Source organism: Cryptomeria japonica, chromosome 6 (genome assembly GCF_030272615.1).
Source record: "Cryptomeria japonica chromosome 6, Sugi_1.0, whole genome shotgun sequence".
Taxonomy (NCBI): Eukaryota; Viridiplantae; Streptophyta; class Pinopsida; order Cupressales; family Cupressaceae; genus Cryptomeria; species Cryptomeria japonica.
Genome location: NC_081410.1, coordinates 246,979,695 through 247,051,783, shown reverse-complemented (window position 1 = coordinate 247,051,783; position 72,089 = coordinate 246,979,695).

The window sequence follows — 72,089 nt, the reverse complement described above, 5'->3', positions numbered from 1 at the left end:
CATCAGATCTCTTATTTTTATTTTTCTTGTTTTTGCAACTAAGATACTTGATATCCACTTCAGTCATGTTTTCACTCTGTTCACTGGTGGAAGAGTCCATAGGTTCAACTGCATTGAGATAATAGGCTAACGTATAGTCATTGGCAAAAGTAGGTATATTCATGGGCTGGTTTTGTAAAGTATAGTCAATTAGTTCTGGATGTAGTAAGGATAAATGTTGGACAGGTTTGAGAGCATTCACGATATTGTCATCACAACCATAGATTGAAAAGTCGAGTTCTAGAAGGATACCTTGCATAAGTGTGTCAAGACTAGGAAGAATCAAATTAGGATTATTAAATTTCACATTAATATTTAGTTGACTTACTCCAATAGACATACTTGTAGCGGTGTTCCCCACGCTAGGCTGGACATCATATCATGGTTCAACAGCAATAAGATCAGTAGATAGATTTTCATCATTTACATCAAATGATCCAGAATTTGATGCTAAGTAGATATTGTCCTGAATAGGACTGTTGTCAGAGTCATCAGAGTCATCAGATGAAGTTTCTGATTCTTCTTCAAGTGATTTAGTGAGTATATGTATGGTATCAACACCAACATCTTTAATGCTGCAATTTCCTTCAAGATTTGTCTCATTTATCATTTGTATTTGACATACCTGTTGACATGATCTTACTATCTCTGTGATTTGTTGTCGTCTAATCCATTTAGCTTCTTCTGGACTGATAACTTATTCTTGTTTCGTAGCTTCCAACTCTTCTTGTGTAGTGCTATACCTGATTTGTTCTGTCTTAGTATAGGTGTACATAGATGAAAATCTTTCTGGTATTCTTCCTTCTTCCAATCCTTGTTCATAGTCTGCCTGTCTCTTTTGTCTAATTTTCTGTATTTCCTTCTCTAGTTTTATGTGCATCAGTTATTGAGTATCATTTGTGGTACTAGTAGACTCTTCTGGAGTTTTTGTACTGGATGTATTTGAGAGGTGGTCAGGACCCCATTCATACTTGTTTGAGTTAGTCTTTGAATCATCTACTTGTTGCCTACCAGTGTATGTGACTGGAACTTTCAGTGGTGCAAACAATTCTCTGATTCTTACTACTTCATCTCTTATATCCTCTAGGACCTCAACTCCTTGTATTATTGTAGCTGACACCATCAAAGCTTGAGTGCTGACTATTTCTTCTTTCTTGACTATTGATTCCTCTTTCTCTTTTACACACTCTACTTGAGTTTGTTGAGTGTTTACTTCTTGTAATGTTAAAGGCAATGTAATTTTCTTCCACTTAGATTTAGAAGCATGTTTTTGGTCTGATGTTTTTTTCAGATTGCACCCCAGTCCATCCTTATCATTTGTTGATTTTGTTTGTAGCTGAATCAGTTCAATAATACCCTCTTGATCTTTACCCAGGGGACCAATACCTGAATATCCCATGCATTGAATCATCTTGTAGCCAAGACCATATTGGGTTGAGGAAATCTCATAGTGGCATACTTCCTCATTTTGACTATTTTCCTTAAAGAGCCAGTTAAGAACAACATCCTCTTCTATTTCATTTGCCAAGGAAGTAGAAGATTGTACAAAAAGACCATCATATATGATATTCGAAGTTGAAGTTTGTGTTCTCATAGCCTCTGATGGTTTTTCGAACTATTTTGGTGATGGAGGGAGAGAGACTAACGAAAGTACCGGTTCTATCTTGTAGCCATCCATGCCGGTATTTGTAATCTTCAATTTCTTTTCCAAGTCTTTCATCAGAGCTTCTGGATTTTCACTCCTAGAGGCTTCCCTATTATGAGGCACAAAACTATCAGCACCTTTTATTAATGCATTATAGGTGACATTTGTATCAGTAGGAATACTGACTTATGATCCATTATAAGGAAATTTTAAGCATTGATGGTATGTTGATGGAACTGCCTTCATCTCATGAATCCATGGCCTACCTAGTAAGATATTTTATGAGAAAGGAACATCAAGTACCTAAAAAAGGACATCTCTTTCTACAAGTCCCACCCTGATTGGTAATGATACCAAACCTTTAGAGGTCCTTTCTTCTTCATCATAGGCGTTAATTGTTATTTTCTTGGTGGGATCAATGACATTTTCAAAGAATCCTAGTTGTGCAAGCAGACTATAAGTACAGATATTCAACCTCATGCCTCCATCTATCAAAACAGGTTTGACTCTATGTTTATGGATCATGGCTTCAATATGCACTGGCTTATTATGTGGATGATTTAGTGAGTTGTCATCTTCTTCAGAGAAGGTCAGATAGTGAGGTGAAGTTAGATGACCCACCATAGACTGAAACCAATCAATATCTAAATCTTTGGGAACATTAGTGGTGAGCAATGCTTTGTCTAGGATCTCTTTGTGAGTGGACAAGAGTTTTAGCAATTCAAAGATTGAGATTTGAGCATTTGTCCTTTTCAACTATTCAACAATGCTATATCTAGAGGATGATGTTGAAGTTAGCCTTTTAAATTTATCCAAGGTCGATTCTTTTTGTTTGTTTGACGAGGCTGGTGGGTTCTATGTTGCTTGAGCTGGGTTGGAAGAACTAGCTCCTTGGAGAGTGACTTTCTTTTGAGAACGGGTCAGAGCTCTTGCATACTGTGATTCATTTGGTTTGTCTTGGACTATAATCACATTGCAATATTCTGATTGGGAAGGTTCAATCATGTTGATGACGTTGTCATTGCTGGTATAAGTATAATTTACTTTGGCACCTCCTTTGATCTTTGATAAATCACCTTGTTCGTAAACAGGTAAAGGGTCTTTAAATGCTTTGTGATTAGCATTGGTCAGGTGATTCCCAACAACAATTTTACTAGCATCTATGAGATCTTGAATCTCATGTTTGAGCTTCATGCAATTGTTTGTGTTATGACCTTTATTCCGATGGAAGTCACAGTATTCATTTTCTCTCCACCATTTTGGTTTGATTTTTGGATCATATGGTCTAGAGTTATCTGGTAGCATTATCAGGTTGTTTGCCAACAGAGTTTTGAAAGCAAATTCATATGATTCTTCGAGAGGAGTGAAATCACACTTAGGTTTGGAAAGCCAAGGCTTCTCTTTGAACCATTCTTTTATTTTCTTTGGAGGATTTTCTGTTGTAGCTTCAGCGGCTTTAAGTGCTTGTGTGCCACTAGCCAAGTTGAATATCATGGGCTTTGAGTTGGTTTTACAGTGCCTACTACTCCGTCATTAACAACATTCTTATTGTTGTCTTTGCCAAATTTCCAATACTTGTTCTTCTCTTTAGAGCTAGATCCTGGTTGCGTTTCTTTCCAAGGTGAGATATCCCCCTTCTTTATCAGCACATCTTCCATTAGAATGGCATTATCTACCATTTTGTTAAATTATGGGTGTACTTGTACTTGCATTTGGATGCTATATTTCAATTTTGGGACCAAGTTATTGACAAATATGTCCATTTTCTCATAATCTGGGATAGGTCTTGAATACCTAGAGAACATCTTTCTCCAATGTTGGAGAAAAGTAAGAAGAGGCTCCCCTGTTTTCTATTTAGTATTGCAAAGCTTGATCATAGTCATAGGATGTCGAATGTTGTATGAGTATTGTTGTAAGAATAGTTGGATTAGTTCTTCAAACATTTTTATTCCTTTAGGTAGACTTGAGAACCATTCCATGGCTTGTCCTCCCAAACTCCTCGGGAAAAGGCGCATGAGATACGTTTGATCATGCATGAACTCCAGACAAGCAGCACAAAACTCTCTGACATGATCTTGAGGATTTGAGGTACCATCATATTTGGCAAATTTTGGGATCTCAACTCATGAAGGGAATGGAGGCAAATATAGATTCTTGTCAAATGGAAAAGGGCATATTGTCTCCAGAGAATATTGTTTTGGGGACTTATCCTTGTTCTTCAATTCTATGATTTCAGTCCATAAGGCTAGTAATTGTTTGTGTATCATGAGTATAGGCGATTCTTCCTTTTTAGTAATGAGTGTCTGAACATCATATCCAATAGGGAGTTTGACACCTTGTTTTGCTAATTCTAAGAAATAGTCTTCCTTTTCTCGAGCCAGGATAGCTTTCATCATTTTTCAGAAGTCTTTATCCTTTTGATAGTCACAAATTTCTTTTTCTGGAGGTTTACTATCTTCTTTAGTTTCATTTGATGAGGAATCATTATCGGTTTCGTGAATATTAAGGTTGTCTTTGTCTTTGTCATTGTCATTGTATTTTGTCTCATGTATAGTGGGAGATTCAGGTTCATCAAAAATTGGTACCCCTGATGATGAAGATTTATCAGTGAGCGGGTCCTTCACGTAGTATGGGTTATCTTGATATGTGAAGGGTTGTCCTTTTCCTTTGGCTTCTTTCTTACAAGAACTCCTGGTTTGAATAGGCACTTTTATGGATTAGTGTGGCCTAAAGTTGTTTGTGATGCAGAGGTCAAGATCAATTTCAGTGCTAGTTATTCGGTTAATGTATTGTTTGAGAGAAGCAACTAAGATTTAGTCAGGTTTCAGGAAAGGCCTATCCTATATAAGACATTTATCTAATTTGATTCAAGAGTAGTGACTAAGATTCAGTCTAGTTTCAAGAACGATCTATCCTGTATAAGATGTTATCTAAGTGACTTAGGTTTGATAGGTAGTTGATTGAACTAGCTGAGAGATGATCAACCAAATCGTGCAATACAAATGGTAGAGGTACACTGTCTTGATCTGTTTATGCTTAGGATGATGATAACTAGTATTATGTTCACTATATACTGTTTGAGGCAAGTTTGACTGCTCTGTACTGACAAAACCAAAGATTCGTACGACAAGATTTACTGAGCCAGATGACAATTTAATAGTTCCAAGATGACAACAATTCTGTTTCATACGAGTTGCTGCCTAGTATCGTATGACAAATGGGTATGTCCAAAACAACAAAAGATTTAGTGCAATTATGTTTCATACGACACAGGATTTAGCTTCAGACGACAGACTTTTAGGTTTCGTATGACAGAGGATTGAGCTCAGACAACAAATTTTCAGGCTCGTACGACATAGGATATGGTGCAGGACGATAAATGATCAGATTTGTACGACTGTTCACAGGGCAGAGACTAAAATTCTGAGTTTTTCAATAGCTGAGTATGACAACTAAGTATGACCAATTCTAAGATGGACTAATTTTTGACCAGGATAGACAAGTTTTGGATAGAATTTTGACTTAGGATGGACTAGTTCTAACACGGACAAAGTTTTTGATCACTGAGTTGTTTCTTGTTTTCTCTAGTTTTTGGTATTTCAGTTTTTGCTTCAGGGATGAAAACACAGAAAACACGTAGTATAAATAGTAACTCCAATTACAACATGCAAGCCCTACGGAATTTGGTGACAAAAGAAAACCTTTGCATGTAGACTCAGGTACACACCCAATAGCTAATCAGAATACAACTGCTAAGTCTCACACAATGGATTCTCAACATCATATTATTCGACTCCTAATGCTAATGGGGGCATGAAATGACAAGTATCTTGGGAGAGTTACTATCTCTCTTGCACAAAGATTATCCCCCTTTTGGAGGTGAACCAGGTAGCTTCTAAATTTAATTGGATCTAGTAAGGAGTTTGTTCGATGTGTCGAGGTATAAACTCAATTAAGAGGTCTTCCAACCTTGAAAACCAAGGTTTAATATACCCGAAGGTACGGAGGAGAGCTATTCCTGAGTACTTTCGTTGACTTGATTTTCATAAAATCACGTTTATTTTATAGTGGGTTGGAGTACTTGGCGTTTAGCCATTCCCACTTAGGTCATCCCCTCACACCGGCCATAAAGGCTTTAAGATTTTTTAAGCTCCTCGGGAGGGCAAGCCTGCTAAAGATGTACAAATCTCAAACAAAGAAAAAGCCTCAAGGGTCTGGATTTCTGATTGTCTAGAAAAAGACAAGAGCATACTCTCCTACCTCTCAAAATTTACTCAAAACACGAAAGATAGATTTGTTCATTAACTAGATAGCAAGTTAGGTGCCTAAAAAATGAATTGAAAGAATACACGATGTTTGGTCGATTCTCCTTAGGCAACCTGCAAAGACAACGAATCAGTAGTCATATTGTCTTTATGCGACAAGCATATTCTTCTACAAGGGTTTTGCAAAAACTGATTAGGCTGTGAAAAATTCTAAGATAGACAGATAAACAACTAGGGTTAGTCATCAAAATAATCAATTTGAACAAAAAACCAAAATCATGAAATTTTCTTTTTTTGCCTTTTTAACCAGAAAAATACAGAGTCGTACGACAAAGTTTCCCAGATCTTATGATACAATATTCCTTCTCGTACGATATAGAATTCCATTTCATACGATACCTGTAGTTTGTCATTTCAGCCTATGGGAAATGTCGTACGAGATGACGCAGAGACTGTACGGACGAAAATCCGAAAAGTCAAAAATCTGAAAAATAACAAAAATAAAAAAGTCAGTCTTGGAGGCCGAAAAATGTAGTCTTCTGCCCCATGGTGGGCACCAGAGATGTGTGTGTGAAAAAGGGCCTATCTCTACAAGCACAACACTTCAATTAAGTCATTACATGTATGGTTAAATAGATATAAGCATGAATAATAAATCCATAATAAATCGACTAATTGCCTTCTAAAAGATGCGAGTATAAGATTGCTCTCAGATTTTTATAAGCAATACCACTGAATAGACTACACCAAGACAAAAGATTTAATCTATATGAGAATGATATTAAGCTAAATGGATGCAAGATGGATGAAAGATTCAAGCAATAACGAATTCAAGCAAAATGAGTAAACTAAATATGGATGCAAATAATCTAAAAAAGCACAATATATTCAATGACTCCAGAGCAAAAATCAGTGTAATAATAATTTCCAAGTGTGTTCTCAAAAAATCTCTGGGGTCAATTGGATGAGAGCTAAAGGCTGAATTTATAGAGAATTACAACTGAGGTGATGAAAAAGCTCAATTAAGGATTAATTGAAATAATTGAGAAATCAAGTTCAGTTAACCTTGACATAGATTCCAATTATAGTTTAATTGAAATGCATTTAAATAAGAAGTTCAAGTTGCATTAGAAAATAATATTTAATTAATTCCATGCATTTGTGATAAAAATAGATAATTCTTTTATTAAAAGAGTCTTTTCAATGCAACTGACTTCTTTTTCTGAAAAGCTTTGAGTTCCAATTTTAGAGAATAATTCAATAATTCAATAATTCAATTAATTGCTTTTCTAATTTCAAGTTCTAAATTTAGAAAAAGAAATAATATCTCAAGTTTGATTTCTCTCTCAATTCAATTCTTTTATTTTATTTTCAATTCAACTCTTGCTTTGTAATTAATTCTTCTTTTATAATAAATTAATTCCTTTTTTGCATGATTAAATGGCAAATTTATTAATTAATTAAATATGCTAGGATATTTAATAAATTAAAATAGGATAATTGATTAAAATGATATTCTTGGAATGATTCAATTAATTAAATAAATATTTAATTAATATTGAGTAATTGACTTGCCATGTGATATTTGATGATTAAAGAATTAATAATGTGCTTAAGATTGATTTAATTGCCTTTGGTTAGGACCTTGGTGGTGTTGTCAAGATTAGGGGCCCATGGTTTAGATGACCATTTTTAGGGTATTACACTAAGTAGTTTAACCAAGTTATCTTTTTGTTGGTAGTACTAGGTCATCCAATCCAAGTCAATCACCTATCTCCTATCCACTACAGAGTTTTATCACCGAGTAAACAAGAAAAACAAGACTACTGTGAACAATCATTAAATTGTTTGAGATATGATTGAAATTTTCTTTGTATGTTGTCATTTATATTGGTTTTCAATTATTATTCCCTTTGAGTAACTCGAGGAAGTCTATCTTGACTAAGAGGAGCAAGGATTGGGGGCATAATACTTTTCTTTGTTTTCTTCTTGTAGGAATGATTTTGATGATCTGGAAACATCTAATCAGCTGGGTGTCTATGATAAATGCCTTCACATTAAGGTGAAATCACCACACATACCTCGACCCCGCTTATTTGTATGCTATAGGGAGGTTGGAGTCATTTCTTTGTCTGTTTTGAGGGAATTTCTTTAATGTGCAATCCGGATGCATGCGTAATCTATCCAAGGATATGAATGATAAAAGGGTCATTGCAAACAAGATAATTAATATTACATATGAAATGGAAGGAACTCTATTTTTCCTGTTGTGTTTGTAAAATTCTCAGTGATATAAATTAAGCATACCAAATCCAGTGACTAAGTTTAAGTTGCATTCATTCTAAAATTTTATGCATTTCAGGTGATTTCGCCATGATAACAATGATCTCTTTATCTTTTGAATGAGAGTCTGAAGCAATCATCATTTCTTAGCTAAGTGGTATGCTTTTTCATCATTGTTTTCCCGATCGAGTACTTGTGCATTGAGATGGTTAGCTGCATACATGAGCATCTTATATGGATCCACACATTTCATTAAATACTTATTTGCATTCATATTATTGCATGAAAAATAAACATTTGCATTACTAGTTACTCATTTTCATCATTTATTTGCATATGAAAAAAGAAAAAGAAAAAAAAAGAAAAAACCCATCCATATTCATCTCCATTACATACATCCATACTGAAAAGATATGCATACATATAGAATAAAGCATGTAAAAAGACATCTCATAATCAATCAACACAAGTACAATGAAATAAAATTTAGAGCTCGTATATCTCATCATAATCTCAATGTCAAGTAGTACAAATGATATCAACTGTCATACACAATGTCTCATCGGAGCAAGAATCATATAAGCTACAAAAATGGGGTATATAAAAAAATCTAGGAGGTATATAAATCTAGCTCTTTGCCTCTCCCTCATTGTCGGGTGGAGGAGGTGGTGCCTGCTGACCGACATCCTATCTAGGTGCCCTAGCTCCCTCAGATCAAGCCATATACTGATAATACAACATAACCTGATGTGCTACTAGGACCGCTATGCTATAAGTTGCAACATAATAAGTTATATGGCTCATCTGATGCAAAACCTCTCGCTGAATGGCATCTTTCTCTACTTTGATCTCAACAAGCTGTCGATCTCACTCTACTAGCTACATCTACGCCACTGTCAAGTGTGACTACAAACGTGTCACCCTAGCCCTCAAATACCGAACTACGTTTGGCACTGCCTGCTCTCTCCCCATCTCCCCCTCTCCACCTGCCTGCTCATCCCTTCGTTGCCTAACTTGACTAGGATCCGCTCTCTCCTCCTCACCTCCAACCTCTACTACCCTAGTCCCACCAGCCTCACTCCCAATAGCTCCTAAGGATCCACCCTCCCCTCTCTGTCGATGTCGACCTCCCACTAGTGCCCTACTGGTACTAGCACTAGGATCACCTCCTATCTATCTAGTTACATCCGCTCTCTATCCCTTTACATGTACTTGTCCCAGACCCTGACCTGGTACCTGTGTCTATGTTGGTGCATGTTAGGATTCCCAAAGATATTGAGAGGGGGGGGGTGAATCAGTATCCTGTCGGTAAATGAATTTTCTTAACTTATTATATGAAAAGCATTCAAAAATTGTGTACCAGTAAACAATAATTAATGCAGTAAATAAGAACAATAAACACAACATAAAAGGCACACCATAACACAATATTTTTAATGAGGAAACCCGGTGTGGGAAAAACCTCGGTGGTATTTGTGACCCACAATATTCGCTTATTGGACAATAAGAGAATATTACTATTACAATAGGGGCTTGTGCATGCAGGAAGGCCAACTGCCTAAAGCTCACTGCTTAAATACAAAAAGAGAAGTCTCACTGACTTACAAAATTGGATTATAAAAATCCAAAGTCATGTACTACTACAAAAGGGCATCTGTTATGCTAGATCCAGTACCAGTTTAAGCTCTGCAACTTCCAAAACCTTATTCCAAACTCTGCCTTAGTATTTGCACATAATATCCATCATATATCCTATATACAAATGTTCTCTAAGATCTCATACTTATATATGAGCCTTATTACAATATTCCTTGTCGGCTTTCAAAAAGATATTAAAATTAATTACATTTTGCAATAAGTAAAATCTTGTCGGCCAGGATGCCGGTAATCAATCTTTGTCGTTGCCGCTGCCAGTGTCTGTGCCTATGTCAGTGTTTGCCAGTGCCATAGGATTGTAAGGTTGCCATCAATGACAATGCCTTCAATCACCTACAATTTCTCATTGGAGTGTGCATTTTCCAACAATCTCCCCCTTTGGAATTGATGGCAACACTCATGAGAAAAATCCAAAAAGTATTGTCCAAAAAAATGTCTTACCAAAACTGTCAAAACTGTGTGCTCTGTGTGCTCCCCCTAAGCAGGTGATCTCTTCTGTCATATTCTTTTTCTCATCTACTGCTACTCCCCCTTTGGCATCAATGACAAAGGTTTTCATTCAATGTCAATTGAGTGTAGTTCCTATCTAGTTCCTTGTAACCTGTTGATTACAATCTGATAAATTTATGCTAAGGCAATATTTAGATTGTTGTCGAACCTCTCACTGTCCTTTATTGCTACTTCTATTCTCTGAATTGTACTAGTGAGAAAGTGCATTTTCTCTTCTAGTGTCTTAAGTCCTGGAACAAGAACCTCATAAATCTCTTTTCTCAAAGAGATGAGGATATCCAGTTTAGGACTTAGTCTGCACTTAAGTTCTTCTGCCTTAATCTTTATCCTTTCCTTGTCTTTCTCAAGTTTTTCTATTTTCTCTTCAAATCCTGCAATTTCCTGTTCAATTACTGATATTGATTCTGATGAACCTATCAATTTGTCAGCAATATCATTTATATCCTTCTAGGATATGTCGATCTCTTTATCTATGTCTTTTGTCAAAATGTTTGTTTTACATGTGTCTCTATACAATTTCTTGAAGTCCAAGATTGCTTTGCCTAATATTGGTAATAAGGTTTCTATATGTTCCTTATTATTCTTTATTGTCTCCTCAAAGAATTTTTCTTTCTCTTCATTCATTTTCTCTCTAAAGGTGTCTTCATTTATCTGATCCAGTGTTATTAGGTTGTCAGTTATATACTTAGACAATGTGTCTAATTGGCTCAAAGAATCTTTATTTTCTATATTACATTTTGGAGCTATCATCTTTAAAATTGGTAAAGTGTCATCTATAGCCTTATAAGCTTGTGCATTGCACTCTGTTATTTTATTTATTGAATCTAATAGTACCTCTGTTACATTTGTAGGCCTAAATTCAGTCATGGATGTTCTGGATGACTGTCCAACTATTTTTTACAATCTGTAAACCACCAATGCTTGTGATAGCTTTTCTTTCCTCATTCTCTGGAGCATCAGTTTGAGTTTCCATTTCTACTACCAAAGGCTTGGGCTTGTCAGATGTGGTCGGTGGCACTGTCAATGAAGGAGCATGTTGCTCTGCCTATTTCTCAGTGTCCTCTCCTGATGGTGTCTTTGTTTGTGCCTCTGAAGATTTTACTGTGGTGTCCACTACCAGTTTTTCTTTGTTTACCTTTGTACTATCTACTACCGGTGACTCAGTAGGTTTTCCAGTTTCAGTAGATGCTTCAGTATGCACACCTATGGTCTCTGCCTTTCTTGTGTCTAGGGGTTCATTTGAATTTTCAGTTTGTTGTTCTGCCCCAATTCCAATGTTTTCAACTGCAATATTTCCTGCTGGTGGCTCAGTTGCCACATCTCTTTTGTCAGTTGTTTCCTTATCCACCACAATATTGACTTCCTGTGTGTCAATTTTCATTGTGTATAGCACCTTAGAATCAGGATTTGTATCCTCATGTGGTGTTTCCATACTCTCTATTGTCGGTTGTGTGTCAACAGTTTGTACCAGTGGAGTATTAGAAGGAGGTGGGGGTAAGTTATCTATCACCTTTATGCTTGGAGGTCCACCTACCTTACCTTTCCCCTTATCCTTATCCTTGTCCTTTTCCTTTTGATAGACGTTAAAAGTCTTTGGTCTCTTAAGCTCTTCTTGTTTTTCTTTTTCAACAAATATTATATCCCACTGATCTACAGTCTCTTATGTAATTTCATTTACTCTGCCTGCCATTAGTTCTACATGTCGGTGACCGGTTGAGAATACTGTCCGGTTAGCCTCACTGATTAGCTCATCAATCTCTTGTGTGGATTTCGCTGGGTGAACTGCAAGTAACTTTTCTATTTTTATGTTTTTATCCAATTCCACAATAGCTACCCTTCTAGCTTCTAATCTTCTGTACAAGTCATTTGGTATGTCATCTACAATCTCCATCAAAAATTTCTTATCAATGTCTAAGTGTAAGATTACACAATTTTCTATGCTCTCATTTTCATCATTTGAAAGTGTATTGTACAGCTTCAATTTCCCATCCTCAGTTATTTCACTCAGAAGTTTTTCCAAAGGTGGAATAACCTATTTTTCTTTCCTTTTCTTTGGTGTCAACTTCCTTGCCGGAGCCCTAACTGCTTGTTGTTTTTGTCTTGTTCTTTTTGGTGTAGGAGCAGGTGTCAGTGAAGGTTATCTTTTCCTGACTACCCTTTTAAATTCTATTGGTATTTCATTGTCAAAAGAGGTAGCAATCGATGAAAGATGTGCTTCCGGTTGTAGTCCTTCCAATTCACTCTCCTTGATACCAGTCTTGTTTAATACATCTTCTTTTATTGCTTTTGCCTATCTTGTTCTCTTCCTCACTATCTGTTCAGTTTTCTTGATTCTTTTCTCAGATTGGATTTTGCTTTCTATGGTCTCTGCATTGCCAAAAACTTTCTCAATTCGTTCCTTAGGTGCTTCTAAGAGGGCTTTAGCATAGGTTTCAACTATGTTGTCATTTTCCTTATATCCCATCTCTATAACCCAAACAGTCCTAGGGATAATTGCCTCCATCCAAATTTCATCTTTCTTGATCATAAAGCATATCTCTTTTTGATACTTATCAACAATTGCTTGAGATAGCCTTATTCTTGTCATCTTTTTTTCTTTCAAAGTTTGAAAATGTTCATTTATGTTTTTCTCCCTATCATCTCTCATGTTGTTCAGTATGTCTAGTAATTGTTTTCCTACCAATATATCAAAACCAAAGTCTTTCCTACCAATACCGGGAACTTGCTTGGTAATGTACAACATTAAACACACAAGCAGGTTGCCAAATTTGAAAGTTCCTTTCTTATCTCCTTTGATTTTCTTCAAATTGTCTATCAGTTCATCTTTATCCACTCATATACATCAATCATAGCATTGTTATTCACCATGTCATATGCACTTTTAATACATAAGTTGGAAACAGAGTTTAGTCTGTTTGCATGTGTAGCCTTATAACCAAGAATCATACTGACAAATCTAACATTGATGTCCTTCACATCATTGACTCTTAGGGATCTTTTATCAAATGTTGTGCCAGTTAGGGTCATCACAGTGTCATTTGGAACGTTTTTAGTTTGATCAGGCCTGCTACCAGTAGAAGGTAAGCCTGTCACTGCCCTAACTGCTTCTTTGGTAATCTTATGGATGGAATCCAACCAAAAGAATTCTCCATGTACTCTGCTCAAAACTACCCTTATCACATCCTTAGGAAAATTAGGGATACTAAGAATGTCCACAAAGCCTAGGGTTTCCACTATCTTGTGTTTTGGTTTAACATTTCCATGTTCATCACAAATTACAATTCTATACATGTTCATTATTTCTTCAGCTCCTAGTTCCTCAATACGATAATGTATATAGATTTTAGGATCCTTAGCATAAACTACTCCCTTAGGTATTTTTGAAAATGCTCCTAGGGTATCATCTTTCTTCACAATTTTGGGAATAAGTTTGAACACGGGTCTAGGGCGCTTAATAACTTCAATCACAGTAGGTTTTGCAATGAATTCAGGTGCAGAGGAAGAAGCCATAGTTATAAATACCTTAATCTTCTTTTAGGATGATATGCTTGGATTATTTGCTTCACTTTACACTGCGGATGCCTTCGCTCGGGATTTTCGCGCTCTCTGGAGATTTGAATGCTCAGTGAATGAAAAAGAGCCAAAACAGTTACTTTATAATGTTATTTCCTTCTACTACAACATTTAATGCCTGCCGGTTAAGTCAAAACTTAACTCATCTGCCGGTAAAGAAGTAATCCAACTTCTCACCATCAACCAAGGGTAAACTAGCATGTTTTTCAATTGGTTGCTATACCCCCAAAGGATTATTTCTCAGTTAGATGAAGAATCTCCTACCGCTAGAGTGATACTTTGTTCTACCAGTGAAGGAATAGCTTCACTAACATTCATGTCAGACTTTCTAATCCATTGTTTTGAAAATTCTTGCTTTACCTCTTCAACCTTTTCTTTACCTTTCAAACTGGGTCCTTTGTTATTTGCCAGTGATGTCTTACTTCTACAAAATTTTGCAATATGTCCAATCTTGTTACAAGCATAACAAGTCACATTGTTTTTATGAATAGCTTTTCCATATCCTATGCTAGTATGTGCTCTGCATTGATTAGATAAGTGTCCAAATCTTCCACAAATATAACATCTTACATTCATTATGCAATTTTCTAAATTATCTCAAACTTTATTGCATTTAGAATATTGACTAGTGGGTGAATTGGTGTTCTGATAGTTTCTAGATCTATACTAATTTTCTCTATGACCATACTTGTTACAGTTAAAGCATTTTCCATTGAATTTGTAAGCATTAGGTTGTCTTATTGGTTTATTATGATCATGTTTGTTTGCAGTGCCGGAGCTTTCACCAACTTCAAAGCCAAGGCCATTAGTGTCACCATTAGGTTTCTGATTTTTCAGCATGTCATCAAATTCTTCTAAACTTTTCTTGAATTTCTCCTTGTGTTGATTTGTAGTAGCCAACTCATTTTCCAAAAAATCTTTTTGTCTCATGAGTTCAGTTTTATCATGTTCCAAGTGTATCATATCTATTTTTAACATATCATTCTCATGACTGAGTCTTAGATTTTCATTTGCAGCATCATTGATTCTTCTAGCCAAATCATCTTCATTCTTCTTTATATCTTCAATGTCTTTACAAAATCTCATGGTCATATCTTGCATCTCATTCTTCATTGTATTGTTTTCTTGTCTCAGTTTGTTCACAAGGTCATTAAGAGTTTCTTTCTCATCATCATCACTCTGCATCTTCTCAGAAAGTTCTCTTCTTTTGTTCCTAGCAATAGTGAGATTTTTTTGAAGTCCTTGAATGATTTCCTATGCAGCCTTCAGATCATCTTCAAGTTTTATATTCTTCAACTTTTCTACATCATAGTCTGCAAGAGATGTTTCTAGTTGCTTCCTCAAGTTTTCCATCTCTACTGGTGTCAGAATCTTCCTCAAGTTGTTAGGCTTTTGAAAATAGAGGACTAGTCTCTAATACCAATTGTTAGGATTTCCAAAGATACTGAGAGGGGGGGTGAATCAATATCTTGTCGGTAAATGAATTTTCTTAACTTATTAAAATGAAAATCATTCTAAAACTATGTACTGGTAAACAAGAATTAATGCAGTAAATAAGAACAATAAACACAACATAAAAGGCACACCATAACACAATATTTTTAACGAGGAAACCTAGTGTGGGAAAAACCTCGATGGGATTTGTGACCCACAATATTCGCTTACTGGCCAATAAGAGAATATTACTGTTACAATAGGGGCCTGCATATGCAGGAAGGCCAACTGCCTAAAGCTCACTTCTTAAATACAAAAAGAGAAGTCTCAGTGACTTACAAAAGTGGATTATAAAAATCCAATGTCATGTACTGCTACAAAAGGGCATCTACTATACCAGACCCAGTACCGGTTTAAGCTCTGCAACTTCCAAAACCTTATTCCAAAATCTGCCTTAGTATTCGCACATAATGTCCATCATATATCCTATATACAAATGTTCTCTAAGATCTCATACTTATATATGAGCCTTATTACAATATGCCTTGTCGGCTTTTAAAAAGATATTACAATTAATTACATTTTTCAATAAGTAAAATCCTGTCGGCTAGGATGCCGGTAATCAATCTTTGTCGCTACCACTGCCGATGTCTGTGCCTATTTTGGTGTCTGTCGGTGCCATAGGATTGTAAGGTTTCCATCAATGACAATACCTTTAATCACCTACAATTTCTCATTGGAGTGTGCATTTGCCAACAGTGCATCCTCCTCAACCTCATCTATAAGAAGTGCATACTCTCTAGGATCTGTAAACTGAGGAAAAGATTGTCTCTGAAACTAATCTCTATACTAAAGCAATATCCCCACGTTTTCCACATCCTCCAGGTACTCCCATCTCTGTGGCTGTAAACCCGATAAATCCTACATTCTCAACGCATATGATAGTCTTAGTGCCCATCCTCGTCTCTCCTCCTCCTTGTATCTAGCATACGTTGTGAACTCCTAGGATATACTCTGTGGTCTCCCATACTGTCTAAAAACCCTAGATACTACAAATCGCTCAATTATAGGAGTCAATATGCTGATGAGAGGTCTAGTCATAAACATATCTCTCCGTTGTACCCTCCAATCATCCCACAGCTCTAGACCCCTATATGGTCTCCATACTATAGCTATCAAGTCATCCAACTGCCTCCTCCAAAAATCAGTCTTGCCTAGGTGGGGCTGTGTAACATAACCTGAATATCAACATACAATAAGTTATTATGCCTCTCTCAAACCATCTACAATAGTTTTTCACACCAAGATATGCTCCCATGCCCATATCTGCAAAACTAGGACACCTACTACCATGCTCTTCCCCTCGTGATAGACAATCTCATGCATCTCATGGTATATATGAGCAAGTAAGAATGAACCCCACCCTAATCTCACTGGATGAGTCAGCAATCTCTCTAGCATTCTACCCCATCCACATAAAAATCCCTGTTGTCCTCTGTCAGGCATCACGAAACAACCAATCATGCCAACCAAAATGCACACAAGAGGGTACTCTGCACCATACCTACTCATCAAATCATCCCTAGTGATAGCACGATCAAGGATAGTCTCATCATTGAATATACATCTAAGAGCCTCAATACTTGGTCATGGAGTAGAATCATAATCTATCTTATCTCCAATAAAATGGAATCCTCAATATCCTATAAATATTCTCTAGAATGATCGTCATCTCTCCAACGAATGCTCAACCAATGTGGTCAACAAACTGTGATTCACACGGATATCTGACACCTACAACAAGTATCTGAATCCACACAACCCTATGTGACCTATCTGTGCATTTGATAAATCACGCACTAATCTCATAGTCGATGAATATGTACACTGAAACTGAATATCAGGCAACTGAATCTGCAAAATCGAACACACAAATAGTCAGTATGTGATCAACTTTGTGCTAAGAATGTGTTAAACATGCTAAAGAATCCAAATTTACAAAATTGAAAAATCAAAATTTGTTGTTTAGACCTTCGAAAATACTTGTTGTTTTCCATACGAGTTACCACAGACAAGCAGCAACTCGTACGAGCAAACACAATGATCCGCATGAGTAAATAGACCCAAATGACAAATTAATACTTGTTGAATGATTAAATGGTCTCTCAAGAACATACTCGTACAAAATAAGGGTGAACACCATACGAGAAACCCTACTTGACCATACAATAAAACAAAAACTGCCAGATACTCATATGAGAAATAGTATAATGACGAACAATAAAATGATACACCACAACTTCAAACAAAATTACAAATTACAAATTCAAAAAAATTTCAAAAAATTATAAATTTAGAAGGCTTAAGATCGATCACTTACTGGTGGGGCATAGTTCTGAGGTCGATTATGTTCTCTTTGGCGCTCGAATCAATGCTCTTGAATAGGAATTGCCATTTTTCTTCGCAGGAGGTTTTTCAAATTTTTAACTTTGAGAGATAAAAATAAATTGACAATGACACATTGAACCCCTTATATAGCCCAAACCCTAATTTTCAAACTTGCTCTGATGGACATAAAATTTGAACCCTTGCCTAAATCGCCTGTCCTAAGTCCATTTCCGGGATCGAAATCAAAATCTGACGTCAATTTTCTAGTCAAAATTTCACAATGTTGACCACTTAGCACTTTTATCCTCAACTCAATTTTGGAACCATTTTGTGCTCAAATCATCTATGGTCTAAAGTTAATTCTTACATCACTCTTCATGCTCAAAATTATCATCACTAAATCTTTTTATCTTTTCAAAATTGCCTAAAATGGTTGTACCCTCGCTATCTTTCGATTTCGCTCTCGAGGGGGCATACTCATTACATATTTTCAGTGATTATTATTATTTCAAAGTTGACAAATTTTTCAAATCTTCATCTAAAGTCGAGCAAAAAAAATTTTTTTCAAAGAAAATCAAATAAACCTTGTTACTAGGGGAATCTTAACCAAATCACGTCATATTAAGTTGAGATTCTTCGATGTAAAATAAAGCAATCTCTAGGAGCATAACAATTTTTGTCCTTATTTGAATCAATCTCCAAATTGGTGTTCAGTTTCATCACATCAAATCAAGATGGACATTATCTCTCGCTCAATCAATTCTTGTTCAATCAAGTTCAGAATCAGTTTTATCACTTTTCTTAGTCGATTCTTGTTCAATCAAGTTTCGAATCAATTTTATCTCTCGCTCAATCGGTTCTTGTTCAATCAAGTTTGGAATCGGTTTTGTTTCTTTGCTCAATCTAGTTCAATCAAGTTCTAGATCGATGCTCGTTTCTTGATCAATCAAGTTCAAGAACGGTATCTCACTCTTTGTTGATTCTTGTTCAATCAAGTTCAGGATCGGTATCGTTTTAATCAAATTTGTTTAGTTTCATCACTTCAAATCAAGTTGAACATCTCACTCTTCATCGGTTTGTGATCCATCAAGTTCAGAACTGATTTCTATTTGATATCAATTATTCTTTGAACCAACGCGCTACTCCCACATAAATTCAAAGAGGGGAAAATGTAATACCCTAAAAATGGTCACCTAAACCATGGGCCCCTAATCTCAACAACATCACCAAGGTCCTAACCAAAGGCAGTTAAATCATCCTTGAGTGCCTAATTAATTAATTCTTCGATCATTAAATGTTACATGGCAAATTAATCACTCTATATTAATTAAATATTTATTTATTTAATTAATCATTCCAAATAAATCATTTTGATCAAATGTCCTATTTATTTAATTAAATATCCTAGCATATTTAATTTATTAAATAAATTTGTCATTTAAATTAAAAAAAAGGAATTAATTTAAAGAAAAAGAGATTAATCAAAAAAATAGGATTTAATCTGCAAAAGAAAGAGTTAAATTGAAAACAAAAGAAAAGAATTGAATCAATAGAAGAAATCAAACTTAAGATATTTCTGTTTCTAAAATTGAGATAACTTGAGAAATTTCATAAAAGCAATTAAATTGAATTAATCATTTTCTCTAAAATTAAAACTCAAAAGCTTTTCTTGAGGAAAGAGGTTCAGTTGCATTGAAAACGCCTTTTTTAAATAAAAATCTTGAGAAAATTAAAGAAATGTGCATGGCATCAACTAAATTTATCTCCAATGTAAACTCGGACTTATAATCTGAATGCATTCAATCAAGCTATAGTTGGAATCTATCTCAAGATTAACTTAATTTGATCTCTCAATTATTTCAATTATCTTGGTTTGTGTTTTTTCTCGAGGAATCTCAACCACTCATTGTTAATCAATCTTGACCGTTGGTCTCTCTTTTGAGTCTCTATAAATTTAGCCTTCATCTCTTATTCAAGACACCTTGGAGATTTATTTTTAAAGTGCAGTTTTTGCTCTGGAGTCATTGAAGATATTGTGCTTTGAGATTATTGCATCTTAGTTTAGATTTTTGCATATTTAGTTTAATCATGATTGTTTGAATTCATTTAGCTTAATATTCATTCATCTAGCCTAATATTGCATCCAATTAGCTTATTCTTGTGCTCATATAGATTAAATCCTTCATCTTGGTGTAGTCTAGTCACTAGTATTGCTTAGACAAATCTGGGAGAAATTCTATACTCGCATCTTTTATCAGGCAATAGGTCAATTTGTTATGGTTTTCATATTCATGATTATATCTATCTAACCATGCATGCAATGACTTAATTGAAGTGTTGTGTCTTACAGCTTGCAGACTTTACCCACTTCTCACACATACAGAGTGTAGAGGGAGAAGAGTTTTCTATAGCAATAAAGGACATACATGAACAAGTAAGAGAAAAACTCAAGAAAAGTGTTGAAAAGTATAAAGAGCATGGAGATTTGAAGAGGAGGAATGTTCAGTTCAAGGTAGGGGATTTGTTGTTTGCCCATTTGAAGAAGGAGAGGTTGCTTAAGGGGAAATATACCAAGCTACAAATGAAGAAGATTAGGTCATGCAAGGTTGTCCATAAACTTGGAGACAATGCATATGAGATAGAACTCCCTCCTCGAGTGGTTATCTCACCCATATTTAATGTTGCTTATCTATACCCATTCAAGGGATTTGTGGATGCAGGTAGAGGTGCTAATGCTGATAAAGATTGGGTGAAAGATATACCCCCCACTGAACCTGAAGAGGGGAAAATGAAGTGGAAGGTCAAATGATAAAAAACATAATGAAATAATAATGAAAACACTAAAACATCAAGAGATCATTTTTACCTTCCTATTTTACCTTCTCCTTCGGATTGAGCTTGATGAAGTGGATGGTGAGGATGCAACCTTGATGCTCCACTTGATGTGTTGCTTGCTTGATTTGGATGTGGAATTCTCTCCAAGTGCTCAACAAGATAGATTGATGGATTGGATTTAGATTGAAAGATTAAGGATGGATGGATTTGATAGAGGATTATGAAGAGAGAGGAGAAAAGAGCAGCACGACAATGCATGAGAGGTGGATGATTTGTGAGGAGAATAGGATCCAATTTTTAGATTGGAGAAGGCCAATGGAGGGCCAAGATTGATTTGATCATGAAGGGTTTAGATTTATTTTAGATAGAAGGCATGGATCAAGGGTGCCTTGGGAAAATAAAGAGGAATATAAAATTCCTTAGGAAAAGGGGGGAGAAATTTGAATTTCAAATATGAGGAATTAAAAATTCCAAAATAAGGATGCATTGAGGGATTCAAAGAAATTTGAATTTCTTTGAGAGACTCAATGTTGATGTGACATGAGTGGGAATTAAAAATTGAGGGATAATGATAAGCATGATTATGAGAGGTTCAAGAAGGATTAATTAGGTTGAGTGGGATTAGGAAAAGTGGTTTGTAGGAATCACCTGACTAGGTTAATTAATTAGAATTAATTAACTGAGTGGGTTTAGAGGAAATAATTATTGGAGGGGACTTTAGAAGAATAGGGGAATAATTAATTTATTTGATAAATTAATTATTAGACAATAGTGATAGAATTAAATAAATTAGATTTAATTGATTATGAGAGGAATGAGGATAACACAATTAAGTCAATTAATTATGTTCATAGGCTTAAATTAATTAAATATTAATTTTAGGTGTCTACAGAACCAATGAAGCTTGAAAGCATATTGGACAAAAGGGAGATCAAAAGAACAAGGCACAAAGTGTATAATGAGTACTTGGTCAAATGGCATAGTTTACCAAATGAGGATGCTACTTGGATGTCTGATAATTATATAAAAAAACATGGAGTTTTTGTTCATGAGCTCATTTCATCAGGAGAATGAAATCTTTTTCACCCCGGTTGTCTGGTGTAGGGCACCCTAGCAATTTTGCTCCAACATTGTCAATAGGTGTTCTAGGTTGATTTTTATCATTTCACAGATGTAATAAGGTCCATTTGGACCATCTTGGTTGTATTTGTGTCATGTAGGGTCCATTTGTTAAGTTTTGTCAATTTTGTCAACATATTGCAAAATTTGCAATGTTGCATTGTGTGCATTTTTTGTTTGTTTGGAAGACCAACGATCAAGAGTTCAAAATTTAGTTATGGACCATTGGTTTCCACTTTTTGTGTTTTTTACACTTATATATTTGCCTCTTAGAAATGAGGCAAATCTTATTGTTGCAAAATTTGATTGAAGAGTAATAAAAACTACTTTGTTTTTTGTGTTTCACTGGTTTTTCCTCAATTGTAGTGTTTGTTCCTTACTAGTAGGGAAGGTTACAGACTTGAGACTAGATGAAATTGAAAGTAGAGTGAATCACCTTTCATTTGGCACTAATTTTGTGAAGTTTCATTGAGTTTTGTGCATTTAATAAGCAAATTTCTAAAAACTGCCTTGAAACCCTTGTTTTCATAGTTTGAAGCGAAGAAAAGTGAATATGTCACCATTCCACCATTGAAATTTTGCAAAAATCAATGTAATTGGTGGTATATGGGTGCTATAGATGGGTTTTGAAGGATTTGTGCAGGAGATGAAATTTGAGGCCTTTTTCAGCAAGCCCTAGCCTAACATCTCCATGTGTTGGGCTTAGAAGTGTAGGTGGAAGCAAGATTTTGTTGGAGAGCAATTGGTGAGTGAAAGTGGAGGCCAAAATCCACTTATTGGGATATATGTGATTTTTTTAAGCCTAAGGAGTAGTGGTTTGAAGTTTGGTAATTGAATTAATGCAACCATAACCGGTAAAACCCTCAAAGTGAATCAACTGGCTTATGCAGCAAGAGTAACACAACAAAAGAAGCAAGAAAACATAACAAGATTGCATAAACAGATCATATTATTGCTTTAGAACTTTCAGAAATCATCCAGCTTGTTAGACACAATGTACCACTAAGACGGGGTGAATCAATGGTTCTCAAACTTTTCCCTTTAATAAACCTATGTGTGTATACTGAATAACTAATTTAACAGAAAACAGACTTACCGATTAGATAGAAGACTATCACAAATGCACTCACACATGAAAGGGACATCGCATAACACCAGCATATATGAGGAAAACCCAAGATGGGAAAAACCTCAGTGAGAAATGTTGTTGGAGTCTACTGCTCCAATCGAGCCTCATAATGAATCTCTTTATTACAATGTTTAGGGCACCAACCCCTGATTTAGAGCACCAAACCCTAATTTACAGCACAAACCCAAGGAGCTACAACCCCTGCACTGAGCTCCAATGTAGTGTTCTTCAATAGACATAATCAATTACAAAAGTAATAACCATGTTACAAATGAACTTTGTAACTCTCCTTCAAATCTCTCTGTCGGATCTTCTACCCAGTCCACTTTCGGTTCTACTCTATGTCGGTTCTGCTCTCTGTCGGTTATGTTCTCTGTCGATTCTCTTTGCAACACTGCTTCTCTCCACTAGTATTATCTTTTTTCTATTCTCTACTTGCCTTCTCGGCAATCTCCTACAACTCTCCTTTATCAATATGGTCACTGTCGGTTCTCTCCTCTGTCAGACTTAATGGCTGACTGTCAATAGCCTCACTGATGTCAGTTGAACAATTAAACCCTATTCTTCCTCACACTCAGTCTCTCCTTATTCTTCTTGATAAGAAATTGACTGATTTCACTTCTTCAGCAGCAATACTCTCTCATCCAGCGGCAACCTTCATCAATTTTGGCTTGCATATTTATAAACCAGTTTTCCTACCAAAAACCAATTCAAACTTTGGGCAGTTAGGTTTTCCTCATTGACCTCGAGGAAAACCAAATCCTATCAGATCTCATCAAAGCTAATCACCTGGATTGATGGACTATGATGCATCAATCAACCTCACCATTGTCATGCCTTCTCGAACACACCTTCTATTTTTAGCGGATTTCTTGGTTGATCACCAAGAATGGTTTTGCGGTTTCCTTCACCTTCCTCAATCTGCTCAACTAGTCTGTGTTGGATCTTTATTGTTCGTTTCACCTCAAGCCACAAACCTCTGCTATGCATCCCATGAATCACACAGACAACATAAATGTTGACATGTCACCATCTACCTCATCGCTTGACACTTCACCGACTCATCATGTCACCCTATGCATGCATGCCACTTCACCTCCACGTGGCCCCTTTTTCGGCATCCACCTTTGTTAGTTCATATGTGTCAGTATGGATGGGATCACTGACCAACTCCATTACCTAGTTCTTCTACCAGCTTCCTAACCCTATTGGTTATACCCTAATCGGTTTGCAATCAACCTTGCACTCTTCTTTTTTTCCAATGGAACACTCAATCAGTCAACACATTTGCTAACCTACCTTATGCACATTCTTATTGGATGGGAGTCTTCTGCATCTGCATTTTGTTAGCATTACCGGTGGACATACTTACCAGTAAACACCTTGATGACACCATGTCATCAACCTTACACTGTTTCCATCAGAGGCATCCGCATGTCGGTTGCACTCTCTATCTACAGTTGCTCATCCTTGCCTTCTTCATCAACATGGACAACATCTCAACAAGTTTTTCAAAGTTACAAACCCATCACACTTTATCTATCCTGATAATTCATCATGCCTTCTTTTTTGATCCAATGCATAACCATGGTTTCATGCTCTTCAGGCATCTTTGTAATTCACCAATAGATCTGGTGTGAGCCTTCAAACACCTTCCTTTAACTCTTCTTCCTTATCTCACAAAACTATGATGCACACTTTGCATAATATGAGATAAGCTCCACTTATCAGTGGTAGTGGATCCTTGTCATCTGCATCCTGCAATGCACTCAACAACTTCCCTGTTTGTGCAGCATATCTCCAAACATGCACATGTGATCTAGTTGGGCATGCTCACTATCAATCATCTCTTCACATGGTGGTTGCATCTTTATTCAGTGGGGGTATTGTTGTTTTGCATCCATACAGCGTACCGATGACATGTAAATCCTTCTCCTCTGATATTGATGTGATTTAGATAAAATTCTTCCTCTTCATCACAAACAACATCCAAGCACCTTGCTCACCCTTCTTGTACACTAGACATAAACTTGTCGGTTTACAACCACTCACTTGGTTGATTTATCTTCTCCATGTCAACACATCACTTACCAGTTGACATACTTTCCTTACCGGTGGTAGACTATATCGGTAACATGTCCATTTCATCCACACAAGTCAAACACTAACTTGTGTACCGGTGACTTCAGTGGTCATTGTACTTAATGATATTCTCTCCCTTAACGGTGACCTGCAAGACTAGTTGACATCAATGACTGCACATTAACTATACTCCTATATTTGTTGTCCTTCTATACCGGTTGATATCAATGACAACACAATGCCAACAATCTCCCCCTTTGGCATTGATGTCAATACATGTAGTATCTAGCATACTACATAGTCTCTCTCCCTCTTTGTGTGATCCAACTCTCCCCTTTTGTATAATCCATGAATTCTCACACATGTAGTATGTGGTATAGTTTAAGATCTTTCTCCCCCTTTTTCACAACAATGGCAAAGGGCACTGTCAAGGTCTCTCACCTTCTTATATTTATCGGGTATTGACAAAAATATTTCTCCCCTTTTTTTCACCGGATGCATCTCCTCCTTTAACCTTCATACTTTGTTACATCTTCTCAAGTCACAACTCTTGAGATGGAGAATTCAACCATCAATTGACATCAATTGAGCATGCAAATTTGATACTAATTGTTCAAGCACTCAATTGCAAAAGGATGTGTCAGTGAATACTACTTACCTGTCAGTCAAACTGCATCTTCCCCTAACTGATCCCAAATTTCTTTACAATCAAGTGTGATTGTACTATGAATACAACCAACCAAATGAAAAGTAGATACCCTTAACCATGAAATTCTCCTAAGTATTCCTATAGCAATTTTCATCATCTACAGTTTAGGCAGTCAGTACACCCACAAATTCAAGCATGTCAGTTTTGCTTCATAAGCACTTGAACTCCCCTTGAGACATACATCACACGTCCACCATGTTGGTCAAGTCCAATACCAGAGCTCCAATACTCACCATATATCGGTTGAGTTGTGCAAGAGTGATCATCCTGATTTATTAGCTCTATTATATCCACAACAACTTATGAAATGATCTTGGATGCACACAATATCATATAATGTCATCATCATGCCATAAATCAAACTGATTATCCCAAAAACATGCATGCTTGCATGATCAACAACCAGGCCAACATATGCCATTCAGGTCTTCATCAACATGACCTAAGACATTAAACTCCTCATTCCATGCTACCAGGGATAATGCAATGATCTCAAACCTCATTGTCTTAAATAACCTGCAAGTACCTATCAGTATTCATACCGATAACATCTTGCACATACTGATTTCCTGTACCGGTCCATCATCACTACTGGAGCACCTTCCTGTAACTCTTAACATTTTGTGTCACTTTGCATCTGATTCCAATTGTTAATCTCCATCTGTTGACACATGCGATAGTGATACAACTTTGATATGTAGGTGTGTAGCCAAGGCCACCACTACACACACTTATCATCTCATTTTCTTGCTTCATACCGATGGCATCTTGTTCTTCCATGTGTCCTCTTCCACTAAGGGGGTGAATGATAAGGTCAGTGTACTACTCCCCCTAAGGTCCTGTATCTCCTTTAATCCTGAGGAGATATCACCTATGCATTGAATGCATAGTGTCGGTCCATGGTAGCATCTTCTTGCTTCTTCCTCCATACCTAGGTGGTCTCAGTCTTCTTCCCATTTCCAGTCTTGGGAGAAGGTCTTACTTTCTTTAGCTGATGGGTCCTTTCATTTCCAAATTTTTCCACATAACCAGAAGTAGTGCTATAGTAGCACACAACATCCATCCCAACCTCATGATTGGGGAACCTTCTAATATACCGGTTAGACCATCTTCTTTTGGTCATGTTACTATAACCTGCTACCAAAACCGATGGACCTCTTGATCCTATAGGGACAGTTCTCCTTTGGTTCCATGGAGGTCTCTGACTTCCATATGCTTAGTATTCATCTCTATGTTGAGCATAGTTGTTGTACTGGCTTCCATATGACTGCAAGTTCTTCTTCCTACATTCAAAACTTCTATGGCCAATTCTATTGCAGTTAAAACAAACATTATTTGCATAACCGGGAGAGGAGTTATGCATGTATCTACTCCTTGATGCATTTTGCTCATATGCATGATAACTATGAGATCCTAGATTGTTCCTTCTAGATCACTTTCTACATTCTTCTTCCCTATGGCTATGACCATTGCATGCAAAGAAGTAACCGAATAAGGAAGGTTTATAACTTACAAAAATTATTCTACCATGCATGGGGAGATCTTACTGATTTAGAATATCCATTTCTTCTTTTTCCGGGATGGATCCTTGATTGTCCATTCTCTACATCTCTTCCATCTGATCTCTACTTTTCCCATATTTGCTTTGTCTTGTGGGCAGTAGCATTTCCTTGTCCTCTACCAGTAGGAGGTCTTCTTTGTTGTCTTCTCATGTTCGTACTTCTGGTGAAGTTGTCTTCTCCCATCTTCCCCTTTCCTTTGGGATTTGTGTTGTTCCTCCTTCTTGCAGCACTAGTCCTCATCCTCTTTTGCAAGTCTTCATCGGTTGTGGTTAGATCAACCTTCTTTCGAGGAGCATATCTAACTATGAAGGTTTGTCCCTTGTTCTCTCCATTTGAGGAGACAAACAAAATGTCATTTCGGGGGACATTCTTGCTGGTGGAGCATTCACCAGCACCACTTCCTAAACCTTCAGTGTCCTTGGCATGCTTTTGCTTTTTCAATATTTTGTCCAAGGCATCATTGCTACCATCAAACTGGATTCTTACCTTGAGCACATCCTAACATTTCTCAAGGTCATTTGGAGAATCTCCATTTCTCCAACTAGCTACTGATATTCTTTATATTTTACCTCTATCACAAATGCTAGATCTTTACACCGACACTCCTTGGTGTCTTCTTTTTGAGTCTTCAACTCTGAGATACATTTCTCATATTCTTCAAGGCATTTGATCAACTAGTTATGCTCCACTATAGCAGAATTCTTGAATAACTTGTATTCGTTTCTCACTCTTCTAAGTTCTTCAAGTGCATTTACAAGTTTTCCTTCAAGATCAACTTCTGCCTCCTCTTCTTCTTCACCTTCACTATCACTGCCAAACACATCTTGTCGGTAGGAGTGATCTACATGATCATTCTCATATGTGAGCCTCTCATCTTCTGATTCTTGAGCCATGAAGAGGTGGGTTCCTTCTTCATCATTGTTGCAGCTACTAGCAGATCTACCTTCATCATCTGCAAATACATGAGATGCTTTTCTCATCCTACCTTCACAAACTGGTTCTGTAGTGGTAGGCTCATTTCCATAGATCTTCTTCAATCTGTCCCATAAGATTTTTGTCGATTTGCATCTGTCCACCTGTGAGGAGATATCATCTGATAACCCACAGAGTATAGCCATCATTGCTACATCATTACACTTGTTTCTTCTTTTTGCATCAGAATCGGTGGGAGGACTGAATTTACTAGGGAAGCCATTTACAATAGACATCCACACATCAAACCCTAGGAAGGACAAGTAGACTTCCATTCTACAACTCCAAATGGAATAGTTTGAACCATCAAATATCAGAGCAGTTATTAACACTAAATAGACCACTGTGTCCTTAAGCTAGAATCTACCCAAGCTAGAGAAATCTTATCAACCAGGAACCTAGGGCTCTGATACCAATTGTTATACATAATGTACCATTGAGAGGGGGGTGAATCAGTGGTTCTCAAACTTTTCCCTTTAACAAACCTATGTGTGTATATCAAAAAATAGACTTACTGGTTAGATAGGAGACTATCACAAATGCACTCACACATGAAAGGGACATCACATAATACCAGCATATACTAGGAAAACCCAATATGGGAAAAACCTTGGTGAGAAATGTTGCTAGATTCTACTGCTCCAATCCAACCTCACAATGAATCTCTTATTACAATGTTTAGGGCACCAACCTAAGGAGCACCAACCCAAGGAGCTACAAGCCCTGCATCGAGCTCCAACTCAGTGGTCTTCAATAGACATAATCAATTACAAAAGTAATAGCCATGTTACAAATGAACTTTGTAACTCTTCCTCAAATCTCTCTATCGGATCTTCTATCCAGTTCACTGTCGGTTCTACTCTATGTCGATTCTACTCTCTGTTGGTTATTTTCTCTATCAATTATCTCTCCAACGTTGCTTCTCTCCACTAGTAATATCTCCTTTTGGTTCTCAACTTGCCTTCTTGGAAATCTCCTGCAACTCTCCTCTGTCGGTATGGTCACTATCAGTTCTCTCCACTATCAGACTCAATGGCTAATTGTCGGTATTCTCACTAATGTCGGTTGAACACTTAAACCCTGTTCTTCCTCACACTCAATCTCTCCTTCTTCTTCCTAATGAGCACTTGACTAATTTCACTTCTTCGGCAGCAATACTCTCTCATCCAATGCCAACCTTCATCAATTCTGGATTGCATATTTATAAACTAGTTTTCCCGCCAAAAACCAATTCAAACTTTGGGCGGTTAGGGTTTCCTCATTGACCTCGAGGCAAACCAAATCCAATCAGATCTCATCAGATCTGATTGCCTAGATTGATGAACTATGATGCATCAATCAACCCCACCATTGTCATGCCTTCTCGAACATGCCTTCTATTTTTAGCATCATGCTCTTAACCTGTCAGTAGATTTCTTGGTTGATCTCCAAGAATGGTTTTGTGGTTTCCTTCACCTTCCTCAGTCTGCTCAACCAATTTGTGTTGGATCTTTGTTGTTCATTTGACCTCAAGCTGCAAACCTCTATTGTGCATCCCATGAATCATGTAGTCGACATAAATGTTGACATGTCACCATCTACCTCACCACTTGACACTTCACCGACTCAACATGCCACCTTGTGCATGCATGCCACTTCACCTCCATGTGGCCCCTTTGTCGGCATCCACCTTTTCTAGGTCATCTATGTTGGTATGGATGGGATCACCGACCAACTCCATTACCGCATTCTTCTACCGACTTCCTAACCCTATCAGTTATACCCTAATTGGTTTGCAATCAACCTTGCACTCTGCTTTTCTTCCTGTGGAACACTCAATCCTACAGCACAGTAGCTAACCTACCTTATGCACATTCTTATCGGATGGGAGTCTTCTGCATCTACACTTTGTTAGCATTATCGGTGGACATACTTACCAGTAAACACCTTGATGACACCATGTCATCAACCTTCAACTGTTTCCATCTGAGGTATCTGCATGCCGGTTGCACTCTATATCTGTAGCTACTCAGCCTTGCCTTCTTCTTCATCAAACTGGACATCATCTCAACCAGTTTGTCAAGCTGAAAAACCCATCACACTTTATCTATCCTGATAATTCATCATGCCTTCTCTGTTGGTCTAGTGGATAACCCTGATTTCATGCTCTTGAGGAATCTTTGTAATTCACCGGTAGATCCGATGTGAGCCTTCAAACACCTACCTTTAACTATTCTTCCTTATGTCATAGAACTATGATGCACACTTTTCATAATAGGAGATAAGCTCCACTTACTGGTGGTAGTGGATCTTTGTCATCTGCATCCTGCAATGCACTCAATGGCTTCCCTGTTTGTGTAGCATATCTTCAAACAGGCACATGTGATCTGATTGGGCACACTCACTATCAGTCATCTCTTCACATGAGGACTGCATCTTTATCCGGTGGGATTCCTGCTATTTTGCATCCACATAGCATATCGGTAACCTATACATCCTTCTCCTCTAGTATTGATGCGATTTAAATAACATTTCACCTCTTCATCACAAAGAACATCCAAGCACCTTGCTCACCCTGCTTGTACACTGGACATAAACTTGTCGGTTTGCAACCGCTCACTTGGTTGATTTATCTTCTCTGTGTCAACACATCACTTACCAATTAACATACTTTCCTTACCAGTGGTAGACTATACCGGTAACCTATCAATTTCATCCACACAAGTCAAACACTAACTTGTGTACTGGTGACTTTAGTGATCATTGTACTGAATGATATTCTCTCCCTTACCGGTGACCTGAAGACTAGTTGACATTAATGACTGCACATCAACTATACTCCTATACTGGTTATCCTTCTATTTTGGTTGACATCAATGACAACACAATGCCTACACCAGCTATCATCATATAATCATCAAAGAACATCTGGTAATTAACTGGTTACATGCAGGCTATTAGCCAGATACAATCTAATCTAGGACTCTAAGAATCAACCGGATCACAAAATGCAAATCTTAGTCCTTATTCTTAATTATACTTCCTCTGCCCTTACAAATGATTACATAATAACATATTTATACCCACTGGAACATATCTGGGTCGGCCTCATAAGATTACATTTACAAATGTAGGAAAATGAAACGTGTAATTAGCTTGGCCCTAAGAATTAAAGGAATCTTTCTAGAAAATAACAACCATGAAGTGCGGTTCAGCAGGAAGGTTGGCCACACAAACATTGGACAAGACCCAAGATAGATCCACATGCCAAGAATCACACCAATAATGAAGGAAAACCAACCGGTAAGCACAAGAACTATCCTAGAACCCAAAAACAGTCAACTGGAAGTGATAACTGATCGGAAAAGAACCCAAATTAACTAGAAATCTAGAATTAAGCACACGAACTAGCCTAGAAGCCAAAAATAAGGTCTACCATGAAAAAAAAGCAACTACCGGTGTCGACCGGTAAGAACACAGAAAATTGCATAAAGAACTAAACAAGAATAAAACTAAAAGGAAAATTTTTTTGGTTGATGCAAGATTGCTCATCAACCAGGGATGCTCCTGCATTAGACAACCCAGGTAGAAAAAGATGTTCCATGAGAGGAAACTCATGAACTTATAAAAGGATTTGGGATAAAGACCCCATGCTCATTTCTGGTCCAAACATCTTCCTCATCTGCTAACCTCTGCTTTAGCTCCTCCGGTGCCTCAACCGGCTTCTCTAACCTCTGACTCTCACTATTTCTCTTCTTTTACTTCAGATCTTCACATTGTCTTTGTTTACTGCCTTCTTTCTTCTGCAACTTTGATTTTCTTCTGCCACAAGACTTCATCCGGTTTGTCACCATAAGCTCTCTGTCATCCAATTCCATCTATCCATCAGTTTCATCTATCAGATCCTTCTGCAAACTCATGTCACCCTCCAATATAACCTCTATAACTGGTTCTATCAAATCTTTCTTCAAGTCACCTTCCGATATAGCCTCTGCAACCAGTTTCTCAAGACTCGGATTCTTCACCTCCTTCTCTTTCTCTTTCAAAGCAATCAATGTGAAATTCTACCCATCCTTCTCAATAGTGACTAGGTTCCTTCTATAGTCATAAATAACTCCTCTATCAAACTGCCAAGGTTTTCCCAACAAGACATGACAAGCACTCATAGATACAACATCACACAAAACTTCATCTCTAAAAGGCCCAATGTTGAAATTCACCAAACACTGCTCCTTTATCTCTATCTTTTGATCATCTTGCAACCAACTCTCCTCATAAGAACAAGGATGCTCAAGCCTCTTCAATCCAAGCTTCACAACCATCTCCTCAGATACTAAATTTTCAGTACTTCCACTATCTACAGTATCCTTGCAACACTTACCACCCGATTTACACACAGTCCAGAAAATACTCTTCCTCTGAGTAGATTCAATATCCTCTCTTCTTAACATAAGGGATTCTCTTTGCTCCGATGCACAATCAGATCTGGTACCTTCACCTTTTGATTCCTCATTTGCCACACATCTTCTTGCCATTCCCTGCTTATATTCATAAAATATATGTCCATTTTCTCCACACTTATAACATTTTCCAAGAAATTCTCTACCAGTACTGCTACTATCTTTCCTCTATATCTTCTGCTTTGGTTCTTTACTCCACTTAGGTTTTGATTCATCTTCCTCAACCAATTTCTTCATACTGTCACCCATCTGTCATTTGAATTTCTCCTTCCCTCTATTTGATTGTCTTCTCCTCATCATCTCCTCAGCCTTCAAAGCATACTGGTAAGCTTCTTCAACTTTGTAAACCCTCAACACACTCATCTCATCTTGAATGTTAAAAGCAAGTCCATTTATATACCTCACCACCTTTTATCCATCCATCTCTCTATGTCCTTATCTAATCACCACCTTGTAGAATTCCCTAGTATATTCCTTCACAGTCATGTTTCTTTGTTTCAAGTTCTACAACTTCTTGAACAACTCCAATTCATAGTCTCCTGGTACGAACTTGGCCTTCAATCTTGCAACCATTTGTCTCCACCAGGTGATCTTCAATTCACCATTCTCTACTACATCTTTCTGCAATTCTTTCCACCATAAGGCAACATGCCCTTTCAACTTGGTCTATGCCAATCAGACTCTCTATGGGTCCTTGACATTGTCAAACTCAAAGTAATCCTCCAACTCCCAGATCCAATCGATTAGATCCTCTGGGTTTAGTGTTCCGAAAAAGTTGGAAACTTAAACTTTATAAACTTTACTTGCTTGTGCCACTACTCTCAATAATCATTCCTTTCTTTCATTTTTCAGTCCTTCGGCTTCCTCAAGCTCTTCACCGGCTTCCTCATATTCATCCTCTAACTTGGGGTTTCTCTGCAAACTAGCCAAATCATTTTGGATTTCATTCCTCACTTCATTCTTGAAGTCTTCCATCATCCACTCTACCCTCTGAGGGTTTGTCCTTATAGGTGGCATCTCCTATTCCACTCTAGTGAACTACCTCAACTCGGCAACCTGACTATCAATTTCAATTGCCTCCCCTCGGAGATCTATTGAACACATGCCCAGCCTGCCTCCAATTGGCAATATGTCTACCCAAAGGAATGCCTCAATGTTTGCAAACAATTATTCCACCATCCAGTCCATAACCAGCTCTGATACCACTTAATGCATCCATAACTAGTAAAACCCTCAACGAGAATCAACCAGATTATGCAGCAAGAGTAACACAACAAAAACAGCAAGAAAACATAACAAGATTGCATAAACAGATCATATTATTTCTTTAGAACTTCCGGCAATTATCCATTTATCATCATATAATCATCAAAGAACATCTGGTAGTTAAACTAGTTACATGCAAGCTATCAGCCAAATACAATCCAATCTAGGACTCTAAGAATCAATTGGATCATAAAATGTGAATATCAATCCTTATTCTTAATTATACTTCCTCTGCCCTTACAAATGATTACATAAAAAACATATTTATACCCACCAAAACATATCTGGGTCGGCCTCATAAGATTACATTTACCAATGCAAGAAAATGAAATGTGTAATTAGGTCATCCCTAAGAATTAAAGGAATCTTTCTGAAAAATAACAACCACAAAGTGCAATTCAGCAGAAAGTTCAACCACACGCCAAAGAACATTGGACAAGACCCAAGATAGATCCACATGCCAAGAATCATGTCGATAATGAAGGAAAACGAATCGGTAAGCACAAGAACTGTCTCCGAACCCAAATATAGTCAACCATAAGTGATAACTGTCTAGAAAAGAACCCAAATGAACTAGAAATTTGGAATTAGGCACATGAACCAGCCTGAAAACCAAAAATAAGATTTGCCATGAAAATAAAGCAACTATTGGTGCCAACTGGTAAGGACACAGAAAATTGCATATAGAACTAAACAAGAACAAAACTAAAAGAAAATATTTTTTGGTTGATGCAAGATTTCTCATCGACCAGGGATGCTCCTGCATCATGAATTCCTAATACTTGCTTTGGAAAAGTGGTCTTATAAGGCCTAAAAGCCACATTACTAGTAAAATATAGAGGTACTTGTTCCAAAAAAACCCCTAGGAAAAATTGGATGTGTTGTAAAACTGCCAAAAGGGTATCCATAAATATTATTCTTTTGTCTTTAAATTGATCATACATAAAGTTATGGTAGAAAAACCCTCTAAGTATGGCTACAAGGAGTCTAGCCTAGTTTTGAAGCAACTCACTTCAAAGAAAGTTATGGGGCCCAAACCAGGGGATGGTGAGTGTTTTTGTGATACCCTTAGTCACTTTAGAGGCCTACCTTTGAAGGATTGAATTAGGTCTATCCTAAAGTTATGTCAAATTTGCCATTGTGTTGTGTCTAATGAATGGATAGGTGAGTCAGGAGAAAGATTCCCATTTTGAATTTTTGTGAGCCCTCCTAGGTAAATAAATTGTGTTGGTTTTTTACTTGATGTCCTTATCTACATCAAAGACACAAATCATTGGGGGAAGAGAGAAGACAAATTTAAAATTCAAATTTGAGGATCAAACAAGAATGAGGAAGCCATGTGTCAATTTTAGATTCATTCTAGGGTTTTTATTAGGGTTTCTTCTTTATCTATTTATTTTCTTTCCTCCTGATTTTAAAGGATTCCAATTTTGATTTTTGCAAGGGCAGACAAAAAGTTTGTAAATTTTTTGAAAAGTGTTCATAGTTTGGGTCAAGTATATGGAAGTTAGTGATTAGCTTGTAATGTTTTGTGTTTTAAAATTTGTTTTGTGGCTTTATTTTATCAGGAAATTGTCTCCAAGATAGAATGTAAACTTCTTTGAATGAAAATAATCAAGTATTATTCACATTCTTCAACCACATTTGTTGCTATGAGTTGCATGTTGTGATTGCTTTCTATTCAGGGGGTAGAGTAAATGCTTTCATGAATGCAATAAGATTTTTTTATGTTTGTAGATGGATTGTTGAGAATGGTTGTGTTATATTGTTTTAGTGATCTTGTTATTACTAGCTAATAACATTTAGAAGATCTTCAGATCATGTTTGAAACATGACAACATAACAGGCTTTCCATATGACTATGTTGCCCTCCCTTTGGTATTGGTAATGTTTTACAAGTTTTATTTCAATTTGGTCCCAAGTATTCTAAATCAAATATCATTTCCTTTCTGTTTGTAGGAGTAGGGTTAGAGTTAGTTCTTGTTCTCAATAACTTTCATGGTAAATGGGTTTATGCATGTAGTTAAGTCAAATATGAAGCACCCATCATTATAAACCTAAGAACCATCTACTTTAAATAGGTTTTTTGTTAAGTTTATCAAGAGTTAATCATCTTCAGATCTACAATAGGATTACCCTCATGACTTTAGTGGAGCTCAAAGTGCAAAAGGCTTGTATAGTCTTGTTTCATTAAGTTTTCTTGTCTTCAATTGGTTGATAGTGTTTTTGATTAAGTAAAAATAGGTTTTAAGGGACCCGAAACCCAATTACATTCAAAAGATATTCAAGAAGGAAACAAAACAAGACAATTGCAAAAGACTAGCAAAAAAACCAGTAGCAGAGAAAAGGACAGCAAGAGGCCAGCAAGAGATTGACCCCAAGCCCAACATTACAAGACAATTAATAATTCTTCATAGTCATTTCTTTCCTATCCAATCTGACTCTCTTTCATTTTCATGTCCTTCTTAGCAATAGTTTTCCTAGTTCTGTGCCTAGGGTTCTGATGGGTAGTGCTGGAAGTTGGAGCATCTTCTATAATTACCAGGTTCTTCTCCTAGTTTTTCTTTTCCAAATGATCTACCAGTGCATTCATATTTTGGGAAGAAACTTTAAGGACCTGGAGGCTATGGTTCATAAGAATTTTCAACGCTTTCTCATTATAGGCAATTCGGGTGTTGACATTGTCCTTGTCCTCCTCCACCTATTCTTTCATAGTTTTAATAACATCCTCCAAATGTTTTAGGTCACCTTTTATCAGATCTTTCTCCAGCCAGTCCTCCATCTCCATTTCCTCCTCCACTTCACTATTTTCCATTTCCTCATTATGTTTCCCAAAGTCAAACATCTTAATCAGCTTATTGATCTTATCTTCTATCTCCCTTTGCTTACCTTGTATACTGGTGATGTTTTCAACCACCCATTTCTTGAAATTGAAGAATTAAAGGGTGCAGTTGTGGGCAGTGTCCAGGATGGTATCCACAGAGTCCTTGCTCTGTTCAGTCTCCTCAGCATTAGGGTTGTCACCCTCCTTAGGATTTAGAGCCTCATTCTTGCTTTTCGAACCCTTAGGGTTAGAGTGAGGGTTCTCAAAAATACCCCCTTCCTCCCCTTCACCATAGTTCTCATCCTTGTTTGGCTCCATTTTAGTATCAGTGTCCTTATCCTTTCCCTCTTCTTCATCATAATGCACCTCCTTTTCTTCGTGCTCTATTTCAACTTTCCTTTTTTATGGGTAGGGGTGTTGGGTTGATCCCCATTCGAATCAGAGTCTTTGCATTTCTCAGATATATGAGCATTGATGATCAAAGGATCATCCTTGGTTGCCCTAGCCTTATCCTTAATATGTTCATATATAAGCAGAATGAGTCCCTGGTGAGCTAAAGGGTAGGAACTAGGCTTTTTAGCATAGTCGGCAAGACTCTCGTTCAGAGAGGATGCTAAATAAAAGGGCAAGGATATTTTAGTCCCATGATAGAAATGGTTCAGGATAGCGAAATGAAAGTTATAATTTTTTATAAATCTGCCATCCACAGTCAAATATTCCTTTAAAGCCCTAAGAAATTTTTGCCAGAAAGGCTTTACCTACTGGGGGGTGTAGTAGGATATGTTGTCCTTCTTCGCAAGGTTGACCTTCTCATCCTCCGTCTTCGGGAAATTTTTGAAAGCCTCAGCTGCATACTTCCGATCCCTATAGAATTTTGTCCCCTCCATCTTGAGTCCTGTGACCTCTGCAATCAAGTTTTCATCGATTTGCCAAATCTCCCCAAACAGGGTGGCTCTGTTGTTACTCCAGCTTTTAGTGAAACCATAAGACAGAGTTTCTGCTTCCATGAAGCTTTTCCATATAATCAGTGAAGCCGTGTCTATGGAGCCTTCTCCAAACCTTTTTTTTACTCTTCCAATTCTCACAACATGGAGGCTCGTTCCTGTTTAGGTTGCCGCCCATTCTGATTTCCAAGTAAAGATACACTCTGCTACAGTTCTCAATCCGTGGATAAAACTTTGAAACCTTGTTATTTCTGGATTCCCCGTGTAATGAATCTTTCGTAGTTTTTAAGTTGCTACTCATGTCCACACAAACCCAACTATTATTACTATAATCTTTTGCACACATATGATCCTGGTTATGATGTCGAGAAACACTCATAATCTGATAGTTAATCCGCCCCCAAAATCTATCCTTGGAACTTGTTCCCCAGAAATAAATCATGAAATTAACTTGATCCATTGATGCGATCAAAGTATAATTGCTCTTTAATCTCCCGTTTTATGTGAGTTTCTCCAATGTATTTGACATCCTTCTCCAAATTGACCCCTTCATTGGCTAGGATATCCACAACCTTATTGCCCTCTCTAAAGGTATGAGTTATACTAATGCTAACATAGTTATTTAGAATATCTTTAGCATTTTTAATTAAATTGGTAATATTCTAGGACACAGAACTAGTACCTTTGAGGGCTTGTATGATGTTTAAAGAGTCCCCTTCTATCCAAATTTTTTTGAATTTGAAATCCTGAGCTAGCTGGAGGCTCTTTAGCATTGCCAAAGCTTCAGCCACATGGTTTTTTTGGGTCCCAAAAGGAGAAGAAAAAGTAGCAATGCAAATTCCTTGAGCATTTCTAATAACTCCTCCTCCACTAGCCTTTCCAGGGTTCCCTTTAGCCACTCCATCAAAATTAACCTTTATCCAGTCATAATCAGGAAACCTCCATACAATGTTATCTCTCTTATTCTTATTTTTTGATCTGTAGACCTTATGCATTAGGTTCCATTCAGTAAGGATGTCTTTTTCCATATCATTCATATCTGTAGTAGACCATTGCTGATTATTCTTGTGAGGAATGTTGATGTTCTCCTTTATAGCCCTACATATTTTTTCAAAGACCACCTGAGTATTACACTTAACTTCCCTGAATATCCTATTATTTTGTTCTTTCCAAATGCCCCAACATATCATGGGGAGGTTCAAAGACCAAAGGTTCTTGATGATTTGGCATTTGGTAGGAAAATTCCATTGCCAGATGATATCCTTGATGCTCTTGTTCATGACCCAGTTAATCTTCCATTTTTCCCACATTTTGCACCAAATATCCCAGGTAAAGGAGCAGTGGAAAAATAGGTGATCAACTGATTCCCCCTCCTTCTGGAAAAGCTCACATCTATTAGGGAATTTGAAACCCCTTCAGATTAAATTGTCAAGAGTAAGGATGCTATTATGAGAAGCAAGCCAAAAGAAAATGTTGACTTTAGGGATCAAAATGTTATTCCAAACTTTACTCCAAATGGGATTGCTGGTTTGAGTGAAGGTGTTTTTATAGGCAGAAGCAACTGTAAATTCACCTTTAGGATCACTTTTCCAGAGGAAAACATTATCATAGCCTTTGTTAGGGGAAAAGGACAACAACTCCTTATGGAGAGAGGAAAATCCAAAATGGAGGTCATCAAGCCTAACCCACCTATCCTCCTTCCAATAGCCACATACCATAATCCCAAACCTCCTTTTACACTCTTCAATAATTTGACTGTTGTTTTGATCATAAAGGGCTTCATTCTTCATCCCGAGGTCTTCCCAAAACCTTATTCTATCAGAATGTTATTCCAAACTTTACTCCAAATGGGATTGCTGGTTTGAGTGAAGGTGTTTTTATAGGCAGAAGCAATTGTAAATTCACCTTTAGGATCACTTTTCCAGAGGAAAATATTATCATAGCCTTTGTTAGGGGAAAAGAACAACAACTCCTTATGGAGAGAGGAAAATCCAGAATGGAGGTCATCAAGCCTAACCCACCTATCCTCCTTCCAATAGTCACATACCATAATCCCAAACCTCCTTTTACACTCTTCAATAATTTGACTATTGTTTTGATCATAAAGGGCTTCATTCTTCATCCCGAGGTCTTCCCAAAACCTTATTCTGTCACCTTTTCCAAGGACCCATCCAGCCCCAGCTTTTGCCACTTTTATGGATTTGGTAATACTATTCCAGATGAAGAATCCAATAGGGATATCTTTAGAGTTAAGGATCCCTTGGATAGTCTGATTCTAAATGTATTTTTCAAACCAAATTTGATTCCAATCTTTCTTAGTGTCATAGGCTCTCCATAACTGTTTAGCAAGAAGAGCTTTGTCAAAGGTTTTTATAGCTTTAATCCCCAGCCCTCCTTTGTTTTTTGGTCTACACACTTTGTCCCAGGCTACCAAAGGTATTCTCTTTTTTTCTTCCACTCCAGACCATAAAAATCTCTTCTGGATTCTTTCCATAGCTTCAGCAAATTTAGTCGGAATACCAAACAAGTTGAGGGCATAAACAGGGAGATTTTGAAGAGTAGCTTGAAGGAGCTACATTTTCCCGACTTGAGATAACATTGAGCCTTTCCATCTAGCAAGTCTTTTATTAATTTTATCAATAAGCATATTCCAGAAGGAATTTGGGGGAGCTAACCCTAAAGGAAGGCCCAGATAGGTGGAAGGGAGTATTTCCACTTTACACCCAATGATGTTAGCAATTTTCTGTTGTCTAGTGACCAGAGTACTAAGGAAGTACATAGCCAATTTGTCCCAATTGACTTGCTGACTAGTAGCCAAAGCATAGGAGTTAAGAGTTATTTTGAAGGCATTAGCCTCCCTGATCGAAGAATATCCCATGAGGATAGTGTCATCAACAAACTATTGATGAGTGCAAAAAACATTAGCAGAGGAAGGTTGAAGACCTTTGATAGTTTTTCTTTTTTTTAACTTATGTATCAATCTGCTCATACTTTCAGCCAATATGGTAAAAAGGATAGGAGATATGGGATCTCCTTGTCTTAGCCCTCTTGAAGTTTTAAAAAAGTTTGTAGGAGATCCATTAATCAGTATAGAAAACATAGGAGTAGTGATCAGTTCTCTGATAATTTTGATAACCTTATCATCAAAACCAAAAGCCCCCATTATTTTAAAGAGAACATCCCACTCAACTATCATAAGCCTTTGCTAGATCCAGCTTTATCAAGAAACCTTCTTTTTTAGCAGCACTAAGGGAATGAATGTTCTCATGAACAAGAATGATTGAGTCCAGAATCTGCCTACCAGGAACAAAACCTTTCTACTCCTCAGATATGATGAAGGGAAGCACCGCCAAAATTCTTGTGGTCAAAAATTTGGATATAATTTTGTAGAAAGAGTTGCATAGGCTAATTGGCCTAAATTTTCCCATAGAGTCCGCCCCAGCAACTTTAGGGATTAAGGCTATAAAAGTGGAATTAAGTTCCTTAAGGATTCTTCTAGATCCAAAAAATTATTTGATCACATTAACCGTGTCTTCCCCCACAATATGCCAGAACTCTTGGAAGAAAAACATAGGGAAGCCGTTAGGGCCCGGAGCTTTATCCCCTTGAAATGAGAAGACAACTTTTTTTATTTCTCCAATAGACGGGATGGCAGTAAGGGCCTTATTCTGAATAGGGTTAATGACCTTTGGAATAATATTAACCAAATTGAGTTGATGGGTCTGATCAATGTCCTTGTTACTAGAAAGAAGTTGCTTGAAGAATCTGATAGCTTCATCCTTGATTTCATCCTTATTAAGCAGAGTGTTGTTTTCAACAGTCAGTCTAGTGATTCTATTTGCAGCCTTATGTTTTAGGGAGGTCATGTGGAAAAATTTAGTGTTTATGTCCCCTGCCTTCAACCATATAGCCCTAGATCTCTACCTCCAATAGATTTCTTCCCTAGAAATAATGTTGTGGATATTGACTAGAACCTCATCCTCCATGGCTTTGGAATACCTTTTGTAACCTTCTTTCTGGATTGAATTTTGTATCTGGTCTAGTTCCTCCTTTAATTTTTTCTTTGATTCAAAGATATCACAAAAGATATTCCTTTCATGTTATTATTGGCATTTTTTAGTTTGTTGGCATTTTGCATATAGATTACATTAATGATATGTTGGCATTTATGTTATTGTTGATATTGTTGTTTTTGATAGTGGCTAGTAACCGGTAGGAAGAGCTTTGTGAAAGATGTTGTAAACTGGTATGTTAAGTTTGTGAGTTGAATCAGTAAACTGGTGTAAAGGGTTAAACCTTTCTATGCAATATAACCGGTAAACCCTACCTGTTGTTTTTGTTAAAACCCTAACTGATCAAGTTTGTTGGTTTAGTATTCGATGAGCGGTAATGAAAGAGACACGTGTGATCATTGTATGAGGATAAGTTTAGATTGTTTTGGTGCATTTTTTTGATGTCTTAGGAAGGAGCAAAGTGGATTGCATCTAATGCATAGCGCATGATGAGTTACAAAGTTTGATGAAGCGGTGATCATGGAGTGGTTGGAATTTTCTTGAAGAATGTGAAGAGATTGTTATGATTTCTAACAGTCAAGATTGTACTGACTTATTTGTAATCTTGATGATGAGAATTAGGTTTTTGTTGTGTTACTGACCTAATTGATTTGTATTTAAGGTCGATGAAGTTGTTTGTAAAAGTTGTTGGCAAGGTTGGCAGAAACTTGTTGAGTGTGTAGTTGCCTAACTGGTGAATGGATCTACGCTTTGAGTAAAGGTGGATTGAAGCATCAAAGGATCTAATCAAGCAAATGTAGTGATATTCAGATAGATCAAGAAAACCTGTTGTTTTCTAACAATTACAATAGAAGTGAAATCCCTTAACCGGGTAAGCGCTAACAAGCTTGGTTACTTATTAAATACTCTTAAAAGGTGGTCGATTAGCTTGGATTCTTAAATACTCCAGCAAGATTACTCCTAACAAGGTATTGTGCTTTTCATCAAGGCATATTTGTAAATCCCTTAACCAGGTGATTCCTAACTAGTATTAGTTCTTAACAAGACTTATTGTAAAGCTTTAACAAGCTTAGCTCCTAACAAGGCAAAGTTCAAGTTCAGATAGCTATCCTTGTGAGTCTCATCTCACCGTGGTTTTTACCTATTTGGGTTTTCCATGTTTAAACATTTGTGTCAAGTGGTGAATGTTTTTGTGATTATGATCTTATTTATTGATTTGATTAACTTCTGATAAGGCATGTGTGTGTGTGAAAAAGGGTATGTAGCTGGAAGCACAACACTTCAATTAAGTCATTACATGTATGGTTAGTAAATAATAATCAATCAATAATAAACCATAGCAAAGCGACTAATTGCCTTCTAAAAGATGCGAGTATAAGATTGCTCTCAGATTTTTATAAGCAATACTAGTGACTAGACTACACCAAGATGAAGGATTTAATATATATGATATTAATTATATGGATGCAAAATGGATGAATAATTCAAGCAATAATGAATTCAAGCAATATGGATGCAAGCAATGATGGATGCAAATAATCTAAAAAGCACAATGATCTTCAATGACTCCAGAGCGAAATTAGTGTGATAATAATCTCCAAGTGTGTTCTCAAAAATCTCTCGGGTGAATTGGAATGAGAGATGAAGACTGAATTTATAGAGAATCCTCAAGAGAAAAGCTAAAAAAAAGCTCAATTTAGGATTAATTGCAAATAATTGAGAAATCAGGTTTAGTTAACCTTGAGATAGATTACAATTATAGTTTACTTAAAATGCATTCAAATTAGAAGTACAAGTTGCATTGGAAATAATAATAAATTAATTCCATGCATTTGTGATAAAAATAGATAATTCTTTTATTAAAAGAGTCTTTTCAATGCAACTGAACTTCTTTTTCTGAAAAGCTTTGAGTTCCAATTTTAGAGAATAATTCAATAATTCAATTATTTGCTTTTTTTATTTCAAGTTCTAAATTTAGAAAAAGAAATAATATCTCAAGTTTGATTTCTCTCTCAATTCAATTCTTTTATTTTAATTTTAATTCAACTCTTGTTTTGTAATTTATTCCTCTTTTGTAATAAATTAATACCTTTTGCATGATTAAATGGCAATTTTATTAATTAATTAAATATCCAAGGTTATTTAATAAATTAAATAAGATAATTGATCAAAATGATATTCTTGGAAATGATTCAATTAATTAAATAGATATTTAATTAATATTGAGTAATGGATTTGCCATGTGATTTCTGATGATTAAAGAATTAATAATGTGCTCAAGATTGATTTAATTGCCTTTGGTTAGAACCTTGGTGATGTTGTCAAGATTAGGGGCCCATGGTTTAGATGACCATTTTTAGGGTATTAGATTTGCCCCTCTTTGAATTAATGTGCGAGTAGCGCGTTGGTTCAAAGAATAGTTGATGTGTAGGAGATGCCAGTTTTGAACTTGATTGATCACGAACTAGATGAAGAGCAAGGTGTTTAGCTTGATTCGAAGCAACAAAGTTGAATGAAGTCTGATTAAAGTGATACCAATCCCAAACTTGATTGAACTTAGGAACGATAGAAACAAAAGATACTGAACTCGAACTTGATTGATCAAGAAGCGGATCTTACTGATCTAGAACTTGATTGAACTTAGATGTAGTGAGTGATGATAAAAATTGATCTTGAACTTGATTGATCAATATACAATGAGTGAAGATAAATTGTTCAGTTTGATCAAGAAATGAATACTGAACACCTGCTTAGATTTAGTGTAATCAAAGATACTCTTTAAACTTTTGATTGAATTTAAATGAATAATCAGCTTGATTCGAAGTGATGAAATTGATTATCATTAAGAGACTAATTTAGATGAAAGACAAATATCAGCTTGATTTGAAGCGATGAAGTTGAGATGCCCCTAGCGATTGATTCAATTCAGATGATCGAGAGATCTCAACTTGATGTGAAGCAATGAAGCTGAGATGCCCCTTAGAAAATAAGAATTGATTGATTTTCTTTAGAACATTTTGCTTGACTTTTGATGAAGATTTGGAAAAAATATTTCTCGACTTGTGAAGATGTGAATTCATAAGGTCATGAGTATGCCCCCTCAGGAGCGAAATCGAAAAATAGCAAAGGATTGATGATTATATGCAATTGTGTGGTGAAAATAAGTTATTTGAGCACAAATTGATTCTGAATAATATTTGAAGAATCGGCGTTGATTAATGAGTTAAGCACAGAGTTGATCGTAAAGTTGATGTGTAGAAATGAAATTGAATTAAGCATTGAAATTGAGCGCAATTGGAAGAAAAAATGAGCACTTGATGAAAAGAGCGCTAAGTGATCCAAATTGTGAAATTGACTAGAAAAGTGATCGTGAATTTTGATTTCGATCATGAAAATGGAATCAGAGTGGATGAATTAGCTAAGGGTACAATTTTCATGTCCATTAGAGCAAGTTGAAAAATTAGGTTTTTGGCTATATATGGGACAAAAGTGTCATTTTCAAATCATTTTAACCCTCCAAATTTGAAAATTCAAAAAGCCTTCTACGAATAAAATGGTGGTCCCTACTCGTACACATCGATTCAAGCACCAGAGATGTCATAATCGACTCCAAAACTATGAGCCAATGGTAAGTGATCGATCTTAAGCCTCTTTATGTTTTCAATTTTGAATTTTTTTGCTCATTTTTCAAGTTTTTCGCATGTTTGGGGTTAGGTTTCACGTTTTATTGTGCGAGACAGGATTCTATCTCGTACGAGTAACTGTTATAATTTCTTTTGTCATTTAAGGTCATTAGAATTGTCGTTCAGGCTCTACTCTTGTATCGTACGGTAGGTATGTAAAAAGACCATTTTTTCACGCGGGGTCTTATAGTTTGTCATTTGGGAACGTTTTATCGTACGACAGCTATTCCTGACTCGTACGAGATGTTGTCCCTCTATGTTTTGTCATTTGGGAGACAGTGGGCATTTTTTAAGGTCTAAACGTGAAAATTTGATTTTGCATTTGACTTAGTTGGATTTGCGTGATGTTTTACTTCTCTTGTAGGCTCATTTGGAATGTTTTCTAATGCTTCGTTGTTGGGTTTTTGCAAGTTCGATTAACTCATATGCTCTTCAGATGCATTTATCCTCCTACTATGGCATTAGTTCGATATTTATCTAAGGTTGAGCAGGCTCATATTGATGTATGTGGTTTGACTCATCTTCTTGGTTTACCAAATATCCATGTGAATCACGGTATACTCATAGCGTTGGTAGAGAGATTCCATTCAGAGCATAACATGTTTCATCTGTCAATGGGGGAGTTGACTATCACTCCCGAGGATGTATATAGGATCTTCTGTATCCCTTTTGCTAGGGATAAGGTGGATTACGATTCAGGACACCTTCCAGGATTACAGGCAGTGAGGCATGTCTTCAGTGATCTTGATATTTTGACTCGTTCCATTAGTTGGGACATATTGATGAGTAGATACAAGGAGTTTCCTATGCCATGTGTTCTAGTAGGATTTATAGGCTATTTTATGATGCCAGATAGAGGGCAACATTGTTTCCAGTGTGGTTGGGGAAGGATGTTGATGAGATTGATGGAGACCCCTCAGAGGCTTGGCTGGGGTTCTTTCTTATTGGCTCACATGTATCGCGAGATGCATGAGATTGTATATAGAGATGGTAGGAGCATGGCCATAGGTGTATTCATTTTGCAAGTTTGGGCTTGGGAGCATCTTCCCATTTGTCTTCCTATTGTAGATGATAGTAGAGAGCTCAGGTAGCCAATTATATATAGGTATGTCGGTTATATTACGCAACCCCATCTGGGCAAGCCATATTTTTGGCGGTGACAGTTAGATGATTTGATAGCCATAGTGTGGAGACCGTATAGAGGTTTGGAGCCTTGGGATGATTAGCAACTAGTTCGCAGGGACCTTTTTGTCATGTACCCACTTATTGGGAGATAACAGACTATTGTGGAGCCGTTCATCATTTCTCGAGTGATGAGGCAGTATGGCCAGCCTCAGGGGATCTCGCAGGAGTATACAGCATATGCGGATTACGCAGATGAGGAGAGACAGGGATGGTCTCCAAGGTTATCTTATGCCTTGGCCATGCAGGAGCTGACTGGTCTACAATGCCTCAGATGAGATTATATGGATGATGTAGAAGATGCAGGGGTATTGCCCCAGTACAAAGAGTGGTTCTAGCAACATCCTTTTCTTAGGTTTACTGATCCGGGTGAGCAGGTGCCACGTATTGAGGATATTGAGGATGATGCTCCCGCACAGGTACAGGGACAAGGCTAGAGATAGGGACAGGGATAGAGAGTCGAGGGTCCAAGGCGGACAGGTGGTGATCCTGGTGCTAGTATCAGTAGGGTTCCAGCTGAGGGTGGACAGCAGAGGGGTGAGAGTGGATCCTTTGGGAGAGTAGGAGTGAGATTGGGTGGAGCTGAGGAGGAGTGAGCAGCTCTGAGATAGGTCTGGCAGTGGAGGGAGGAGCAAGGTGGTACTAGAGGTGGAGATGGGGGTGGAGAGTTGGCAAGAGAGTAGGGGACAGATGTAGGATGGTCGATGAGAGCACGTCTTGCAGAGGTGTAGTCACAGTTGGCAGTGGCTCAGACTCAGTTGGCAGAGTGAGACCGGCAGCTTGCAGAGGTGAGGGCTAAGAGAGATTGTCAGCTTATGGAGTTGAGATTAGAGTGTGATCGATAGCTAGCTAAGCTGAGAGCAGAGCGCGATCATCAGGTCGCAATGATGAGAGTGGAGTGAGACATCCTCCAGCAGAAGGTTTTGCATCAAAACAGCAGGACAACCTACTATGTCATAGCATATAGCGTGGTAGTTCCAGTAGCGTAGTAGGTGATTCCTTATTCTTATTATATGGCACGTTCTAAGGGAGCTCGGGCACCTTGACAGGATCCTGGTCATCAGACTCCTCCTCCACCACCAAGTGATGAGGGAGAGGCTCAGAGCTAGATATTCTTTTTGTAGCTCGGATGTATTTTTTGTAGACACACTTATTTTTTTGTAGCCTATATGATTCTTGCTCCGATGGGAGTTTGTATATGTCATTCGACATCATTTTGTACCTTTAGACTTGACATGATATATATACAAGATCTGATTTGACTTCATCGTACTTGTGTTGATTCGTTTATGAGATGTCTTTTATATGCTTTGTTCTATATGTATGCATTTCTTTTCAATATGAATGTATGTAATGCAAATGATTATGGATGTCTATTTTTGTTTTATTTTCATATGCAAATAGATGAATGAGCAATGAGTAATAAGTAATGCAATGTTTTCATTTTTCTATGCAATAAGATGGATGCAGATGAGTGAATAATGAAATGTATGAAGCTATATTAAATGTTATGTATGTAGCTAAAACATATCAAAACACAAGTACTCGATCAGAGAAATGATGATTAATAGACCACTTAGCGTAAGAAATGATGATGCTTTCAACTCTCATTCAAAAGAGAAAGAGATTATTATCATACCAAAATCACTCTAAAGTCAAAAAAATGTAAAATGAAATGGAAAATGATATGCGAAATGATATGCAAAATGCAACCTAAACCTAGTCACTGGATTTAAAATACTTAAGATTCATCACCGAGCATAACGAACACAATAGGCAAGTTAGAGTTCCTTTCTTTCTCAATGTGCAATATTTATTATCTTGTCCGCAATTACCCTTTTTTTCATTCATATCCTTCGATAGATTTCGTAGGGACCCAAATTGCACCATAAAGAAATTCCCTCAAAACAGACAAAGAAAATGATATGGACCTCCCTGTAGCATGCAAGTAAGCAGAGTCGAGGTATGTGAGGCGATTTCACCTTGATGTGAAGGCTCTTATCATAGACACCCAGCTAATTTAGATATTTCCAGATCATTGAAATCATTCCTACAAGCAAAAAAAAAAGAAAATATTATGCCCCCAATCATTGCTCCTCTTAGTCACAATAGACTTCCTCGAGTTACTCAGAGGGATAATAATCAAAAAACCAATATAAAAGACAGCACGCAAAGAAAATTTTCAGTCATAGCTCAAACTATTTAGTGATTGTTTTCTGTTATTTTGTTTTGCTTGTGTAGTCAGTGATAATAACTCTTTGGTAGTTAGGAGACAGGTGTCTGACTCGGAGTGGACAACCAGGTTTCACTGACGGAAAGATGACTTGGTTGACACTACTTAGGACATGTGAATTGCTCTGTCAAGTAACCTAAGACTAGGACGTTGATCAGTTTCAAGTCATGAAGGTTCCAATGAACCAAGATGTCATGAAAGTGACTAAAAAATATGTACAAGTGAAAGAAAAAGATGCATGAAAGTGGGAAATGCCAATGTTGCGTTGATAGATGGAGTGCTTGAGTACAAGAGGCACCTGTTTGCCAGGTTTTCACCTGCTTGGTAGAGATTCACTTTTTTTTTACCAAGGTGCCTATTTACCAGGTTTTCACCAGGGCATTTTCTCTCTTTATATATTTTCTTTTTCTTTTTCTCTCTTTTTGTCTTTTTCTTTTAGGACTTTTTTCAATTTTTAGGATTTTTTTAGGACTTTTTCAACTATACAAGTTGATGGCACAGAGAATGTTAAGCAAAGAATTTCTTCAAGTGGATGGTGTTAATTGGTTCACAGAGTTTTTCTCCTTCCAAATTTGAGAGTTGATAGACACGAGAGCCAAATACTGCAATAACGATGTAGGGACCCAGCCAGTTGAGTTCAAGCTTCCCTTTATTGTCGCGAAACTGTTGATTTTTTAGATTTTCTCTCAGAACTAGGTCACCAACCTGAAATTCTCTTTGTCAAAATTTCTCGTTATATCCTCTAGACATTCTCTTCTGATACACTCTGAGATGATCAAACACCACTTGTCGACACTCATCCAGCAATTCAAGTTCTTGCAATCTAGATATTTTATGATCTTCATTAGTAACAGGACCTTGCAAAGAAACTCTTAGAGATGGTATTTCTACTTCAATAGGTAGTACTACTTCGGACCCATCCACCAAAGAGAAAGGTGTAGCCCTAGTAGGTGTTCTGATACTTGTTTTGTAAGCCCATAATGTAGGATTGAGCTGTAGATGCCAATCCTTCCCAGATTTATTGACTGTTCTGTGCAAGATAGTCAGTAGGTTTTTGTTAGATGCCTCAGCTTGTCTATTACCTTGAGGGTAATATACTGATGACCACTATTGCTTTATTTTGAATTTTTCACAAAGCTCATCTAGATCTCTATTCTTGAACTGTCCTCCATTATCAGTCATGATGGACGAACGTATCCCATATCTGCAGATGATATGGTTTAAGATAAACAGGGTGACTTGTTTACTGGTTGCTTTGATGAGCAGAACCGCTTCTACCCACTTGGTGAAATACTCAATGGTAGTTATGATGAATTTATGTTCGTTAGATGAAGCAGGATATATCTGACCAATGAGATCAAAGGCCCATTGGTGAAAAGGCCAGTGTGTAATAAATGGTACGAGGTCCCTTGTCGAGGCATGTATGAGATTTCCATGAAGCTGACATTTCTCACAAGTCTTAGCAAATTTGATGGCATCTTTTTCCATGTCTAGCCAATAGTAGCCAACCCATAGTAGTTTCCAAGCTAAAGTAAGGTCATTCAAATGAGATCCACAAATACCTTCATGGACTTCTGATAATGCACGTTTAGATTCTTCAGTTTCTATACATCTAAGAAATGTACCGTATAAACCTCATCTAAATAAATCGTTAGCTATGATAACATACCGCGAAGCATTTTGGGTTAAGCTTCTTTTCTAATTTTGGATAAGATTTCCAGGGATAATTTGGTCACATAGATAAGAATAGATGTGGTTGTATCGGGATGAGTCGTGTCTGATAATAGAACAGACTATTTGGGTCTCGAGAGAATCATAAGCGGGGTAATATAACTCTTCCACCAGGAAATCAAAGCAAAAATTGGACTCTTGTAACTCAGGTATAGATGCCAAGGTGGCCATAGCATCTACTACTCTGTTTGCGGATCTAGGAATCTATTGGAATGATACAAAAGAAAAATACTTCTTAAGATCATTAACCATCCTCTTGTAAGGCATCAATTTCTCATCTCGAGTTTGATATGTATCATTGATTTGATTAACCACTAGCTGAGAATCTCCATAGATATAAAATTATGCAACCTTCCATTCAATAGCTAGTTTTATCCCATTCACCAAAGCTTCATATTCTACAATGTTGTTTGTGCAAGGGAATAGAATCTTGTAAGACTTTGGAATTGAGTACTTTTGAGGAGTAATGAGTAATATGCCAACACCTGAACCATTTTGAGTAAAGGACCCATCAAAGAACATTTTCCAAGGTTGTTGAGTAAGATGCATTATATATTCATCTGGAAACTCTGTGTAGTGGTTGAGAGTCTTCAAGTGGAGCTTCAGCAAGTTGATCAGAAATTACTTGTCCTTTTATGGCTTTTTCGTTCCACATATTCAATGTCACACTCTATAAGCATCATGACCCATTTCGCCAATCTTCCTGTAAGTGTTACTTTATTGAGAAGATACTTGAGTGGATCAATTTTGGCCACTCGCTTGACTGAATGTGCTAGCATGTAGTGTCTCAGTTTTTGTGATGCAAAGACTAACACCAAGCATGCTTATCTATTATAGTGTAGTTCATTTCATAAGACAACAATGTCATGTTGATGTAATAAATAGCTCGTTCCCTTTTACTGTCATCCTATTGCGCTAGAAGTGCCCCCAGTGATGAATTGGATGCTGATATATATAAGATTAGTGGTTTACCCTGAATCGGTGGCATCAATATCGGTGGATTCGATAGGTACTCTTTGATTTGTTGAAGATGTTGTTCACACTACTGAACCCAGTTGTAAATTACTCCTTTTCTCAATACCTTTGTGAAAGGTTGAGCTTTGTCTGCTAGCTGAGAAATGAATCATCTGATGGATTGGAGACGTCCCTATAGACTTCTCATTTGACTGATATTCTTTGGAGGTGACATTTCCATTATGGCTTGGACCTTCTCAGGATCAACCTCGATTCCCTTCTTTGAAATGATGTAGCCAAGTAGTTTACCAGATGTCACTCTAAATGCACACTTCTTTGGATTTAATTGGAGTTTGAACTTTTCCATTCTGTCGAGTATAGGACCTAACTCTTGAATATGCGTTGATCTTTTCATAGTCTTCACTAAGGTGTCATCAACATAATCTTCCATATTCTTATGCATCATATCATGAAAAATGGTAGTAACTGCTCTTTGATAGGCTACTCCTGCGTTCTTTAGCCCAAATGGCATGATGTTCCAGCAAAAGGTTCCCCATGCACAAGTGAAAGCTATCTTTTCTTGATCTCCAGGAGCTATTTTGATTTGATTATATCCAAAGAATCCATCCATTAGTGAGTACATCTCATACCCAGCAGTCATGTCGACTATCATATCAATGTTTGTCAATGGAAAGTCATCCTTCGAACAAGCTTTGTTAAGATCTCTGAAGTCGGTGCAAACTCTGATAGAGTTGTCTGCCTTTGACACAGGTACTATGTTTGAAATCCATTCAACATAATCTATAGCTCTAATGAATCCAGCTTTTAGTAGTTTTTCTAGCTCAGCCTTGACCAGTAGTGCCACATGTGGGTGCATCTTATGGAGTTTTTGCTTAACTGGTTTTACTCGTAGTGTAATTGAAAGATGGTGCATAATGAGATCAGGATCCAAGCCTAGCATGTCAAAATGTGTCCATGAAAAGCTTATTTTCTTTTCTGAGAATAGTTGAGTGAACTCCTTCAATTTTTCTGCTGATAGTGATTGAGCTACATGAATGATGTGTTGTGTCTCTTGACTCCCAATGTTCACTGGCTGAGTTGGCTCGATCAATATGGAGGACCTTTCCTGTAAATGACTTGGCAGTATATCAAGTATCTCACCTTGAGGCACCTCAGAGAGGTTTTCACCTTTAGGTATGTCCTTTATTTTCTCTTTTTTAGATTTTGATACCGCCACAATGTGGTTTTTGCCATTAGATCTTTTATTTTTATTTTTCTTGTTTTTGCGACTAAGATACTTGATATCCGCTTCAGTCATATTTTCACTCTGTTCATTGGTGGAAGAGTCCATAGGTTTGACTGCATTGAGATAATAGGCTAACGTATAGTCATTGGCAAAAGTAGGTATACTCATGGGCTGGTTTTGTAAAGTACATTCAATCAATTCGGGGTGTACTAAGGATAAATTTTGGATATGTTCAAGAGCATTCATGATATTGTTATCATAGCGGCAGATTGAAAAGTTGAGTTCCAGAAGAATACCTTGCATAAGTGCCTCGAGACCAGGAAGAATCAGATCATGATTATTTTAAGTTCACGTTAATATTTAGTTGATCTAATCTGATAGACATACTTGTAATGTCATTCACTACGCCAAACTGAACATCATATCGTTGTTTAACAGCGATAAGATCAGTAGATAGATTTTTATTGTTTGTATCAGCTAATTCAGAATTTGAGGCTACGTAGATATTGTCCTGAATAGGACTGTCATTAGAGTCATCAGGTGAAGTTTCCAAGTCTTCTTCAAGTGATTTAGTAAGTGTATGTATGGTGTCAACACCAACATCTTTAATACTAAAAGTTCCCTCATGTTGTGGTTCATTTGTCATTTGTATCTGACACACCTGTTTACATGATCTTGATGTTTCTATGATTTGTTGTCATCTACTCCATTCAGCTTCTTCTAGACTGACAACTTATTCTTGTTCTGTAGCTTCCAACTCTTCTTGTGTAGTGTTATACCTGATTTGTTCTGTTTTAGCATAAGGGCACATAGATGAGAAGCTTTTTGGTATTATCCCTCCTTTCAGTCCTTGTTCATAATTTTCTTGTCTCCTTTGTCTAATTTCCTATATTAATTTCTCTAGTTTTATGCGCATGAGTTCTTGAGTATCATTTGTGACACTGCTAGATTCTTCTGAAGTTCCTGTAGTGGATGTGTCTAAGAGGTAGTCAGAACCCCATTCATACTCATTTGAGTTAGTCTCTGAATTGTCTACTTGCTACCTGCCAGTATATGTGACTGGAACTTTTAGTGGTGAAAATGATTCTCTGATTCTTACTACTTCATCTCTTATATCCTCAGGGACCTCAACTTCCTGTATTATTGTAGCTGATACCATCGAAGCTTGAGCACTGACTATTTCTTCTTTCTTGACTGTTGATTCCTCTTTCTCTTTTCTACACTCTGTTTTTGTTTGTTGAGTGTCTACTTCGTGTAATGTTGAAGGCAATATCCTTTTCTGCCACTTAGACTTAGAAACATGTTTTTGGTCTGATGTCTTTTTCCGATTGTATCCCAGTCCAGCCTTATCATTTGTGGATTTGGTTTGTAGCTGAATTGGTTTAGTAATACCTTCCTTTTGTTTGCTCAAAGGACCAGTACCTAAGTACCCCATGCGTTGAATCATCTTGTAGCCAAGACCATATTGGTTTGAGGAAATCTCACAATGTCGTGCCTCCTCATTTGGACTATCCTCCTGAAAGAGCCAGTTAAGAACATCATCCTCTTCTATTTCATCCGCCAAGGAGGTAGAAGATTGTACAAAGAGACCATCATATATGGTATTCGAAGCTAAAGTTTGTGTTCTCATAGCCTCTGATGGCTTTCCCAACTATTTTGGTGATGGAGGGAGAGAAACTAATGAAAGTACTGGTTCTATCTTGTAGCCATCCATGCCGATATTTGTAATCTTCAATCTCTTTTCTAAGTCTTCAGTATATAATGGTTGGTTATGTGAATGATTTAGTAAGTTGTCATCTTCTTCGGAGAAGGTCAAATAGTGAGGTGAAGTCAGATGACCCACCATAGACTGAAACTGATCAATGTCTAAATCTTTTGGAACGTTGGTGGTGAGCAATGCTTTGTCTAGGATCTCTTTGTGAGCATATGAGAGTTTTAGCAATTCAAAGATTGAGATTTGAGCATTTGTCCTTTTGAATTGTTCAACAACACTATATCTAGAAGATGATGATGAAGTTAACCTTTTAAATTTGTCCAAGGTTGATTCTTTTTGTTTGTTTGGCAAGGCTAGTGGGTTTTATGTTGCTCGAGCAGGGTCAGAAGAACTAGCTCCTTGGTGGGTGACTTTCTTTTGAGATCGGGTCAAAGCTCTTGCATATCATGATTTATTTGGTTTATCTTGGACTATAATCACATTGTAATATTCCGAGTGGGAAGGCTCAATCATGTTGATAACGTTGTCCTGACTAGTCTAAGTATAATTTACCTTGGCACCTCCTTTGGTCTTTGAAGAATCACCTTGTTCATAAATAGGTAAAGGGTCCTTAAATGCTTTATGATCTCCATTGGTCAGATGATTCCCAACAACGACTTTACTAGCATCTATGAGATCTTGAATCTCATGTTTCAGCTTCATGCAATTGTTTATGTTATGATCTTTATTCCAATGGAAGTCACAGTCATCATTTTCTCTCCACCATCTTGGTTTGACTTTTGGATCATATGGTCTGGAGTTATCTAGTAGTGTTATCAAGTTGTTTGCAAACAGAGTTTTGAAAGCAGATTCATATGATTCTTCGATAGGATTAAAATCATGCTTAGGTTTGGAAAGCCAAGGCTTTTCTTTGAACCATTCCTTTGTTTTCTTTGGTGAATTTTCTGTTGCAACCTCAATAGCTTTAACTACTTGTGTACCACTAGCCAAGCTGAATATTGTGGGATTTGAGTTATCTTTAATAGTGTCTACTACTCCATCATTAACAAAATTCTTGTTGTTGTCTTTGCCAAATTTACAATACTTGTTCTTCTCTTTAGAGCTAGATCTTGGTTGTGTTTCTTTCCAAGGCATGATATCCCTCTTCTTTATGAGCACATCTTCCATTTGAATGGCATTATCTACCATTTTGTTAAATGATGGGTGTAGTTTCATTTATATGCTATATTTTAGTTCAGGGACCAAGTTATTGACAAATATATCCATTTTCTCAGAGTCTAGGATAGGTCGTGGATACCTAGAGAACATCTTTCTCCAGCATTGGAGGAAAGTAAGAAGATGCTCCCCTATTTTCTATTTAGTATTGCAAAGATCAATCATAGTCACAAGATGTCGAATGTTGTATGAGTATTATTGTAAAAATAGTTGGATTAGTCCTTCGAATGTTTTTATTCCCTTGGGTAGACTTGAGAACCATTCCATTGCTTGACTCCCTAAACTCCTTGGGAAAAGGCGCATGAGGTATGTTTGATCATGCATGAACTCCATACAGGTGGCACAAAACTCTCTGACATGATCTTGGGGATCTGAGGTACCATCATATTTGTCAAATTTTGGGATCTCCACTCGTGAAGGAAATGGAGGCATGTATAGATTCTTGACAAATGGAAAGGGACATATTGTTTCCAGATAATATTGTTTTGGGGAATTATCCTTATTTTTCAATTCTGTGACCTCCATTCATAAGGCTTGTAATTGTTTGTGTACCATGAGTATAGGTGAATCTTCCTTTTTAGTAATGAGTGTTTGAACATCATATCTAGTAGGAACTTTAGCACCTTGCTTTGCTAGTTCTAAGAAATAGTCTTCCTTCTCTCGAGTCATGATAGCTTTCATCATTTTTCTAAAGTCTTTGTCCTTTTGACAGTCACAAATTTCTTTTTCTGGAGGTTCAATGTCTTCTTCAGCCTCACTTGATGAGGAATTAACATCAGTCTCGTGAATATTAAGGTTGTCTTTGTCATTGTATTTTGTCTCATGTATAGTAGGAGATTTAGGTTCATCAAAAATTGGTCTGCCTGATGTCGAAGGTATGTCAGTGAGTGGATCCTTCACGTAGAATGGATTATCTTAATATTTGCAGGGTTGTTCTTTGCCTTTGGCTTCTTTCTTACAAGAACTCCTGGTTTGTGTAGGCATTTTTATGGATTAGTGCGACCTAAATTTGTTTGTGATGCAGAGGTCAAGATCAATTTCAGAGCTAGTTGTTTTGTTTAGAGTATTGTTTGAGAGAAACAACTGAGATTCAGTCTGGTTTTAGGAACGATCTATCCTGTATAAGACGTTTATCTAAGTTGATTCTAAGAGTAGTGTAAGATTCAGTTTGGTTTTAGGAATGATCTATCCTATATAAGATGTTATCTAAGTGACTAAAATTTGATAGGTAGTTGATTGAACTAGTTGAAAGATGATCAACCAAATCATGCAACACAAATGGTAGAGGTACATTGTCTTGATCACTTTAGTCCTATAATTAATTTAACAAAATTAATTATTCATCATTCTTCTAAAGCCATTTCAATCATTATTTCTTCCAAACCTCTATTAGTTAATTAATTTTAATTAACTAAGCTAATTCTTTGATTCCTACAAATCACGTTTATGCTCAGGAAAATTGATAACCAGTATTATGTTCGTTGTAAGCTATTTTTAGGCAAATTTGACTGTTCTGTTCTGACAAAACCAGAGACTCGTACGATAGAATTTTCTTAACCGGATGACAATTTAGTAGGGATAGGACGACAACAGTTTTGTTTCAAACGAGTTGCTGCCTCATACCGTACAATAGATGGGTATGTGCAGGATGACAAAATACTCAGAGCAGTTATGTTTCGTATGACACAAGATACAAAGCTAGATGATAGATGAAAATGACTTATATGATATAGGATTAGGTCTAGGACGATAAACCAGAAAACTCGTATGACATAGGATCAGGTGAAACACGATAAATTATCAGACTCATATGATTGTTCACATGATAGAGCCTAGAAATTCTGAGTTTTTTCGATTGTTGAGTATGATAACTGAGTATGACCAATTTCGAGATGGACTGATTTTTGACCAGGATACAAGAATTTTGACTTAAGATGGACTAATTTCTGACACGGATAGAGTTTCAACTTAGGACGGACTAGTTTCTGACACTGACAGAGTTTTGACTTAGGATGGACTAGTTTCTGACACTGATAGAGTTTTGACTTAAGATGGACTAATTTCTGACACTAACAGAGTTTCGACTTAGGATGGACTAGTTTCTGACACTGACAGAGTTTCGACTTAGGATGGACTAGTTTCTGACACGGATAGAGTTTTGAATCATTGAGTTGTTTCCTGTCTTCTCCAATTTTTGGTATTCCAGTTTTTTTGTTTCAGGGATGAAAACACAGAAAAAACGTAGTATAAATAGTGACTCCAATCATAGCATGCAAACCCTAAGGAATTTGGTGAGGAAAGAAAACCTTTTCTTGTAGACTCAGTTAAACACCCAATAGCTAATTAGAATACGGTCGTCGAGTCTCATGCAAAGGATTCTCAACCTCGTATTATCCGACTCCAAATGCTAATGGGGGCACAAAATGACAAGTATCTTGGGAGAGTTACTATCTCTCTTGCACAAAGATTATCTCCCTTTTGGAGGTGAACCGGGTAGCTTCTAATTTTAATTGGAACTAGTCAGGGATCCGTTTGGCACGTCGAGGTATAAACTCAATTAAGAGGTCTCCCAGCCTTGAAACCCAAGGTTTAATATACCCGAAGGTACGAAGGAGAACTATTCCCGAGCACTGTCATTGACTTGATTTTCATCAAATCATGTTTATTTTATAGTGGGTTGGAGTACTTGGTGTTTAGTCATTCCCACTTAGGTTGTTCCCCTCACACCGGCCATAACGGCTTTAAGAGTTTTTCAACCCCTCGGGAGGGCAGGCCTGCTAAAGATGTACAAATCTCAAACAAAGAAAAAGTCTCAAGGGTCTGGATTTTTGATTGTCTAGAAAAAGACAAGAGCATACTCTCCTACCTCTCAGAATCTTCTAAAAATATGAAAGACAGATTTGTTCTTTAACCAGATAGCAAGTTAGGTTCCTAAAAATGAATTTAAAGAATACATGATGTTTAGTCGATTCTCCTTAGCTGACCTGCAAAGACAATGAATTAGTAGTCATATTGTCTTTGTGCGACAAGCATTCTACAAAAACTGATTAGGCTGTGAAAAATTCTGAGATAGACAGATAAACAGTCAGGGTCAGTTGTCAGAATAATCAATAAAAATCATAAAATTTTGCCTCTTTTTTAACTTTTTTACCAGAAAATACAGAGTCGTATGACAGAATGAAAATTCATACGATATAGGATTCCAACTCATACGAGATAGGATTCCAATTCGTATGACACCTACAGTTTGTCGTTTCAGCCTATGGTAAATGTCATACGAGATGTACAGACGAAAATCCAAAAAATCTGAAATCTGGAAAATAACAAAAAAAATAAGCAGTCAGTCTTGGAGGCCAAAAAATGTAGTCTTCTACCCCATGGTGGGTGCCAGAGATGTGTGTGTGAAAAAGGGTCTATAGTTGCAAGCACAACACTTCAATTAAGTCATTACATGTATGGTTAGTAAATAATAAACCATAGCAAAGAGACTAATTGCCTTCTAAAAGATGTGAGTATAAGATTGCTCTCAGATTTTTATAAGCAATACCAGTGACTAGACTACACCAAGATGAAGGATTTAATCTATATGATATTAACTATATGAATGCAAAATGGATGAATAATTCAAGCAATAATGAATTCAAGCAATATGGATGCAAGCAATGATGGATACAAATAATCTAAAAAGCACAATGATCTTCAATGACTCCAGAGCGAAATTAGCATGATAATAATCTCCAAGCGTGTTCTCAAAATTCTCTGGGGTGAATTGGAATGAGAGCTAAAAACTGAATTTATAGAGAATCCTCAAGAGAAAACCTAAAAAAAAGGTCAATTTAGGATTAATTGCAAATAATTGAGAAATTAGATTTAGTTAACCTTGAGATAGATTCCAATCATAGTTTAATTGAAATGCATTCAAATTAGTAGTCCAAGTTGCATTGGAAATAATAATAAATTAATTCCATGCATTTGTGATAAAAATAGATAATTCTTTTATTAAAAGAGTCTTTTCAATGCAACTGAACTTCTTTTTTTGAAAAGCTTTGAGTTCCAATTTTAGAGAATAATTCAATTAATTGCTTTTCTGATTTCAAGTTCTAAATTTAGAAAAAGAAATAATATCTCAAGTTTGATTTCTCTCTCAATTCAATTCTTTTATTTTAATTTCAATTCAACTCTTGTTTTGTAATTAATTCCTCTTTTGTAATAAATTAATTCCTTTTGCATGATTAAATGGCAATTTTATTAATTAATTAAATATGCAAGGATATTTAATAAATTAAATAAGATAATTGATCAAAATGATATTCTTGGAAATGATTCAATTAATTAAATAAATATTTAATTAATATTGAGTAATTGATTTGCCATGTGATTTTTGATGATTGAAGAATTAATAATGTGCTCAAGATTGATTTAATTGCCTTTGGTTAGGACCTTGGTGATGTTGTCGAGATTAGGGGCCCATGGTTTAGATGACCATTTTTAGGGTATTACAGCATGATAACTAGAAGCATTGAGAGATGAATATGTTGAGATATGATTCAGCTTTGTTGATGTTTACAAAGATTGAAGTTATTTACTGTTAAGTTGTCATAACAGTCAAACCGGTTGATGTCAAGTATTCTTATGAATATTGATCTTAACTGTGATAAGTTTACTTTGTGTGGTTGAATTTGAGTTTGGGAACTTTGTATCAGTTTTTTAGTATACTGATTCAACTCCCCCTCTCGGTATTCTACCGGATACTTATTATTTCGTCATACTATCAATTGGTATCTGAGCATCTCAAGTCCTCTTTAATCTAAAAGCCTAACAGCTTGAGGAAAAGATCTTGTAGATCATAATGAAGAAAGAAGGTTTGAAGTTCAACAAAGATAACTATAGAATATGGAGTGACGGAATGAAGATTTACATTAAGAGTCTTGGTAGTCAGTATTGGGATCATATAGAAACTAAGTGTATTACACCTACTGGAACCCTGACTGATGATCAGAAGAAAGAACAACAAGAAAATCATCAAGCATTAGAGGCTATTATTTGTTCCCTATCTAATGTTGAATATGTATATGTTCATGGTCTTGAAACTGCATATGAAGTATGGAAAAAACCTGAAGATATTTATAGCAGTGATGAACATGTTAAGATTGCTAAAGAGGAGAGTCTAAGAGGAAAGTTTTATGACATGAGAATGTCTAAAGGTGAGAATATCCGGTAGTATGGTCAAAGGATAAAAGAGATAGTTGGTGAAATAAAGAGTGCAGGAGGGAAAGTGGAATATGCCATAGTGATCAGTAAGGTATTGAGAACCCTACTATCGGTCTATGCTATTCGAGTTGCAACTATTCAGGAGCTGAAGTCCATTAACAAAACTAAGGTATCTCTTGACTCTATTATTGGCAAACTTACTTCTTTTGAACTAAATGGCTATGATGGTAGTGTACAGAAATCAAAATCTGCATTCAGAGGTTTTGTCTCTAACACATCTATGAGAAAAAGTAGAGATACTAGTCATGGTTATGAATCTAGATCCAGTAGAGATGTTGATGATGAAGACAACTTAGTGGAACTTGAAGCATTTTTGGCAAAATGATTGCCTAGAGGCGCTAGTAAATATAGAGGTAAGATACCTTTAAAATGTTTTTCATGCATCAAGATTGGTCATATAGCAACAAATTTCCCTAATGGTGAAAATGAATACAAGAGAGACAAATTTAAGAAGTATAAGGGTAAAGGCAAGAGAGATTGTCTTGTAGCTATTGACACTGGTATTATTGATGAAGAATCTGATGATGATGCTAGTGAAGATATTGTGTTTGTAGCTATTAAGGAAGAAATATCCGATCAAACGACACTAGTATCTAGGATGGATAACTCTGATGATTGGATCATTGATAGTGGTAGTTCACATCACATGACTGGTGATCAGAGCAAATTTCTTTCCCTAAAGGAATTTGATGGCGGTGTTGTCAGATTTGGCAATGACTCACCCTATATGGTTAAAGGTAAGGGAGTTATTTCTCTTAATGGGAAGAGCAGTGTTGGCGATGTCTATTGGGTTGAAGGCCTAAAACACAATCTTCTGAGTGTGGCACAACTTAATGACAAAGGATACCCACTAAAGTTTAGAAATGGTATGTGCAAAATCTTTGACAACAAAGGTGAATTGATTGCAATTGGGAAACAGACCAAAGGTAATCTATTTCATATTAATCCTAAAGTTAGCAACTGTTTGATTGCAAAGATATATGATAGCTGGCTTTGGCATAGGAGATTTTGTCATATAATTTTTGACAATATTGTTAAAGTAAGAAAGTCTAAGATAGTAAGAGGTCTGCCTCAGCTAGAAAAACTAGTTAATTCTCTTTGTAAAGAATGTCAATTAGGAAAGATGACTTCTTCAACTTTCAAGAGAAAGTCCTTCTCAGTGGAGCACTTGTTAGATTTAGTTCATACAGATCTATGTGGACCAATAAGAACAAGAAGCATTCAAGGTGATAGATATTTTATGATCTTCACTTATGATTATTCAAGGATGGTGTGGGTCACATTCTTGAAGGATAAGTGTGAAGCTTTTGGTAAATTCAACGCATTCAGAGCCTTCGCTGAGAAAGAAAGTGGCAAAAAGATAAAATATCTAAGAACAAATCAAGGTGGTGAATTTACTTCTGAGGAATTCACTAAGTACTATGATGAGAATGGTATCAAGCGGCAACTTTCTGCACCAAGGACACAACAGTAGAATGCTATAGAAGAGAGAAACAATCGGTCGGTGGTTGAAGCTGCTAGGACAATACTGATACAAGGAGGTGTAGCAAAAACATTTTGGAAAGAAGCTGTAAGTGCAGCTGTCTATACAATGAACCGAGTTCTAGTAAAAAGAGGTAAAGACAAGACCCCTTATGAATACTGGTATGGCAGATCACCTGATGTTAGCTATTTTAAGATATTTGCAAGCAAATGTTTTATTGAAAGAGGTGATTACATAAGCAAGTTTGAAGCTAAGAGTGATGAAGGCATATTTCTTGGCTATTCCACCAAGATTAAGGCCTATAAATGCTTCAACAACAGGACACAGAGAATTATTGAGAGTGTTGATGTTCATGTAGATAAATGTCTTGAAGTCTCAGAAGGAACCAGTTCGGACAAAAAGGATGAAGATCCTTGCATTTTGCTTTTGGAACCTAAAACTGTTAAATCAGAAACTGGCAAAGCAAATCCTAATGTAGTTGTTCAACCAAAACAAATAAATTCAAAAAAAGATGATAATGAAGAAGTTGAACCTGAAGAGAATGATCATGTTATTCCTAGGTATGTGAGACTGAATCATAGTCCTAAACATATTATTGGGGATAAGGATGTTGGAGTACTAACTATAAGGAGAATAAGAGAGAACTCTTGCATGATCTCCACCTTTGAACCTAGAAGTTCTAAGGAGGCATTTGGTGATGATCATTGGGTTAAATCTATGGAGGAGGAATTGGATCAAATTGAGAAGAACAACACTTGGACCCTGGTACCCCGACCGATAAACAAGAATGTTATAGGTACTAAATGGGTGTTCAGAAACAAGTTAAATGAAGATGGTGTTGTAGTTTGCAACAAGGCAAGATTAGTTTGCAAAGGTTATGTGCAAGAAGAAGGAGAAGATTATGGAGAAACTTTTGCACCAGCAGAAAGACTGGAAGGTGTCATAACTTTACTTGCATTTGCAGCTCATAAGAAATTCAAGGTATACCAGATGGATGTTAAGTCTGTATTTTTGAATGGGATATTGGAAGCAAATGTTTATATAGAGCAGCCTGATGGTAATGCATTGACAGATAAGGAAGACATAGTATGTAGATTGCATAAAGATTTGTATGGATTAAAGCAGGCACCCAGAGCATGGTATGAACGACTTCATACACATCTAATGAAGATAGGCTTTTCTAGAACTAGTGATGACAAAAACATTTATCTGAACTTCTAAGGAGATGAAATACTAGTCAGTGAAGTATTTGTTGATGACATTATATTTGGAGGTAATGATGACATGAGCAATAGTTTTGCAGATGAAATGAAGACCGAGTTTGAGATGTCATTAGTAGGGGAAATAAAAAAATTCATAGGCTTGTAGATACAACAAATGAAGAATGGTATTTTCATTACTCAATCTAAGTATGTGAAAGAGGTCTTGAAGACTTTTGGTATGAGTGACTGTAAACTAGTTGGAACCCCAATGGTTACAGGTTGTAAGTTGTCCAAGGAAGATGCATCTAAGTCTGTAGATGAAAAGGAATAGAGGTCAATGATTGGAAAATTACACTATGTTGTTCACAGTGGACCGGATATTGCCCATGCAGTTACTATAGTTGCTAGATTTCAGAAGAATCCAAAGGAAGCACATCTGATGGCAACCAAAAGAATTTTTAGATATCTGGAAGGTACTGTTGACTATGGGTTATGGTATCCATATGGTGGAAATTTTGATTTGAAGGCATACACAAATGTTGATTGGGTGGGAAATATTGATGACCGAAAGAGTACTACTGGTGGAGCATTCTTTCTAGGAGGAATGCTAGTTTCATGGAGTAGTAAAAAGTAGAGTTGTACTTCACAATCTATTGTTGAAGCTGAGTATGTAGCAGCTTACATGAATTACACACAAGCTATTTGGATGAGGCACATTTTGGAAGGTTTTAAGATGAAAATCTCGAAACCTATAAAGATTTTGCACGCAAGTACTAAGCTCATTGAATTGAAGTATCACTTCTTGAGGGAAAAGGTTCAATGTAAAGATTATATCTTGGAGCATGTTTCTACCAAGGAGCAGCTTGTAGATATCTTTACCAAACCTCTGCCTAAGACCACTTTTTAGTATCTTAGAAGTCAATTGGGGGTTGTCCTTCTTCATGAAGTTAGTTGAGCATGATGTTGATTGCATCAGTCCCTAAATTACTTGTAGAATCTTACATGGATTGATGAAGAAGTGGAGCATCAAGTTGCAGTATGTTGTTGATGCACGGTGAGAGAAGAATTACATGTTTTTACTTTCACTTTGGCATTGTTGTCAAAGGGGGAGAAGAATTATGTGTCTGATTAGGGAAACCAGCGGCAAGCTGAAGACAGACAGAGCAAGGTGAATACTTAGTAATGTAAACCAGGATTCCTATTCACCAATCTTAGTAGCAATCAGAGGCGTTGATATTTGTATTGCCATCAATGCCAAAGGGGGAGATTGTTGACATTTTTTTAGTTTGTTGGCATTTTGCATATAGATTGCATTAATGATATGTTGTCATTGATGTTAATTGAACCAGTAATGGTATTTATGTTATTGTTGATATTGTTGTTTTTCATATTGGCTAGTAACCAGTAGGAAGAGCTTTGTGGAAGATGTTGTAAACCGGTATGTTAAGTTTGTGAGTTGAACCAGTAAACCAATGTAAAGGGTTAAACCTTTCTATGCAATATAACTGGTAAACCCTACCTATTGTTTTTGTTAAAACCCTAACCGATCAAGTTTGTTGGTTTATTATTTGATGAGCGATAATGATGAAGACATGTGTGATCATTGTATGAGGATAAGTTCAAATTATTTTGGCGCATTTGTTTGATGTCTTGGGAAGGAGAAAAGTGGATTGCATCTAATGCATAGCGCATGATGATTTACAAAGTCTGATGAAGCGGTAATCATGGAGCGGTTGGAATTTTCTTGAATAATGTGAAGAGATTGTTATGATTTCTAACGGTCAAGATTATACCAACTTGTTTGTAATCTTGATGATGAGAATTAGGTTTTTGTTGTGTTACCGACCTAATTGATTTGTATTTAAGGTGGATGAAGTTGTTTGTAAAAGTTGTTGGCAAGATTGGCAGAAACCTATTGAGTGTGTAGTTGCCTAACCGGTGAATGGATCTGCACTTTAAGTAAAGGTAGATTGAAGCTTAAAAGGATCTGATCAAGCAAATGTAGTGCTATTTAGAAAGATCAAGAAAACTGGTTGTTTTCTAACAATTACAGCAAAAGTGAAATCCCTTAACTGGGTACACTCTAATAAGATTGGTTACTTATTAAATCTTCTAACAAGGTGGTCCATTAGCTTGGATTCTTAAATCCTCCAGCGAGGTTACTCCTAACAGGGTATTGTGCTTTTCATCAAGGCATATTTGTAAATCCCTTAACCGAGTGATTCCTAACCGGAATTAGTTCTTAATAGGACTTATTGTAAAGCTTTAACAAGCTTGGCTCCTAATAGGGTGAACTTCAGAAGAGTTCAGATAGCTATCCTTGTGAGTCTCATCTCACCGTGGTTTTTACCTATTTGGGTTTTCCACGTATAAACATTTGTGTCAAGTGGTGAATGTTTTTGTGGTTATGATCTTATTTGTTGATTTGATTAACTTTTGATAAGGCATGATAACTAGAAGCATTGAGAGATGAATATGTTGAGATATGATTAAGCATTGTTGATGTTTACAAAGATTGATGTTGTTTACTATTAAGTTGTTATTGTTAGGATTCCCACAGATACTGAGAGGGGGGGGTGAATCAGTATCTAACCGGTTATAGAATTTTCTTAACTTAAAACATGTAGAGCATATTAATACTGTGTACTGATAAACAAAAAGTAATGCAATAAACAGAGATAAAAATAACCACATGAAAAACACACCATAACACAAGGATTTAATGAGGAAACCTGGTGTGGGAAAAACCTCGGTGGGATTTGTGACCCACACTATTCACTTACTGGCCAATAAGAGAATATTACTACTACAAGAGGGGCCTGCACATGCAGGAAGGCCAACTGCCTAGAGCTCACTACTCAAATACAAAATAGGAAGTCTCACTGACTTACAAAAATGGATTATATAAATCCAGTGTCTTGTACTGCTTCAAAATAACATCTATAATGCCAGATCCAGTACCGGTTTCTGCTCTACTTCTTACATAAACCCTTAACCTATAATTCACATAATAGGTCTGCTTTATTTTGCCTAATTATAATCTTCTTCATTTCAAATGTTCTACAATGATCTCTCTTATATAAGAGTCATTTTACAACTTGCCAAGTTGGCTTACAAATATTTTACAATAATAAACAAAATATATTAATAACAAAAATCTTGTCGGCTTCTGTGTCGGTATGCTTCCTTTCACTGTCGGTGTCGTTGATCTGAGTGCCGGTGTAGAGTCTAATCTTGCTAGTGTCGGTGGAATGTCTTGCTAGTGTCATAGGATTGTAAGGTTGCCATCAATGAAAAAACCTTCAATCACCTACAATATCTCATTGGAGTGTGCATATGCCAACAGTTATAACAGTCAAACCGGTTGATGTCAAGTATTCTTATGAATATTGATCTTAACTGTGATAAGTTTACTTTGTGTGGTTGAATTTGAGTTTGGGAACTTTGTATCATTTTTTTAGTATACTGATTCACCCCCCCTCCCCCCTCTCAATATTCTATCGGATACTTATTTTTTCATCATACCATCAATTCTAGTCTACCAATCCCATAGTCTGGTATTGTGTGTCTCCTTAGGATTTAAGGTAGCAAGAAAAATCTCTAACACATTGCTTGAGATACATCAAGACCTAAAGCTTTGTTTCTTCTACAATCCCTATTTCCAACTTTGGTCCTAGAGTAATTTCTACATATACCAATAATCTCTTCCATGGGAATCTTATTTATATCCCCTTTTCCCATCAAATTCAAAGCTTTGTAGACTCATCATCAATTCCTCTTAATAAAATTGTCCTACTAATATCATCATTGATTCCTTCAGCACATCTTTTATATACAAATAGAAACTTATTAGCATAATCTTGTAAACTTTCATCTTCTATTTGCTTCATTTGAAACAATTCATCCTTCCTATCTCTTACTCAACAATAATCTTGGTACTTATCCAAGAATATAGTTTCCATCTACTACCATGTTGAGATAGAACCAGCGCGTAAACCCCTAAACCATCTTAATGTTGATTATTTCAAAGTAGAAGGAAATAACTTCAACTTCTGATTATTAGATGTGTAATCATAAGTCTAACAAAGGACTTTAAATTCAAAAAGAAACTAATCAGGATCTTTAGAATTTTTTCCTCTAAAATTTGGTAATACTGAGGATGAAATACTTTTCATAAGAGGCTCATGATCTCCTAATTTCATATTAATAGGATATAAAAATGTCCTATTGGGTGGGGGATCCTCAGTTGCTACTCGATCACCCATTTCTTATTGTTGTTGTTGTTCAAATTATTCTTCTTGTTATTCAAAATCATTTTGTTGTTCCTCTTGCAATTGATCAAGATTGTAATGCCTTGGAAAAAATCTTTTAAAGTGATCTCTAGCTATTCTCATCAACTGCTTAACTCTTTCCTTATCAACACTAAGGATTCAAACTTTGGTAGCTAGCTCTTTTAGTCCCCAGCAACGACACCAAAAATTATGGGTGAGGTTGTTGATATCACAACGCATCATTTAATTATTTTAATATTGAACCGAGTGTGTCCTAGATTTGTATGCGATAAAGACGGGTTAAGATTGGGGTTTTTTGCACTGAAAATAGTGACTTTTGTTTTGGTCATGCTCCGTCAGGATCTCTTGGGATCTCTTTCTAAGACCAAACTCTATGCTAATGATATTTCCCAATCTAAAATTAAAGAGACTAAGTCTATCCTAGAGAAGACTCTGGTGCTTTTGGTAAGGTTTAAACATAACTCAATTGAAACTTATTCATGGAATCATCTATTTATGGCTAAAACACACTTAAACTTCCCTTTGAATTCAAATCCTATTTTATCTGCTAGATAAGTAAATCCATTCTACTTGCAAGGAAATGAAATCTATTTTACGCTTTCAGTAAATTGGAAATCTATTCTACCAAGCATTTAAAATAAACTAGATTCCATAAATAAATCCAATAAAGTTTATGTCTTAATCTCCACCTCAATCACCATTGTCATTAAAAATGAATATGAAACTAAAATGCATTAACTAATAAACTGGTCCTAAATGAACAAAGTGTGAATTCAAATCTACATGAATTTATCTATTAAAGAGCTACTAGATACAAATAAATAGACTACAAATTGTAGCTAATTTATACTTCTTAAGATTACCACAAATTTGCACAAAGAAATGTAACAAAATCACATACAAAACCAAAATGGAAACAAAATCAAACAAGGATCACCTCCCTTCGGTTGAGCGGGCCCTACTATTCCTTTAGTGGGATCCGTGAACACAGGAATATCTTAGATCAACTTTGGATTTTCATTGCAATTGACTTTCGAGAGGAAGTAAAATAAGTTTGAACTCCAATAATGAAACTCTAAACTGTTGGTTAACTAACTGACTATCTAACTAGATTTATGTTGAAAGAAATGGGATATATACACCTATCCTTATTTAAATTCAAATACAAAATTACCCACCTAACTGAGTAATGACCATTAACTTAACTGCAAAAGATTTTACAATGCACTTTATTACTTCAAAATAAAGTTGAAGTTCAACAGAACAACCGATGAAACAAATAGAGAAAAATGAAGGTATCATCCAACTGGAATGGTTGGAGGTGACCAAGAATTCCTACATTGGGTGAACATGAATTTTGTAAATCCTTGACTGATAATTACTTTTAAACACATCTAGAAGTATATCCAAGAAAATATAACAAGATATAATGATAACAAACCTGAATATTCAGCTATTCATCATTGATAGTCACCAAGAAAAACACATTTAATCACAAAATATTATTTCTAATATATTTTCTAATTAACAGAGTATAACAATAAAAGGAATAAACATGCATGCATAAAGTTTGCCTCCAAGCACATTAGTTCACAAAATATTAAGATTTTTTAAACATAAATTATAATTAAAAGTATTATATTCTGGGCTCATCAGAAGTATTCAAATAAACATCATTTCTAACATCCAAACTAGTTATCCTTGTTCCTACAAAAGAAAGAGCATTGTCTGAAACAATAGACTCAAGAACACCAAACCTTGTAATTAGCTCTTCATAAAAGTTTATAACAACAGTCTCATTAGCCTCCTTAATGATGAGATTTTTGATTTTGTTTGGCATTTTGCATAAAGATTACATTAATGATATGTTGTCATTGATGTCAATTGAATCGGTAAATGGTATTCATATTATTGCTGATATTGTTATTTTTTATATTGGCTAGTAACCGGTAAGAAGAGAGTTGTAGAAGATGTTGTAACCGGTGTATGTAAAGTTTGTGAGTTGAACCGGTGAACCGATGTAAAGGGTTAAACCTTTCTATGTAATGTAACTTGTAAACCCTATCAACTGTTAAACCCTAGTCGATCAAGTTTGTGTTGGTATTTTGGTATGGTTTTGTCATTGATGTCAACACCTACTGAAAACAAGCACCTTGATCCAGCAACATTCATTGGCAAGCAAGTAACTATTGCACAGTTACTGGTATATGGTTCACCGGTAAGATATAATATTCACCAGTATCTAAAATAATATGGAAGACACTTGGTAATGTCGAAGACATCATGTGGACACTTTGTTTTGAAGAATTAATCATTGGTATATTCATATTTGCATATTTGCTTTTATCGGCAAATAGGTCCAGGTTATCTAGGGTTACACCGGCAGGTTTATCTTTTCCAGATCAGCATGGCACGCTATGGAGATGATTTATTATTGATGTAAATGCATTAAGCCGACATGTTTAATCGGTTATTGCATTGGATATAATATTGTTTGTAAAATGATTTTATTATAATATCTTGTAGAGTCGACCTACTAAAATTGGTCTTAGGGTATGGTATAAATGTAAGATTTTACTTGTAAGATCAAGTGTGGAATGCAAAAAAGATTTGAGTGAAGGTATATGCGAGATCAAGCAGAGGTATACACGAAGACATCATTTGAAGGTGAAGCTAGGTTTTTGTATAAGCATATTAGCATTACACCGGTACTGAATCCAACATATGAAGATGCTATTTTGTGCAATACATTCTTATTGGATTTAACCATCCAACTGTAGTCATTGTGACTCCCACTTTGTGATTGAGCAGTGAGCTCTAGGCTGTTGGCCTTTCTGCATGTACAGACCACATTTATGTACACTTACTATCTGCAGTAGTATCATTTGATTGTGGGTAAGGTTTCCCACCATGGTTTTTCCCCTTACAGGGTTTCCAAGTACAAATATTTGTGTTATGTGTTATGGATGACTTTATGTTTATGTTTCATGCATTAATCCTTACCGGTATAGCAATTTACTGTTAACACTGTCTATCGGCATACTTAACTGGTTTATCGATATTAAGCATTAAGTTGGTTAAATGGTTTTTGGTTCAAATTTATTAGACAACTAATTCACCCCCCCCCCCCCTCCCAGTTGTCTCCAGGACCTAACAATTGGTATCAGAGCCTAGTCCTCTTTTGCAGAAGTTTAACAACTTGAGGAGATCCAATGTATACTAATTACTTCAGGAAGGATAGTCCTAAACTTGATGGAACCAACTATGGGATATGGAAGATCAGAATGGAGACACATCTGAATTGCATTGGTAAAGACATCTAGGAAGTTACAAAGAATGGTTATATTGCTGCTATAGCTAGTCAGACTGCTCCAAGTACCTTAGCCAAAGACGAAGAGAATGATTGCAAAGCAAGAGAAGCACTTTTGAGCGCATTATCAGGTCAACAAATCATGGGATTATCAGATAGGTCTACTACTAAAGCTATTTGGGATCATTTAGAAACACTGAATGAAGGAGATTCCACAGTCAAGATTGCAAAACTTGAAAGCTTTCGAGTCAGGTATGAACATCTGAAAATGGAAGAAGATGAAAGGATTTCTTCTTTTATGGAAAGAGTAAATGAAATTGTTTTGGGTATTAAATGTTGTGGAGGAACTCTGAGTGAGGATGAAATTGTTTCAAAAATCTTAAGAGGTTTTCCACCGGCATATAAAATGAAGGTTACTGCTATAAATGAGTTGAGAACAATGCTTAATACATCAATAACTAGGGATACATTGATTGGAAAACTTTCAGCCTTTGAAATTGAGGAATTTGGTCCTGTTGCTACTATAAAAACTTATTTAGCCTTTAAAGCATCAACATCATCTGCTCCATCATTTGACAAATCAAACTAGAGAGCCGTTTATGCAAGAGAACTTGAAGAATCCAGAAAGGAGAATGAAGAGCTTGAAGAACTTGAAGCACTATTTGCAAGAAAAATGCCAAAAGGTCCAATTGGAAATAAGTATGAAGGTAAAGCACCCTTTAAATGTTTTAACTACAATAAGATTGGTCATATGGCTTCAAGATGCCCTGATAGACATGCTAGACTAAGAGAAGAAGCTAGAAGAACATACAAGCCTAATCCTAAATATCAGAGATACAGATTTAAGAAGAACAAAGACAAATCTTGTTACATTGTTGATGAAGGT